Genomic DNA, 72,089 nt, shown 5'->3' on the forward strand with positions numbered 1-72,089 from the left:
ATGTTCCAAATTGCCTTGGGGCATACACTCATACTGGTAAAAATTCAGCTGGGCAGATGAAAATGATCTTCCTTTTTCCTCTGCTATAAGAATCTGATAGTATCCACTACAGAAATCCAACACTGAGAACCACTGACTGCCTAACAGATTGTCTAAAGCATCTGGAACTCTTAGCATGGCATCCTGGTCCACCTAGTTCTCTTGTTCAGAGTCTAGTCATCAACAGACATTTGTGTCGTTCCATTCTTTTTCTGCACCACCACTACTGGTGATGCATACAGGCTGCTGGCCTCTTGTGAAGATGTCATAGATTCTTGCAGATAGGTTGGAATTGGTTCCAATCCATGCTGACAGTCTTGTAACAATTAGGAAATGTGGACATATCAGTGTTCATCTTCCTGCTCATCTCAGCAATTTCCTTGGGAAGCTTCAAGCTTACTCTGATGTATCACAAATAAAGGCAGGTTATCCTTCAGTCTACCAAATTATAGTCTTTTTATAGGCGGTAAAGGTATTTTCCTCAAATTTCTCTCATAGAATGAAACATAATGATCCATCAAGAGCTAATGTCCAATAAAGCAGTGCATTCTCTATCTTCATTATCATTCTGTGCAGGATTCTGTGAGGACAAGCACAGACTCCATGAGCAACTGAGGATTAGGTCATGCTTCATGTTTTGGGTGACCTCCATCCCATGCCCCACCTTTGTTTTCCAGTGCTTACTCTGTAAGTATCAACTTCCTCCAAACCAAGACATAATTCTCCTCTCAAGTACATTTAATATATTTGTGACCATCTCATCTACCTTTTAAATAGAAAATAGCTCTGCCTTTCTGATTGTATCCTACCGGTAGGGTACTTGTATTTGGATGTTGTGAACTCCATTCTCTGTGTTTCCAAGAAGAATAATTTTGTCTATGGTTCCAGCTCTCAGCAGGCTTCCTGTGGACTTCAGCCTCTGAATGTATATTGTCAAGGTGGCTCTACTGTTTAACTTCCACAGTCTATAAACAAGAAGATGCCTCAGAGCTAGTCAAGACTGGGTTTTCCCAGTTTAAATTCCTTTTTGCAACATTGAGATCATCCTCCATTTTACTCATTCTAGCAGATGGTCCAAATCTAGAAGCTTCTATCGAAATTCAAGATCTATTAGGTATACTTTCTGTGCTTATGGCAGCACAGAAGTATACTCGCTCCAGTCTGACCTCATCTGCTTCCTTAGGTTTATTATTCCTCTCTCTCTTAGTCTTTGTATTTGAGTCTTCTCATGGGTAACATCATTGGACTGAATGACAGACTGGATGAATGTAACATCAACTTGATATGTGTCTCACCTCCTCCAAAGAGCCTCTAATCTTCCAAACATCCTTGCCATATGAATATAGGGCATGCAGTCTTCAATCCTTGCACCGTGACTAAAGCTGATCCTTTCAGGTTTATGATCGGTTTGTCTTACCTCTTTTTAAAAATAACTAGATAGGTACCAATGTTGTAGTAATTCTGTCCCATGGATAATTTAGACTTCCTATGGTTGTTACCCAAGGCACATGGGACCTTTCCTAAGAAGATTCTTAGTTTGGCTTATAATATCCATGACCACATGTAGGAGATCTAGACTCAGTACTACCCATCACAGAGCTTAGAAGAAACGTCAGAGGCCATACCTATGTGTAAATCATCTTTTTACAATTTAGGTACGTATAGTTTTTCTACTAGCAAGTCTTCTCTGCCTCCCCAAATCCAGTTTTTTAATCAATTCTTCTTCTTCAGATTGTGGTCTAGAGATAAATTTCTAGGTAATATCTCCTGCTGTTACTGTATCAGGAATTTTTGAATGTCACAAAATACCTCCTGAGTGGTCGGTCTCTCCTAGTATAACCCTATTCCAGATTATTTTATAATTCTTCACATACTTTATAAGCCTTTTCAATAATGTTCTTACTTTTTACTTTTTCACTAATAGTAATCTAGTTCTCCACCAAGTATCAGGGGATATCTATGTGTCCCTACACCCATTACATAACAATACACTTCAATCATGTCAGCCTCCAGTTTTTCAAATAAGTATAAAATAATTATATTCAGCCGAGCAATAATGTTAAACCAAACACTAAACATGAAGTATCATATAGCAATAAAATATAAAGCATTAGGTATATGGTAATAACATGTAGTAAATAAAACATTGACATAGATTTACAAATTAATGACATAGAAAAATGACATTTGCAGAACCATGTATAGATGGCTACCATGACTATAAACATTTACTAGTAATTAGTATGTTAATAAGTAAGCAATATCAATTAAATCAGCACTACATACACATGAACATCATCAAATAATAAGACATTTTAAAAGTTCAAGAGACATAGTTTCTGGGTGATTTAATTATAATTTATTAATAAGGTTAGCATGTTTATTAATGAAAAGGAGGTCAGTGGCCCTCTCAAATGCCAAAGACTCTTCATGGTGGTTAGACTCATAGTTTATATGCCTTTGGAAGAGAGGCTGTTCCTCTGATCCACTCTGATTGGGTAACAAGGAGAAAATGAAACTACAGTGAAAGATGGGCTCTATTACAATGAGGGCCTTAAGCATATATGACTTGGTCAAAGAGACCCAAGATTTCCCACCCTGGTTGATTTCTGGATAAGGAAGTAGAAAAGGGGGGAAAACCCTTGGTCTTGATTCAATAATTATTAAGATGAGAGAAATAATAATGTATCTTAATACATAGCTTAATGTATTCGTCACCAGCTACAATGACAGGAGAAAAAAAAAAGAAAGGCCCTGGAAAAGAACTCCCTCCCACCTACAATAAGGTGAGAGCATCAACAGGGATTTTCAAATGACCTCAGAGACGATTAGTTTCACCACCCTCTACTCCAGACTCTACTTCTCATTCATCCTCTGTCTCTGGATTTTAAAATCATATTTGAGCTTTTTTGTTGCCTGAAATCAATTCTTTTCTTTTTTTTTTTTGGAGACTTTAGATGTAGCAGTTTTGCCTTTGTTGTCTTCTTCTGAGTGTGTGTTTTGATTTTCCTTGTCACCATAGTAACTTTCTATAGTCAGCTTTTTTTCTGTTGTTTGCTCATTTTTTCATTCTATAGCTTGACTTTAACTTTTTGCTAAATTGGGGATCTGCTACTGGGGTGGAGGGCACACTATCTCAAGCTTCAGGGGGTTTGTGCAGTCGTTTTCAGAAATACTTCTAGGGGACCTGTAAGTTTTCAGTTCTTCCAAGATAGTATGATCTAAGGAGACATGTGTTACCACTCTCCTGGCCTGTACACTGGTCTGTGAGCAACCACAAGCACTTTTTTCTGCTCTGGAACTGTAACTAGAGTCCTTGTTCCCCTGCTGCTGCAAGCTCTGGTGTACTAGTGCTCCTCCTTGACCTGGGACTGCCACCCAAGACCGTGACCCAGATCTGCTTTTAGGCAATGCAATAGAGTTCTACCCCAGGTGCCAGGAAAGGGACCCCTGTATTCTCCTTCTGACTAGTTGTCCAACCCCCTTACCTTCTGTGGATTGAGAGCTCTGGAAGTGGTCACTGCTGCTGCTGTCAGTGATGATTCAGTTGCTCCCAAAGCCTGCTCCTGGTTTGCTGGAGCCTGATCTGTGCTGGTGCAGCATTTGCTGGACTGTGTTCCACTCTCACCCTGGTGTGACAAACCTTTACTGCTGATCTTCTAAGTTGTCTTAGACTGGAAAATTGTTTCACCCTGTCCTTTTGTGGATGCTGATGTTCCAGAATTTGTTTTGAGGAATTATTTAAAGTTATTTTGAGGGGAATTTGGGAAAAACCCTGCCTCTTCTCCACCATCTTGACTCTGTGTCTGTCTCTAGATTTAAAGGCAGTCTAGTAGATATGCTCTGGAATATTTTTGGTAAATTACCAAAACTATAGAAACTCTCTCTTAGATTCACTCAGGCTCCACCCTGAAATAAAACTGGGGAAATTCCTCTCTGTCTTCACTAAAGCGTAGATAAAAATTAGTTAGTGTCCACATAATTTATAAGTGGTATCAAATAACAGAGGAATTAAAATATTCAAATAAAATATCAAAGGCTATGATGGAGATGGCAGCTAAAATAACTATTTTTCCTCCCCTTTTACCCTATCCCAGCTGGTTTAAGGGTGGGAATTGAAGAATGGGACTGAATTTTTACTCTGGTCAGAAAACTGACCTAATATACTCCAGGAAAAACAGGAGGAAGAAAGGACCTTTGGTTTGAATTACAGTTGTTCCAGCAGCTGAATCCATTTGGTTTCAGCTCAAGGTCATTCCTGCCACATATTTTCCTGTCTCTCTTCTCATTCCCCAATTCCTGCACTTGTCTATTCATACCTCATTCTCACTTTTCTGTCTCCTCTGTCTGGGAACCCAAAACTTGGGCAGAAGTACCTACCTTAAACATGTGAGAGCGCCAAAACAAACTAAGCCTATGAACAGTATAGCCCAAGGATTCTCTATAGCCCAGGAAGATCTTTTCAAGTCTCCATGAACCTAGGGAGGGGCTCCTAAGCTTTCCTAGGTCTCAGCATGTAATGGTTGGCATGTTTCTGTGACTTTGTCCAGCAGGTCTCAGAAGAGGCATAGGAAAAGAAAATTATGAGAATTCAAGATTGGTGTCTAGCAAAACACAGTTAGTTACCAACAGTACAAAGAGTCAAGAGATTCAAGGGTCACTGATTGTTTATGGTTGAGTTGCTCATAGAGTCAAGAAGGAAGGTCAAAAAAGAGAGACTGAGAGGTGTGGGTGGACTCAGGAAGACTAGTAGGAGTAAGGAGTATAAGGCATAAAAGCTGAAGGATAAGTTATGGTCAGAGAGAGGAATTTCTGTTTCAGAGGTGGGTCAGTTATGAGTGGTCATATCAGAGGGATAGCCTGCCTTGTATATGTCTGAGGAAGAATGAAGATATAGGGCATAGGTTTTTAAGAGGTTGGTGAATTTGGAGGGCATCAACATATATAGGGACCTCAATATATATTGTGGGTGGGGGTGGAGTAGAAAGGTTGTGAGGAATGTATTGAGCTCTTTGAGAAATGAGAGAGGCTTGGAGATGACTGGAATCAGGATTTGAAGCTAGTGACCCTCATAGGGATAAGCTATTAAGAGATGGTGGTGAAGGGAGAGTAAGTGGCAAGGAGGGTAATTCCTCCTCCTGGAGTAATCCTTAGACCGTCAGGGAAGGGAGCACCCAGTACCAGAGAGGAGGATCTCGGGAGAACCATGTTTCTCTCAGCACAAGATATTAAGCAGCATGAATTGGAGAGAGACAAGGAAATAGGGTCATGATAGAATGGTAGGATAGAGGACAATGAGGCTTTAGAAGTGGCCAGACTGAATCCAGATGAGAGCACAGGGGAGAAATGTCTTAGCGTTAAGTCAGCACGGGCCCTCTGCTTTAGACTCCCAGAGGCCCAGCATTTCTTATAGCTCTGTGACACCTGGTGTTGGAGGATGGTGATAGTCTCTGGGGGCTTTACTGAACTCAGAACTCCACACCCATCCCAGAACCTCATCAGGCAAAGAGGCTGCAGATTGTATGGCCCATCTACAGGCACGAAGGGGCTAATCTGAGTCTTCAAAAGTTAAGACTTCCCAGCCCCACCTCTCTACCAGTACAATGGGGCCTCAGACTTGAGTTACATAATGGCAGAGCCCTTTGGAGCAGGCTCTTTGATGCGCCCCACACACACTCAATGCCCGGAGCCTGAGGCCTGAGATAATCTAGAGCAGGGTTTCTTAAACTCTTTTCACCTAAGAAATGTTTACGTGACCCCGGGTACATAGGTATATAAAATAGGTATACAAATGAAACATTTACTGCCAAATTTTTTGAAATCCCCATATTCAGTTATGTGACCCCATGTGTAGTCCCCACCCACAGTTTAAGAAGCTTTGGTCTAGAGTCTCCTTCAAAGCAGGCTCTTGATTGTCCCGTATCTAGTGAGGTCTAAGATGGCTGAGAACCCTTCAGAGCTGGTTGTCTACTTCTCAAACCAAGAACTGTCATTACATTTAATTTGATTTGTCTTTTAGTATTATATTAATTTATATTATTGTAGTGATTGTGTATCTTGTTCTCCTGGTTCTTCTTTTCTCAGCTGCTAAATTCATATGCGGTCATTTTGTTTCCGGTTTGGGGATGGTACAAAGATGGCTGTTGGAACACATTGGTATATATGGGACCTTTATTTCTGTAACTGACTTCTTTAGGCTATATGCCCTGTAGTGACTGCATTCACACTGTCATATGATTGAAGTCTCAAAGTTCTAGAATCTTTTTTTTAATAATAATTAACCAAAAAAGTCCCTAAAAACTTATTTAACTGGTGTTTCTCGAATAATCCCATTAGGTTGGATATTAGGGTTTCTGTCTCATACATGAGGAAAGAACCTTATGTATTTTTTTCTCCTAGGTAGGTGAAACAAACTTTGGTTACTCTGAAGTCTAGATTGTAGGTGACTTCTGTATAAAGAAGCATCTTAACCAACTGAATGCAAGCTATCAGGAATTTAGGAATGAGATCCACATTCCAGGTACTTCACTTTTCATTGATACTTATGGTGACCCTGGTATACTCAGTCTTTCTTCAGTGGTGTAATAGATATACTTTTACCTCTGTAGTATGGGGTTCAATCCATGTAAAGGACTTTCTTTTTATTCACTGGCAAGATGCTTCAAAGGTAGCACTTCATTAGAATGGGATCCAGCTTATCTACAATATATTCTTCATTGGGGGTAACCAGAGAAGAGAGGGGGAGGGGAAAAAAGCAAGAAATAGAGAACCCAGAGCTAGAAGGGGAGAAAAATCCATACAAAGGGAGAAAATAGAGAATACATATATTGTTCTTGCACCTTCAGGAAGAGATAAAGTGGATCTCAAGAGGGAGAGACTGCTGAGGTTGGAGATTGGGGAAGATGCTAAAGAAAGTGGGGCCAAGTCATCAGTTATTTATTTATTTAAAGTTTTGAGTTCCAAATTCTATCCCTCTCTCATTCCCTCCCTCCCTACCCTCCCCCCTCCCTGAGGTGGTAAACAATCAGATATAGGTTATACATATGCAATTGGGCCAAGTCTTCAGTGTAGAACCATGAACTTTGCCTAGAGAAATGCCTGTTTTAAATGAGAATTGCCTGGGTCACCAGAAGAGCAATTCGCATCAATGGTAAGGGCCCACAATTCCCTTGAAACAACCTAGCCTATATAGTTCTGGGCTTCAGTTTCTTTATCTGTAAAATGGGCCAGGGGTTGATTTCTTAAGAATCCTTCCAAGGGGGCAGTTAGGTGGCACAGTGGATAAAGCACCAGCCCTGGTTCAGGAGTTCAAATCTGGCCTCAGACACTTAACACTTACTAGCTGTGTGACCCAGGGCAAGTCACTTAACCCTCATTGTCCCCAAAAAACAAAACAGCAAAAAAAAAAAAAAAATCCAACTCTTACAAAAGGATGTATAAAGGATGTATAGAAGGAATATAAGGAACTTACATTCTTTTTTTTTAATTAATAAAGTATTTTTTTTTCCTGTTACATGTAAGGAGCTTACATTCTAATGGGAAAGAAGTAAATAACTACAGAATAAATCCAAATAAATATGGACTACTTAAACATAGAGTAGTTTGAATTCAAATTTAAATCGAATTTGATGCAAACTAAATTGTTTTTAATATATACTATTTGAGAATACATCATGTTGATATTATTTATGGAATGGCTGATCATTCATCTTTGTTATGGATACAATTGTTGCACAGTAGTGTCCAGCCTTTGTATCTGGCCTGTTACATAAATATTGAAAACTTCTCTGGAGTGGTTTTTTAATACAATATGGAACACCAAAACTGGGAGAAACATGCATGGTGTAGTTTTTTGTACCTCGAGTTAATTTGGAGCTGTATTCAACTGAACTAATGTTATTAAATTAGTAACAAAACACTTTTATATTTTAATTGTTTCTAAGTTTATGTTTGTGATTTTTAAACTTTTTATTAATATGTTTTAGAAAATATTATAAGGCTGTGCTATTCTTGGGGAAAGAATCTAAAAGAGTGTGACACATATGTTAAAACCCAGGGTAGCATCCTCTCTGAGGATCTGAGAGCTACACTTGGCTTATTTAAGTGGAATCATTCTATGAGTTTTGATTAACTGGCTTTAACTGACACAGACTATGGAAAATCCATAGATTTTACCTTTTACAGTCTTGGAAGAGTTTTATCTTTGACAAATGAAGATACATTGGTCTTAGACTCTAAGCCAAAGATAGGCCATGCATGGAGTTTAGAGATGTATTGAGTTTGGGGAACATTTTTTTATCAGGATGTTCCAATACTAAGGGAATTATCTGAATTATTAAAAAGGCTACAATATTATTGTATTTCTAGGGATTTACTTGCATTACTCTTTTGAGTTAGTTGCTATTAAATTAGATTTGGACTATATTATTAAGTTCCTTTAAATTTTGTGAAAATGAAGGATGAGAATTCCCTCCCAGCTTTGTAGGTAACTCTCTAGTGGAAGCCAATACAACATTGGTACCAGGGGATTTCCAAGACTACGTTTGGTAGAGAAGAAACAAGACAAGTTCCTTATGTATAAAGAACTATTTTAGAACTGGGAACTTTGCAGTGCACCACTTAGAGTAAAACATTAGGAACACATTGTTAATACTGAGAGCTTTAACAAGTACAGACTGGAATTATGAATGCAACAGTAAAATGTCAGCGTTGTAAAATGTCTTTTTGATTTGTATTTGGTTGTCACATTTCATGTGTAAAATTAAGTATGACTGTGACTGTGTTAATAAAAAGTAACTTTATCTTTTCTCTTAGTCTTCCTACTAGCAGGAAATTTCTTTTCTTACATTCAGAACTGGTTATTAACACATAGATAACTAGATAAACCCACAAGCATGTATTTGTGGTGGGCATGACTACTATCATTGACATACTACTGGGAGGAGGGAAGGGCGACTTATCCCAGCTTGTCGTGTAAGATACTAGGAGCTTGCCTGCTTAGTCAAATGCAGTGTGCATGATAATGGAAATCATCAACCCACCAACTGGTTAATGTAAAAGGGTTCCTCGGCTCAGCCCAGCCCAGCCATCCTTGACAATATAATAGTTTACAACCAACATGTTGTAGTTGTTTAGATATGGAGGGAGCATCTACAGAATTAACCAGCCAAGTATTGTGCTCCACACAGTACAGGAGTGATGACTATTAACAGCCTGGATGGAGGGGACAACTTTCTTTTCTTTATCATAAAACTATTTTATTATTTTCCGGTTACATGTAAAGATAGTTTTCAACATTTGTTTTCATAAGATTTTTAGTTCCAAGTTTTTCTCCCTCCCTTCCCTCCCCCCTTCCCAAGACAGAAAGCAATCCTATATAGGATATATATGAACAATCACATTAAATTTATTTCTGCATTAGTCGTATTGTGAAAGAAGAATCAGAACTCAAGGGGAAAACCTCAAAAAGGAAAAAAAAAAAACAGCCAAAAAGTAGAAAGAGTATGGTTCAATCCACATCCAGAAGGGGACAACTTTCTAATGTGAATTGAGTAGGTTCTCCTTGATTTTCAATTGATTTCTTCTTTGGAAAAAGAGAAACTAGCTCCATGGACCTTGAAGGCTAGCACAGATAACGTAAAACATCAATTCATCCTCAGTAAAGGAATTGAGGAACAGCCTTGGATCCTTGCAAGAAGGAACATGATTGGGAGCATGTGATCAGGCTCAACAAGCAGTAGTGGATAAGGCTTCAAGATCCAGGTCTTCTGGAGCCTCTCTTGATTCTGTTCCCCTCCTTTCCATTCAGCCATGAAACTGATTACCACTTGGTCTTGCTCTTTCCTTCTTCCTTGCATTGAGCAGAGGAAGAGAAGCTTGGCCTTGCTCTCATGCTCTTTGATTGACTAGGAGAGTAGATCTCTCTCGCTCTCTCTTTCTCCTCTTCTCTAGGACAGAGCAATAGGGAGAACAGTGGCTGTTAACAATTAACAATCTCTGTAGGCAAAAGTAGACAGGTTACTCTTGCTGTGGGCTAAGCATCAGCCAGCAAGTTTTCCCTTTGTTTTCTCTTTTCCTCTTTCTCAACAAAGAGTTGGAGAGATCATGTGGTTACACATGTGTAGAAAGGCCCCACTGTGCCCAGAACATGTATTGCTTTTTAATCTATTGTGATACTTTTTCCAGAAATAAGTCTGTTATTTTTAGAATTAGGCTTAAGGGTTCTATTTCATTATGTAGGAATCATTTTTTAAAAAACATATCTACATGTTTGTACTGAGCTAGAAAACTCCAGTGTTACTGCATGTGCCTGACAGGCTTTCACTTATAATGGTCATACTTTTGTGGACAGATGTTCAATTGTTGAACTAATATTTTTTCCTATAACATATTAAATGATTTTATTGGCAAAACTGTGTCCTTATTTTACAGTGCTCTCATGGCCAGTACCCAGAAGATTTCCAAATTATTGACTCCCAACATATTTGGTGTTACAAGCAAGTATCTACTATCTGTTGCATTGTATACTGTAAAATACTATATATAATATGTGGCATTATTCCTTTGAATATTCAACTTCTATTACCAAAGGGAAAAAAACTGCCTGATCCTATTGGCTTCATAGAATTTTTATCATACTTTTAAAGAACAATTAGTACCAATATTACACAAATAATTTTCAAAAATAAAGAAAGCAGGGGGAAGCTAGGTGACACAATGGATAAAGCACTGGCCTTGGATTCAGGAGGACCTGAATTCAAATCCAACTTCAGACACTTGACACCAGCTGTGTGATCCTGGGCACGTCACTTAACCCTCATTGTCCCACCCAAAAAAAAAAAATTAAGAAAGCACTCTACTAGATTCCTTTTATCAGACAAAGATAGTCTTAATTCCTAAAACACAGAAGGACAAATCAAAGAACCATAGACCAATATATCATTAAAGAACAACAATTCAAAAATCCTGTCAAATGGACTACAGCAATTTATCAAAGAAATAATTCATTATGACCAAGTTGGGTATATTCCAACAGGAAAACAATATAATTCTTATTTAAAATAACCACGTTTGTCTCAATAGATGTAGAAGTACAACATTTATGCTAAAAACCTTACAAAGTATAGGTGCAGAGGGATGTTTTTTAATATCATAAAAAATATCTAAAAGCAAAAGCATCATATGCAATGTGGCTACACTAGCAGCTATCCAAATAAATATAGCAGTAAAGCAAAGATATCCACCCTCCTCATTATTTGACATAGTTCTAGAAATGCTAGCCATAGCAATAAGACATAAAAAGCATAAAGATAGGCAAAGAGAAGATAAAATCACCCCTATTTGCTGATGTGATGGTTTAGTTAGAAAATAGTAATGAACAAAGATACTAATTGAGATAATTAACTTCAACAAAGTAGCAGATTACAAAAAAAAATCCCATGAAAATCAAGAGCATTTCTATATAATAAAATCTAAAAGCAATAAGAAGGGAAATACCATTCAACATAACTAAAAATGCATAAAATATCTAGGGATCAATCACCAAAGTATACAAAATACTGGGATAGATTCTATTGCAAAATGCTCTTTAAGTATAGAACAGTTTAAATAATTGCAGTGCAAGGGCCAAACTCAGTATGGGGAGAGTCAATTGGGCAGCTCGCTGTAATGTTGGGGTTTAGAAAATAATGGGGGACCTCTAGGTCCAGAGTTTCCCCTTGTCCAAACTGCCTTTTTCAGTTATATGTCTCCCAGACTAATAAGAAAGGAGATTAACAGCCTCTTTTCCACAAACAAATCAGGTTTTATTAATGGTAACAAAATTTACAACACAAGTGGAGTTAATAAAGCTAGGTAAAATGAGAAAGGGGATAGAGATAGTTAGAATCTAATTCTCCAGGGTAAAAAGGCCCCCAGGTACCTTGAATAAGCTCTACTTCCTCAGCTACTCAGAACAGCTTTGGCCTGGCAAAAACTAACTCAAACAATAAACTTGTTTCCAACTCAGCTGGCTTAACGAGCCAGCCTCATTGGAAGGAACACAAACTCAACACCACCTGGAATCTGTAGTTCTAAGGAGAATCAGCTTTACAGTCTCTCCTGGTTAGGTCCAAAGATCAAACTCATACCAGCTCTTCTCTCCCTCTTCCTTAACCGTCTCTCTCTGAGAGTCTCTCCTACCCCCTTCCTGCCTCTCTCACAGGAAGGGTGGTTCTATATCAATGCTGAGTCTCCAATTGGTTTAACATTCCCCCTGGGCTGTCCCCATTATAATTTGGCCAGGCCTATGTGGGCGTGGGGGAACTCCTAGGTGGGGGTTAGGTACTTAGTTAGATACTTTGACTCAATAAATGTTCTTTGTGTTGTTTGTTCCATAATCTCTTAAAGTACACACCCATCTTCTCTTAGGTTTTTAAAGCTTGCATCTTTTCTGTCTGACCATGATGAAGCAAAGATGGGGTTATAAAAACCCCAAATCACAATTAATTCCTTACAGTAGTAATATGCAGTGCTTATGCCTAGGCCACACCAACATAATAAAAATAACAATACCAAAAAAGTTAATTTATTATTTTAATACTTTACCAATCAAACTGTCAGAAGGATACTTTTGTTGAGCTAATAATTTTTCCTACAGCCCATTAAATATCTTTACTGGGCAAAAAAGTGCCTTTATTTTGTGACACTCTTATGGTTAGTAGCCAAAAGATTCCAAAAGTATGAATTCCCAACATATTTGGTGTTACAGAACATGATACAATCATGAAAAAATTCATTTGGAGAAAGGCTCTTGAATATCAAAAGAAATAATGTAAAGAAGTAGGGTTGAAAATCATACTTCTAGACCTGACTATATGATAAAGCAGCAGTCATCAAACCATATGGTATTGGTTAAAAATAGAAGTAGATTAGTGGAACAGACTAGACCAGAGATTGGCAAACTACCACCTGAAGGGCCAAATCTAGCCCTAGATAAGAATATTTTTAGATAAAAGTTTTATTATATTTTAAAATCTAAAAACCTTTCTTAACTAGAGGAATATACAAAAACAGGCAACACTGGCCCTCCACTGTTAGTTTGCTGACCCCCCCCCCCCAACTAGCTACAGAAGATGCAGAAAAAATGGAACTCAATAACTCTTGTTGGATAAACAGGAAAACAAAGATTACTTAGGAAAAATTCCTTATCTGCTAAAATTAGAAAGCAGTCTGGCAGAAATTAGGCTTGGACTAATATCTCATGCCACATTCCATAATAAATTAAAAATGTATACATACCCTTAATATTAAAGATCATGTCATATAAATTTAGAGGTAGATCACATTGAGATGTATTCTTAATTCAACAAAAGAAAAAAGAAATTACAAAAGTTAAAACAGGTAACTCTACATGAAACTACAAAGCTGCAAAAGGAAAGCAGTCAAATGAGGGAAAAATCTTTATAACAAATTTCTCAGATAACTGCTTGTTATCTAAGATAAAGACAACTAATTGTTAACATATAAGACCAAAAGCTATTCCCCAGTAGTCAAAGGATATGAACAAATAGTTCCTAAAAGAATTAAAAACTATTACCAAGCATTTGAAAGATTGTTCCAAATCACTAATAAGAGAAACAAAAAGCAAAGCAACCCAGAAATGTCATTTTATACCCCATTAAAAAGATGGGAAGTCATCGTTGGAGGGTTTGTTGGAAGACAGGCACATTAGTGCATTGATGGTGGAGCACGACTATTTAGGAAAGCAATTTTGAATTATGAAAATAAAGTGACTAAAATATCCATACTCTTTGACCCAGAGATCAAAATAATCACCAGTATTTATATAGCACTTTAAGGTTTGCAAAAATACTTTTTGAATATTATCTAATTGTAACCTCAAAACATCCCAGGACGTAGATGCTATTATCATCATTTTTTACACATGAGAAATCTGAGACAGATAAAGGTTAAGTGATTTGCCCAGGGTCACTTAGCAGCTGAATGGTTGGATCTGAACGAAAGTCTTCCAGACTCTGTGTCCAATGCTCTATCCACTGCACCACCCTGCTGACTCTCAAAGATTCTATAACTTAACTTATACCCCAAGAAGAGTATTGATAATAATAATAATAATTTTAAAATCACTTTACAACTTCACCAAGCGTACATTAATGTCTCACTCTTGGTGAAGTTGCAAACTGATTCAAACATTCTGTGGAGCAATTTGTAATTATGGCCAAAGGGCTGTAAAACCAATACATACTCTTTGACCTAGTAATACCACTACTAGGCCAGTATCCCAAAAAGAGATAAAAACCAAAAAGTTGAATTCGAAATGGAGGAAATGCCCATCAATTGGAGAATAGCTGAACAAATTGTAGGACGAGATTATGATGGAACACTATTGTGCTATAAGAAATGATGAGCAGGATGCTATCAGAAAAACCTGGAAAGACTTACATGAACTGATGAAAAGTGAAATGTACTGTATACAAAGTAACAGCAACATTGTAAGATGATTAGCTGTGAATGACTTGGCTATTTTCAGCATTGCAATGATCCAAGACAACTCTGAAGGACTTATGAAAAATGCAATCCATTTCCAGAGAAATGAATTGAGAACTGATGGTGTGTGAATACAAATTGAAACAATTTTTTTTTTAGTTCCTTAAGGTTTTTTTGTCTTGTTTTCTTTCACAACCTGACTAATGTGGAAATGTTTTGCATGACTACACATGTATAAGATATATTGAATTGCTTGCTTTCTTAGTGGTGGGGGATGGAGGGGCTGGGGAGGAAGGAAGAGAATATGGAACACAAAGCTTTAAAAATCAAAGTTAAAAATTGTTTTTACATGTAATTTTGGAAAAAATAAAATTCTGGATAATAATAATTTTTAAAGTCCCCATATACACCAGGATATTTATAACAAAACTTTTTATGGTAGCAAAGAAGTAGAAACAAGGTAGATGCCCACTGACTGGGGAACTGCTACACAAACTATGGTATTGGAATGTAATGGAATATTGCTGTGTGGTAAGAAATGATGACTATGATAAATACAAAGAAGCATGAAAAGATTTACAGGATCTGATGCAGAGTGAAGCAGAGTCAAGAAAACATATACAATGACTATGACAATGTAAATGAAAAGGATCGAGAAATAATCAAAAGTAAATATTGCAAAATTACCAAAAACAGGACATAGTTTCAGCAGAATCAGACCTTAAACTACGTTATAAGGTGAGAGCATTATTGAAGTATAAAATGGATAATTTCGACTATTTTAAATTAAAATTTTATTGTATGAATAAAGCCTACGAGGCCAAAAATAGAAAGAAGGCAGCAAGCTGGAGACACTTTCATGGACAATCTCTCAGATAGGATGTGATTGGGTTAGAATAATGCTGTGATATAGATGATGAGATGGATGACTTGGAAAGGTATGGAAAGACTTGGACTTACGAAAGAAGATGCTGTTCACCATCAGAGAAACAGATGAGTGAAAATAAGCATAGTACAGTCTTACATATACGTGTATGAGTATAGATGTGTATATGTGTGTGTATAGATATCTATGTACATGTATATATCCATGCTTAATTGCAGTCTTCTTTGGGGTGGGGAGGGAGGGGGGAAGATAATAAAGTAAAAAGTACACAGCAGAGAACAAAAGAAAACCAACAAGGAAGCAAAGCTAGGCAGATTTAAAAACAATGTGTAGTAATTATATAGGTTTTCTTGAAATGGAAATTTATTGTTTTATATTGAATCCTCTCCTATGTCCTGCTGTGTACATGGCGACAGGTTTGGGGTGGTTTTTTTTTCATTTTGTATTTGTAGAATTTTTTTTTAAATTTACAAAAATAAAATTACAAAGAAAAGGCCTGGCTCCAAAGAAGAGATAAGATATCCATAGCCCAGTCCTTTGCAGAGGTAGCAAGGTATTTTTAGATTTTTATGTATTAATTGGTTTTGCTGGTTAAAAAAATTTTTTTTCCTTTAAAAAATATTTAGGGGGGCTTTCTACAAGAGAAGTGGAGAAATTTGGTGATGTTAAAAAAATTTCAATAAAATTTATTTTTAAAATATTCAAATTCCACTAAAATCCTACTGCAATGCCTCCTTGTCAATTAACTAATAAAAAAGCCCTTATTAAGTGCTCCCTTTATGGATCAGATACAAATAGAAAAGACAATGCCATTGGGACACTGGCTCTGGAGTAGGGGTCATGATCAGCTGGCCTGTGTCTAGAATTCACTTGCTCTGCCTATTTTCTTTCCAGGCTCAGCTCTGGTGTCCCCACCTAAGTGAAGCCTTCCCTGCCTCCCCACCCTGGTTGTTATTGCTCTCTTCCTCTTCAATTTACCTTTTGCAGTACTTGTGAACCTGTAAGCTCAGAGAAGGCAGGGATCGTTGTTTTGTGCTTTGTATCTCAGCGCCTCACACATAGTAGGTACCCAGTAAGTACATTTGTTGATCTGAGCACTGAGGTAAAATCTCTACTAGGGAGTAGATCTGCATCCCTGGAGAGAGTGCCTAGATCAAGAACTCAACCATTCTTTAAGATTTGCAGCAAATAGTATCACTAATAAGCCTTGAAGCAGCTGCTGCTCAAAGCACCCCCTCAACATTCTACTACATGTGCATATGTGAGACACACTCACCTCATTACACTGGGTGTTCCAAAAGTCTTAGTGGATTTTTAAGCTATTAAACCTTAAAGTGAATGTGTAACCTATCAAAGCTTAAAACAGCACCAAGACTTTGGGAACAGCTTGTATATGTGAAATGTAGGGCTGCAAGGGACCTCAGTGGTCATCCAGTCTAATCCTGTTTACTGATGAGGAAACTGAAACCCAGATAAGTTAAGTGCCTTGGCCATGATCACACAGATGCCAATTGAGATTCAAACCAGGTGTTCTCACTCAAAATTCAACATCCTACCCCCTACATCACTCTGGCAAATTATCTTATTTGCTATGTCCTTTTCTGTCCATGTACATATCAGATTTTCTGCCTTCAAAATATATGTAGTGATTATCAGGGTCTGTTGTTCTGATTCTTTATAATATTTTACATATTTTTCCATGTTTGTCATGTTTTATGGAGCAATAATGATAATACATTGAATTCACTACAACCATTTTCCCCAACCACTGGACTTGTCTGTTTTTGTTTTTGTTTTTTTTTTTATCACAAATAAAGCTACTGTGAATGTTTTTTTTTCATAGAGAGGTAATCATTCTGGCAATGGGATCACCAGGCCAAATAGTAGAACCAGTTTTGTAACCTATCGGTCTATGGTCAAGATTACCTTTCAGAAAACTGCATCACAGCACAGTTCCTCAAGGCAAGAGCTGTCCCTATTTCTTACAACCTGGCTAATACACAATTTTGTTGTATTTAACTCTGCCAACTCTCTGGGTAGGAAGTTACATCTGATTACTGATCAAATTGAAATTTATTATGGTGTACAATATAGGTCAATTTTATTTATTTTTTTTTGCTACAGTGTTATCCATATTTTTGTAACAAATTTTACTGAATTTCTTTCCCCAATTTTAGGGTTTTTGGAAATAATTTTGGTTTTAATGGATTCCCTAAATTCATCCCACTTATCTAGGGATAGAGAATTCTTAGAGTAGGAAACTCTCCCTAACAATTTAGGTTGCCACCTTCTCTTCAATTTATGGTCTTAGAAAGCTGCCTATAGCTGAGAGGTTGCGATTTGCTTAGGGTCACATGGCCAGTACACACTACTCAAGAGGTGGTACTTTACACTCGGGTTTTTCTGTCTTAAGGCTATCTCTTTATTTACTATGCCCTGCTGCCTCTCTCCCACTGATCTATTTTCCTATCTTTTGTAATGAAGCACTAGATAGTTTGATAAACAGTTCTTTGGCAATTGAGAGGCAATGTGGCCTAGTTGACAGAGGGCTGAACATACAATCAGGAAGAGTCCAATTCAAATCCTGCTTCTGGAACAGTTTGTGCCAATTATTTAATCCGACTAAGCCTCAGGCAACTAAGACTTATCTAATAGGTTTTAAATGGCATGAATTGATGAAATCTTCAATCCATACATTTTTTTGGGTGGAGAAAGAGCACAAGTCCCCTTTTTGGCACTGTTTTCAGAGCTCCTCTTGATATTTTAAATTTGTTTTTCCTTATAAATTGTTATAGTTTTATCCCATTCTATCAAATCACCTGTCAGCATTTTGACTGGTACTGAAACTATTGGTAAAATTTGATACTTATCAACCTGGCATGATGCATATAATGTCCCTTGTTTAATTGGTTCTTCATTTCCATAAAAATTATAATTTTCTTTGCATAGGCTCATTGTGTATCAAGGCAACTGATTTTGCACATAGAAGGAATACACTTGGAATTTAAATTCCATTGATTTCTCCTGATTTTTGTTAGTCACAAATAAAAATGCAAATTATTTTTGTAAATCTGACAGCATTCACCTCCTGAATACCTTCTTGTTCTCAAAGGAATCGGGCACGTTTTTCTCTTTTGTTTTTAATTAAAGGGCAAGACCCTGGTGAAAATTAACATGGAAAATTTCTTTTTTTTTGGTGAGGCAATTGGGGTTAAGTGACTTGCCCAGGGTCACACAGCTAGTAAGTGTTAAGTGTCTGAGGCTGCATTTGAACTCAGGTCCTACTGAATCAGGGCTGGTGCTCTATCCACTGTGCCACCTAGCTGCCCCTAACATGGAACATTTCTGAAAAGAATCACCCTCACTCTCCTTTTCTCAAACATTTGAGTCTGCTCCCCCAGCAATTCTTTGGGGGGAAGGCAGAATGAAGCAAACAACAAAATTTTCCTGGTTTAAAGCTAGAAAGGTCCTCAGAAATAATCTATTTTAAGCTTCCAACAAGAAGCAGGAACCCCATTTGCAACGTACCTGACAGATAAATCATTCAATACTTCAGGAATGATGGAGAACTTATTCCTAGGCAAGGCAGTTGATAAAGCAACATAGCTCTCTTAGACTAAACCAAAATATGCTTCCATTTAACTTCTATCTTCCATAGGTCTTAAGATCACCCTCTGGAGCTACAAAGAATGACAGTTATTCAAATATCTTAAGATAACATATCAGGTCAGTGTAGAAATCTCCCCAGCTACCTTTGTTTGTACTTCTACCACTGAGCATAGTGCAGGGACTTATATGACTCACTGTTGATTTGACTTGGCATGCCAACCATTTCTAGACCATCTCAATGTCTAAAAAAATATTCTGAATATAAAACAATTTTATTTCTGTATTTTTTTGTAAAATTTTATATAAAGCAGCTTTTTTTTCTTTATGAAGAACTAAAGCATAACATGTTGTAATGACTTTTACAACACAAAATTCTCCTTTTGTATCACTTATAAAACATGTTTATTGTAATTTAGAGTTGTGCCTCTTTAAATATAATTTTAAAACCACTAAAATCAATGAAAAGTCTGGTTTTAATGAAACAACAATAATTGCAGAAATAGCAATAAAGGTTACCATTTTCAGAGAAAGAAAACTACTGGTATAAAGAGCAAGAAGAAATTAGCCTCTATGGATTTTTTTTCTTCTTCCCTTTAGTGGGCTTGGCAAATAAGCTAGGGTCTATCTGTTCCTTTGCTAGTCCTCTGACAGAGAAGAGCCTTGCTGCTCTTTCCTGTAAGGTGCCTCCACACTTAAGTCCCAGTGCCATTAGTTCCAATTTAAGCTTCTCCAAACCCAACACTTCCATTTCTTCAACTGAGTTGAATGCCAGAAGATCTATAGGTTCTTGAAGATCCTAAAAGAAACAGAAACAAGAAGATAGTGATTCAAATGCCCAAGTTCCTGTGAATCAGTTTCTTTTCTCAACTACAAAACATCCATTTTATAGACTTTCCATCTAATTTCTATTTTCTATTTTCTCACAGAAAACTTTCACTGAGACTAAGAATTTTTTATAACCTATAATCATAAATAAACACCACTTTAAAAAAAAACTGTACTAAAGAGGACAAGCAGGCATTTTAAGTATGTAAGATCACTCAGCTCAATCTTTTCTCCCCTCTTATCCACTAAAAATGCCGCATGACTGGTATCTAGAATAAAAATGGCATCTCAATGAAACCTTTGCTGATTTCAACTTATCAACTCTAATCATAGAGCTGCAGATTCCACCTAGGGCTCAGCAAAATCAAATACTATCCAACTTCTCTCCAGCCCTGGTACCTCTGTAGACAAACAACAAATTAATCAAAACAAAATATTCCTAATGGTGGCAGGTAGGCTAAGAAGAGATTAACTTTGAACAAGAATAATGTTTTCCTTTAACAAGTTGAAATGATAAAGTCCTAGGGACAGATTGCTCATTTCTTTTTCATATTTCCAAAGACCACACAATAAATTAAAAATACTACATCATTTTTGGAATGCCATTCAAAAAGTAAGGAACTCAAGATAGAACCTATTACAGATTTTTTCTTAATATAAGGAATAAGCTTCCTTATATGTTTGATTATCCTTTTCTTTTTTTTTTTTTGCAGGGCAATGAGGGTTAAGTGACTTGCCCAGGGTCACACAGCTACTAAGTGTCAAGTGTCTGAGGCCAGATTTGAACTCAGGTCCTCCTGAATCCAGGGCCAGTGCTCTGTCCACTGCACCACCTAGCTGCCCCTAAATGTCATTTATTGATTTATTTTACTTTTTTGGTGAGGCAACTGGGGTTAAGTGATTTGCCCAGGGTCACACAGCCAGTAAGTATCAAGTGTCTGAGGTCAATTTGAACTCAGGTCCTCCTGACTCCAGGACCGGTGCTCTATCCACTGTGCCATCTAGCTGCCCTATTATCAACTGTGATATTCCAAAAGGAAACTTGGTAGGGAAATAAGATTATTCTTGCCTACAAATAACTCAGTGAGAATTCAAGAAGTAGTAACTGGCTGGACTGATCAAAGCCAGCTTCATTATTTGTGTAATGATTTCACTAAGAATGCTCTAAGCAATTTTAGAAAGTTTCATGTGATGTCTTGCATGCAAGCTGTTCTTTTATAAAATCAACGATGCAATTATGTAAAATGAAACCAAAGAAGTTCATACTGTTGGCTCAGATTTTATCTGTTCTATCTAGAAACCTGTTAAACCAAAGTATGACCTTTGAAAGGTTTTCCTAAAATCTAGCCAAGGAAGACAACTGAAGGTATAACTCTGGACACCAAAACTAAACAATTGTAAAATGAAAATTATGTTATCATTATAAGGCAGAATACTGGGTCACTAAAGATTGATGACTACTCATTCATAAAGAGGGCTCTCTTCTCCCGGAGAGCTTTTTCACACATTCCAATTGTAGAAAGAATGAATCATTACTGCTTAAGACAAGACATTCACTATCCAATACACGAGCGCCACCTAGTGACAAAGTGTCAGAAATTTCCAGCACTCTGTAATGGAAGAGACCTAAAGAAATAGCCAAAGCCTATGATCACACTACCTGAAATTCTGAACAAGTGAGCCTTTTCATTAAGTGGCTTATGACAAAAAGGAGCAAAAAAAATACAGTAAGAAATCACATTTCTTATTACTATAAATGTGAGAAGATGGATTTCTAAGAAACCTACCCTAAGAAGATGACTTACTTTGTTTCCTGTCAGGCTTCCCTCCGGTTTATCAAGTGGCATCTTTTCTGCGACTCCTTCAGGCGCTCCTTTGGTTTCTTCTTCCTTGTCTTGTGCTGTATTTGTTTCTTCTTCCTTTCCTGCCACACATGCTTCCTTCTCTGCATTGATCTCTCTCTCCACTTCCATCTCTTCTGTCTTCTCCAGTACCTGCTTCTCTGTGGGCTTCTCGACCAGCTCACCACACCCTTCCACTGGGGTGACAGTCTCAGAGTTAATGGCAGGTACCTGTGGCTTTTCTGATACACTCACACCTACAGAATCCTTACAACTCCTGGAAAATTCTGCTGATTTATCAACATTTTCAGTATGGCCATTTGGTGAGTGGAAGCTCATTCCTGAAGTGCTGGGGATTTCTTCATTATCCCCATCATCTGAACTCCCAGCATCTTCTAATCCTTCCATGCCCATCCTGTCAGAAAAGAAACAATATGATTTACAGCTACTGGTTTTGAAAGACAGTACTATTTATTTGTCCAAGAGAAAGAGTATGACAAAAAAGAGTTTAACAGAAGAAGTAAGAGAATTTTAAGGATATACATGAAGGGGAAGGAAGGGGGCAAACTACATATACGAAATGGTATAAAAGATCCAGAAACTGGAAAGTACCCTTGCATCATAATGAATCTTGATTTTTAGTAAATTATCTTTTAACGCATTCATTTAATTTGTAAAAGTTTTTTATTCTGAATTGATCTCAATCCTAGGAAATTAGATAAAGCCACAATTAAAAGGAAATGTCAAAGATGTATTTTTTAAATGGAAAGGAACTTTTCTCTCCCTCTCACTTTCTCCTTTTTCCATTAGAAAAAGAAAGAAAACACTCTTGCAACAAATATGTATAAACAAGCAAAATAAATTCCAAAAATATATGCTTCATTTTGCACCCTGAGTCTGTCAGGAAATGTTTAGCATGCTTCATCATTGGTCCCCTGAAATTGTGGTTAATCACTGAATTGATTAGTATTCTCAAGTCTTTCAAATTGTCTTTCTTTATAGTATTGTTATAGTATAAATTGTTCTCTTGGTTCCGTTCATTTCATTCTGCATCAGTTCATACCAGTCTTCCCACATTTCTCTGAAACTAGACTATAATAATTTCACTTTATAATTTGTTCAGCCATGCTGCTACTGATAAGCACCCTTTTAGTTTTCAGTTCTTAGCCACCAAAAAAAAAAAAGAGCTGCTATAAAAACTTTTATTCTTGAGCTCTTTTCCTGTTTTATCTCTCTGGTGTAAAGACCAAGTAGAGGTATCGATAGGTCAAAAGGAATGCAGTTTAGTTTGGGGGCTTAGTTACAAATCAACTAGACAAATTCAGAGCTTCGCAGCAGCAAATCAATGTATCCATTTTTCAACAATCTGACAGTTCCTCCAACATGCCATTTTCTGTTTTTATCAACTCTGCTAATCTGAAGTGTGTGAGGTGGTACCTCAGAAGTGCTTTATTTTGCATTTCTCTAATTATTAGTGATTTGGAGCGTTTTTTTCAAGTGGTTATGATGGCTTGGATTTCTTTCTTAGAAAATAGCTTCTTCATATCCTTGAACTGTTTCTCAATTAGGCACTTACTCTTTTTTTCTCTCAGAATAATAATAACAAGAAGGAAAAGCAAAGGTAGGTGAACACAAAGAATAATATAAACAAGTAATCAATCTATTGGACAGTGTACAAAGCTGACCTCTCCCATAGCTAAAGAGCCATGAAAATAAAGATGTTCACTCTTCTGTGATTTTTTTCACCCTGATTAAGAGAAAAATAACGGGGCAGCTAGGTGGCGCAGTGGATAAAGTACCGGCCCTGGATTCAGGAGGACCTGAGTTCAAATCCGGCCTCAGACACTTGACACTTACTAGCTGTGTGACCCTGGGCAAGTTACTTAACCCCAACTGCCTCAACAAAAAAAAAAAAAAAGAGAGAGAGAGAGAGAAAAATAACTTTGTTGATTCTGTTTCTGTAACAATCTATAGGGGAAGCTAGGTGGTGCAGTGGATTGAACAAAAGTCCTGGATTCAGGAGGACCTGAGTTCAAATTCAGCCTCAGACACTTAACACTTACTAGCTGTGTGACCCTGGGCAAGTCACTTACCCCCAATTGCCTCAACCCCCTCCCCCCCCCAAAAAAAAACCCAATCTATAGTAGCAGTATTTCAGCCATCATTATTAAATTAAACAAAGTGGAAAGTATTTCAATTTAAAGGTTATGACAGCTGTGGAAAGGTTTCTAGGATTCAGAACAAAGAGATAATATAATGTAACTTCTCCACGTTATTGATAAAGAAACTGAGGCGCTGGGAGGTGATATAACAAAGTCAAGACATATGATGAATGCCAGAATTCAAACCTCAGTCCTTTAATTTCAAATTCCAACACCTTTCCCATTACACTATTTTTTAGCACCCATTTCAATATCTTATAAATTTTTTTACATAAGGCTAACAGGTAGGTCCAGTCATTTGTTTAATAGTTTAAGTCTTGAAATATTGTAACAAGTATTATGTAACTTACCAAAAGCATTTCCTTTTCTTTGATTTGATTCCACCACTTATCTCAGGTTCATTAGTTCGTTTCCTACTGTCATTAATCTCGGGTGACACCATCTTGCTTGAGGCAGCTTGCATACCTGACCAGAAAATCGAACAATTTAGCTTTTCATTATCAAAATCATTTATGAAAGTTATCAACTAAAAAGCTACATGCATGCATGCACACACACACACACACACACACACACACACACACACACACACACACACACACACACCCCTTAGGATCCAACTTGCTTAAGACTTCATATTTTTTTTATGATTAACATGTGAGCCATTACTTACTACATTCTACTAGATTTTAACTGGAAACTCTCTATAATCACATTTAGCCAAAAGCATTAAGGTTCTGATGAAGTTAAAAACAAATAACCTTTTTCCGTTCTCTTGAAAACCAGTTCAATTTAAGTATAAAATTATTCATAGGAAGCACAAAATTCATTGAGAATCCAAATCAATGTAATTCAAAGATTTATTATGTGCCTCATTATTAAGTGTCATTTATTAAGGCACTGTGTTTAGTACTGACGACATGGAACTAGTTTGATATAGACCTTGTTCTTGGAACTGACAATCTAATAGGGGAAATGCAAACAAAGGGTCCTATTGGTGGTGTCAAATTCAAATAGAACCAGATTCCCCTAAGGGTGGCACGTGACGCATTATTTAGGTTGTATTGTATTCTTTTTTTCCATTTTGTTAAGCATTTCCCAATTCTATTTTAATCTGGTGGTGGGATAGAGGAAGGGTACTCAAGAGCTTTGCAGGCAGGCCAAGAGTTTGACAACTATAGCCTAAAGAAAGGGTGATCAGTATCAGATTACCTGATGTCTAGGAGAGGAAGGAGGGAGAAAAATCTGAAATTGGAAAGCTTGTATGAACAAATGTTGAGAACTATTTTTACATGAAACTGGAAAAAAATAAAATACTTTTATCAGAAAAAAATAAAGGGTGATCAGCTATTTGAAAGGAAAGAGATAACTTTCACCTGGGATGGGGGAATGAATGGTACACTTAATTTGGGCCTCTCAAGAAAGGAATTACTTTAGCCAATGTGTCTAAACTATAGCTAAACTGTTTGAAAAAGACTGTCATGGTACTGTGGGTAAACAGCTGGTCTCAAGGTCAACAAGACCTGGTTTACCACCTCTGATGGATGCATGCTGTCTGGGTAAAGTCACAGACTAAGGGGCAGAGCAATGTCCGATCTGCCTCAGTATCGGGAACTTCCATACTCAAGTCCAGACAAAAACAGCAGCCAGTTTGGCCAGCTCTTGTCCCTCCTACCTTTGAGGACGGAATCCTCCAATCGCTCGGCCATCTCGTGACACTGCTGCTGGTAGTCAGGATTGGTAAAGTGGTGCTTTGGCTCCACCAGCTTCCGCTGCAGCCTTTCCAGGCGTCTCTGCTCCTTTTCTGCTTCTCGCTCGGCTTGCTGTTTTACCCATTCAGCCATTCTGCAAGGGGAAAATCAACAGGCACAACTGCCTTTAACTTACTTATATGGCATAGGATAAGTAGCAACAGGACAATGGAATGAGGGATTCAAGAGAAGAAGAGAAACTGGGGTTAATTGTCTGAGAAAGTACTGAATGTAGAGGCTCTGACTGGAGGTCTCAATGATGGTAGGGAACAGGTTTAGGAAGCGATGAGACAGAGGAAGAAGTAGAATGACAGAAATTATGGTCAGATAGAGGACTGTCAGAGTTCCTAATTAGATACTTGTGGGTCATGTTGAGAACTAATGTGTTCCCATTTCTATGGGATTGAGGTAGAGGGAAGGAGTTGGTCATGGGATTTAAGGAGGTTGAAGAACTAAGAAATTGGGGAGTTTGAGGATGCACCTGTGTGAATATTAAAGACACTTAGTAAAATGGCAAGATTTGAAGAGCCACCATAATTTGAATGGAGTAGAAAATTTAGATTTCAGGAGATTTAAATCCTGGGTTGGTGTGTACACTAAAGGACAATTAAGTGTGCCCAGAAAAACTATCCACTTCCAGCAAGTAAAGCCACAAGTGAATCACAGGCAGATAAAAGGAAGGGGAAGGAAGGGGGCAAACTACATGTATTTTTGATGACATATGACTTCCTGACAAATATATTACAGTTCTGTGGGCATCAACAGAAGTGAGTTATGCTTGACTGCTTTGGTAGGCCAAAAAACTTGTATTGAGTAAAGCTGTACAAAATGCATCCATGGAATCATGGCAAGGGATGGGGAGGGGTAGCAATGGAGAAGATGTTTGAAATCACTGGAGATATTGTATGTCAAATACTGCCAGGAAAATGAAACTATTTGATGTATACAATCAAGACTACTGACTAGTTAGGGCAAAGGTCAAAAATTCAACACTAAATCTGAAGAAGAATCTTGAATAATGAATAATGAAAGACATAGATTATAGCTACTTTTTAAAGAAGTTTAATTTATATTAAGCAAGTGCCACAAAAAAAGCCAAAAGGACTTTGCCAAAGTGAGAGCATGGCCGTCAAAAGCAAAACATTTCCAGAAGAGGAAGACGATGAAAGCCCCATGAAACAGCAAGAAGCCATAGAAGGGAAACCAAATGTTTACAGGAAGCTTGACTTTAAAACTAACAAAGCCACATTTGGTTTTTAGATCCAACTAAGCCATACTACCCCACAATTAAATGAAAAATATCAAACAGATAGATAATAGAACACATTTGCCAATGTTTCTATAGTAAGCTTAACATCAGTTACAGTGAAAATTATTACATTTGGGGGCAGCTAGGTGGTGCAGTGGATAGAGCACCGACCCTGGAGTCAGGAGTACCTGAGTTCAAATCTGACCTCAGACACTTAACACTTACTAGCTGTGTGACCCTGGGCAAGTCACTTAACCCCAATTGCCTCACTTAAAAAAAAAGAAAAAGAAAAAAAAGAATTTTGGGGCAGCTAGGTGGTGCAGTAGATAAAGCACCAGCCCTGGATTCAGGAAGACCTGAGTTCAAATCCAGCCTTAGACACTTGACACTAGCTGTGTGACCCTGGGCAAGTCACTTAACCCTCATTGCCCCACAAAAAAAACAAACAAAAAAACAAACAAACAAAAAAAATATTACATTTGGACTCAACACCTCAGATCCCAATCTGCTATATGAGGATGTGGAAATGATACTTAGGAAGATGGAGATAATGACTAGACAGAAAAAAATCCATGTGTCTATAAGCAAAACAATTTTGAAAGCGCTAGAAAGGTCAAATTTTCAAGACTTCTCAAAGACAGAGAACAACTGGGGGGGGGCGGGGAGAGAGACACACAGATACTATAATTATCCCCCCCAAAAGGAACTGAGAGGCCATCAACAATGACCAACCTATACGCCTACTTTCTCCTCTCTGTAAAATACCTATGGAAATGATCTAAATGATTATCTAGGAAATCTTTAATGAAAATACAAGAAAATAGGCATTCTCCCTGACAAGTTTCTTTTTCTTTTTTTTAGAAAGATGTTTATTTCCTTTTTTTTTTTAGTGAGGCAATTGGGGTTAAGTGACTTGCCCAGGGTCACACAGCTACTAAGTATTAAGTGTCTGAGGCCAGATTTGAACTCAGGTACTCCTGACTCCAGGGTTGGTGCTCTATCCACTGCACCACCTAGCTGCCCCCCTGACAGTTTCTTTATCTTCAAACATTCCCCTCTTCTGAACTTCCCTATTACTATTTCTTTTTTGTGGGTCAATGGGGATTAAGAGACTTGCCCAGGGTCACACAGCTAGTAAGTGTCAAGTGTCTGAGGCCCGATTTGAACTCAAGTCCTCCCAAATCCAGGCTGGTGCTTTATCCACTGCACCACCTAGCTGCCCTCCTATTACTATTAAAGGTACCACCATCCTCACAGTTACCCAAGCTTCAAACCAAGGTGTCATCCTCAACTCTCTACTCTCTCTCTCTTTTTTTTTTTTTTTGGGGTGGGGTGGGGTGGAGAGAATGAGGGTTAAGTGACTTGCCCAAGGTCACACAGCTAGTAAGTGTCAAGTGTTGGAGGCTGGATTTGAACTCAGGTCCTCCTGAATCCAGGGCCAGTGCTTTACCCACCTAGCTGTCCCTCTCTACTCTCTCTTACCTCCCATATCCAATCTGTTGTCAAGGCCTGTCAATCTTACCTTCATAAGATCTCTAATAGGTGCCCTCTTCTCAACTTTGCCTCCTTAAAGAGATAGATGATGGTATGTACAGTAGACAGAGTACTGTGTCTGAAGCCAGAAAAATCTGAGTTCAAATATGGCCTCAGATGTTTACTAAATGTATGATCCTGGGCAAGTCACTTAACCTGTTTGCCTCAGTTTCCTTAACCATAAAATGGGGATAACAGAGATAATAACACCCACCTTTCAGGGTTGTTGTAAGAATCAAGTGAAATCATATTTGTAAAAAGCACTTAGCCCAGTGCCTGGCACATAGGAGGAGCTATATAAATGCTTATTCCATTCCCCTCGCCCTCTTTTTTTTTTAAATAAATTTTTTCTGATAAAAGTATTTTATTATTTTCCAGTTACACATAGAGATAGTTTTCAACATTTGTTTACATAAGATTTCAAATTTCAAATTTTCCCCTCGACCTCTTTTGACACTCCCACCCCTGTGGTATCATCACCTCCTCCCTGGATTAATACAACAATCTGGAGCAGCAGGTAACACAGTGGATAAAGCACTGGCCCTGGATTCAGGAAGACCTAAATTCAAATCCAGCCTCCAACACTTGACACTTACTAGCTGTGTGACCCTGGGCAAGCCACTACTTAACCCTCATTACCCTGCAGAAAAACAAAACAAAAAATACAACAGCTTGCTTCTTTGCCTCAAGTCTCTCACCACTCCAGTCTATCCTTCACTCAGCTGTCAAACTGAGCTCCCCAAAACACAGGTCATCCCCTCCTCCCTCATTTAATAAACTCCAGTATCTCTTTATTATCTCCAAGATCACACATTAAATCCTCTGGTATTCAAAGCCCTTCATAACTTGGCCTCCTCTAACCTTTCCAGTCTTCTTAAAACTTCACCTTGCAATCCAATGACAGTGGTCTCATTACTGTTCCTTGAATATGATGCTCCATTCTGAGACTCTGGGCATTTTTCACTGGCTTTCCCCCATGCCTGTCATCGCACCTCCTGGCTACTTCAAGCCCCAGCTAAAATTCTCTGTCTTCTTTCCTAATCCCCCTTAATGCTAGTGCTTTCCCTCTGTTGATTATCTCCAACTTATCCTGTATGTAACTTGTACAGTAGTTTTCATGTTGCCTCCCCTGTAGAGCATGAGCTCCTTAGAGAAGCAACTGCTTTTTGTCTTTCTTTGTATTCCCAATAGTTAGCACAGTACCTAGTAGTACATAGTACACAGTAGGCAATTAATAGGCATTGAATGACCACTTCAGGGAATTAGCAAATCACAAACTCAGTATAAGCCAGCAAAACGATGACAGTAAAAATGTAATGTTGAGCTACATTAAGAGAGATGGCACACTTCCAGAATTAACAATGTCATGGTCCTATATTACTCCACCCTTGTCACACCACATCTGGAGAATTATGTTTACTTCTGGCCACATTTTAGGGAGAAAATTGGTAAAAAGGAAAGCATTCAGAGGAGAGCAACTGGGAAGGTAATGGGGTCTCAAGTTCATGCCATATGAGGATCAACTGAAAGAATTGGAGATGTTTAGGATAAAGAAAAAGAACTCTTAGGAGAGGCATGGCATCTGTCAATTATGTAATTCAGTAGCATCAAATTCAAAAAGTGCATAAGGATCCCTTCAGGTGCATACTGACCTAGAAAACCACATATTAACATTATCTATGCTTCTACTGTAGTTTTATATATTTTGTTAAATATTTCCCAATTATATTTTAATCTGGTTCCAGGGATATACCTGTTTGATACCTCCGATACAAATGACTGTCATTTGGAAGAGAAAGACTTGTTCTGGGGGGCTCCAGAGGGCAGAATTAGGTGCAATGGGTAGAGACTGCAGAGGTACCCTTTTGCTTAATACAAAGAAACTTCCCGTAACAATCCAAGAGTGAAATGGATTGCTTCAGAGGGTAGTCTGTGCCTTATCACTGAAGGGCTTTAAGTAGGATTCTCACTTATCAAGTATTTTGTGGAGCAGGGGTTCTTAACCAGGGAAACGTGAACTTGGTTTTTAAATATTCTGATAACAGTTTCAATTTAATTAGTTTCCTTCGTTATTCTATGTATTTTATTTTACACATTTAAAAAGTTATTCTGGGGGCAGCTAGGTGGTGCAGTGGATAGAGCACCAGACCTGGAGTCAGGAGGACCTGAGTTCAAATCCAGCCTCAGACACCTAACACTAGCTGTGTGACCCTGGGCAAGTCACTTAACTCCAATTGCCCCCCCCCCAAAAAAAGGTATTCTAAGAGGTTCGTAGACTTCACCACACTGTCAAAGGGAATCTTTGATTTCATTATTTTATGTCTATGACACAAAGTTAAGAAATAATTCCTATAGAGCCTGTCAAACAATAAGAAAATGTGGAATAGACAGTACAAATGGGCACTGGACTAGGCCTAGAGTTGAAAAGGAAGAGAGCTGGCTGGATTGTTTTCAGGAAATTACAAAACTCTTTACTCACTTCAAGCTTCCCATGAAAGCAAAGTCATTCAATATGGACATTTTTATCAGTGCTACAATATAGCAAGACACAAACCACTACTGCCTAACAACTAAGGATCAATGTCACACAGAGGACAAGGGACAGTCACAAAGCAGGTGCCAGTAAGCTGCAATATACAACCAATAAGCAAAGAACTTTGAAGAATATGGGTAAAGGATGTCATCCAAGAACTGTATAATAGAAAGAGATGGACTGATCATGTGGCAAGGGCAAGAGATGACAAGTTGACAGCCAGAATGCTCTAATTGGCATCCTCAGAACATCAGAAGTGAGGAAAGCCTCCAACATGATGGGTGGACTCCCTGTGGTGAACTTTTGAAGAAACATAAACAGGTTTCAAGCTGTAACATTGGTGGGAACTACTGAACTGATGAGATCACAGATTTGTGCGAGTACTTGCGTAAGCTAACTAAAGCTATGCTTCTAAGGATACCTTTCAGAGATGCTCAGGACATCAATGCTCCTAAATGCTTGGCCATCTTTAAAGGCAGTATGCAAATATAAATAAAGGATTCAAAGTGATCTTTGGCAGTGACCTGCAAGGTTGTTTAAGATTCTGTGGTACCTGAAAAGGCTAGCACATAGCCCCATAGCTGTTACTAGACAAGCAAACTAATCACTGTGTCAGATTCTCTACTTCTCACAAAGATAACAAAACTAGATTGTAGTTTGTAGGAAGCTTTTAAAAAAAAGGTTATCTTACGCCTTTTCATGGTTGACATCTCGAAGTCTCCTTCCACTGAGATCTCGACATGCTTCTCGATTAGTTGTCTTTTCTATCTGAGCACCAAGTGCTCGAAGCATAGATCCAAAACCTGAGGAAATGTGAAAAAATTTCAAATGAAGAACTGTTCAATAGATATACATTTGATTTTTTAATTTCCAAGTTTCAAAATTTAGCAACACTAAATAGATGCTATGCAAACACTAAATGGGGGTGGGGGCTCATTAATACATGATAATACTTTGTAGTTTCATCTAACGATTATAAAGCATTTTAATTGTACAAAAATTTCACCAGTAACCAATCTAAAGATTAAAGGCAATCTTGAAAATTTTGCAAAACAAATTAAGGTTTGGACCATCCCAAGCAACGTATATAAAAAGATCTGCAAACCACTTTTTCAACTAAATGGGTTTTTTTTGCCGTTTAGGTTCTTTCTTTTTCCTTATAGAAACAGTTCTCTCTCCCATAAAAGCACCTGTGCTCAGCTAAGATATTCCAAAAGCACAGGCAGCCAGCCAAGGATTTTGAGACAAACAGCTCTAGGAATCACTTAGTAGGAGGTTGCAGAGTATCTAAAGGAAATGTAATTTTAAGCTATAACTAGTTAGTCTAATGAGTTCCTCCTGTGGGATTCAAAGTGGTTAAATATTCCAAGTTGCTATTTCCTAGCTCTCCCAACATTTGAAGTTATCTAAGGTTCCAAACAGACGTTGGGTGTTACATCTAGACAAATCCTAGGAAGCATTTACATGCTGTGTTCACTTCCATAAATTATTCCCCCATCCCTTCTCAAATATTTTACTGTAGACAAATTATTCCTGCAAATCGAAACCATAAACATAATCTTTCTACTGACTCTTTGCCTCACTTTCATTTCCAGTCTTGAATATGAAACTGGAACTCTATTAGATCTCTAGCAACCAGCTGAAAAACTGGTAAGAGAAAACATTATGAAAATAGTTTTCTTTTTATTTTAAAGAAACTGTTTAATCTGTTACTTCTTTTCAACTCCTGTTTGAAGCTTCAACCAAAGCTTTCAGAGACCAGGGGTTGTCAGAACGCTAGAGAGGAAGTTGTTTGTTTTAGAAATTAAATAAAGGGAAAATATTTAAACAGGGCATGATATCTAGATGCATTACTCCCCCTGTTAATAACCAAACATTAATTACCTCCTTTTCCTCCACAGAGTCTGGGCTCCAAACTATAAACTGCTCCATATTGAACCACATCTTCAGTGTTAGTTAGTTGTCCATTACATTTCACATAGAAGCAATCCACTGGAATACCCTAGATACAATAAAAAGTTCTTTTTTAAAAAACCAAACATTCTTTAAAATTAGAGTGCAAATAAGATCAGGAAAATTCTAACTGTACATACACTGACTATATAGACAAACGAAGCTAAGTGTAGAAGAACTTCAAGGTAGACTTGGAAGGTGACACAAAGCAAATATATTTGTTGTTACCTTGTTCATTTGTTTGGCTTCATGTTGTTACATACTAAGGGCTTTATGTAAGATATCAGTCTTTATTTTATATGTTTTTTTGTTGATTAAATAGTTTAGTATAATGTGTAAAACAAGAAAAGAAACACATAATAGATACTGGATTATAGGTATAATTCAACTCAGATTCTTGGAGCATATTTTAAAAGACTCTCATACCCCTTCTAGATATAAAACTGGTACCTTCTGTGTAGCACAGCATCTGGCTTGGCCATACTAAGAAGTTTTAGGGCCAAAAACAAATTACACAGTGATTTCCATAAAATATTTTTATACCAGTGAAATCAAGCTAAAATGAATTATAAAGAGCCTTGAAGAGGGGAAAAACAAATCACAAAAAGGCAACATGAAGCCTAGGGTGGGGGAAAGTGGGATGGCAAAGGAGGGGTGCCTTAAGGAGCTTCAGAGATATATTACCATTTTTGCTGTTCTTTTTTAAAGCACCAGCTGGCTCTGCTAACTGTCTCCCTGAGTCACTGCCAATCACTGCAATAGCCCTGGCTCCCTAAAGCAGCAGGTTAGCTTCACTTGACAAATAACAATTTAGTACATTCTGGGAGCCTTCAGTGATAAAGTGAGGGGGAAGAAAAAAAGCATGAAAAGCTTTTCCTCATCATGAAAAGATCTTTATCACCTTACACCTGGACTACTGTCATAGCTTTCTAGTTGGTCTTCCTGTTTCAAGTCTACCCACTCCAATCCATCCTTTACTCAACTGTCAAACTGATCTTGCTAAAGTGCAAGCTGGATTATGTCACCACCCCATCATCATATTCCAAGTCAATAAACTCCAGGGTCTCCCTATTGCCCTCAGAATCAAATACAAAATCTATTGATTTTTAAAGATCTTCACAATCTGGTCCTTTCTGACCTATCCAGTTGTCTTGCACCTTACTCCTCTCCACACACTCTATGATCCAGTGATTCTGCCTTCTTTTTTGGTCCTTGAACAATACAGCCCATTTCCTGATTCTGGGCACTTTCACTGGCTGCCCCCATGCCTAGAATTCTCTCCCTCCTCATCTCTTTGTCTTGGTTTCAAGTCAAAGCTAAATCTCACTTTCTTTAAGAAGCCTTTCCCAGTCTTCCTTAACATCAATGCCTTCCCTTTGTTGATTATCTCCAATTTATCCTGTATATATCTCGTTGGTAGATAACTGTTTTAGAGCTATCTCCCCCATCAAACTGTTTTTGCCTTTCTTTGTATCCAAGGATTTAACACTGTGCCTGGCACACAGTGCACATTTAATAATACTTGCTGACTTCCTAAAAACAATTAGCCATTTCATAGATAAACACCTCCCCCAAAGGTTTTCTTTTTGTTGTTATTAAGAAGTTATTCTGTTTTGTTAGAAATGTATTGAAAGCCTTATTGTCCAAAACCTGACTACTTCATAAGATCATATATATCTAAAAAAGGAAGCAACCTTAGAGAACATTTAATCCAACCCCTTTATTCTACAAATGAGAAAGCTGGGTCCAGAGAGGTTAAGTGACTCGCCCAAGGTAACCACAGGTGGTAACCATCAGAGCTGGGATTCGAACCCGGGTCCTCAGATTTCAGTCAGTGCTCTTTCTCTTGTGCCATATAGCCTCCCTGGCAACTTTAAAGTTTATAGGGGAGTTTTGTAAACTCTTTCATCACTGTGGTGGTTCTGAAACATTAGAATATATGCGTTTAATTTTCTTAGCTCTGATTTAACTTTTTACTTTCTAAGGTCAAGAACTCATTCCCGCCCCGCCCATTCTGCATTAACTTATCGATTTAGAACTTGTACTTAAAGGATTAAGAGGTAGAGATTTCAGAAACCTGAAGATCCGACTCACTTTGGGAAGTGTTCTCTAATTCAGATGGTCACAGCTGAAAACAGGTCTGTTGACAGTTTGTAAAGTGGATTGTGTGTGGGAAGAAAAAAAGGGGAAGCTGCGAAACCAGAGTATTTGCAAACAGACATTTCCTCCTTATGGAAACAGTCCAAGTCTTCGAAAGCTTCCGTTGTGTTAGCGTTTGTTTAACGTGTGAACGCGAAAGGAAAATACAGCCAAAGGCGGAGGGGAAATGCTTCCCCGAACATCCCCCCGAACCAGAAGAGCCGTGCATCCAGGGCCACGTCAGCGCCCTCATCTCCTTGGCCTCCCCACGGGGTCCCAAACACCAGACCCTGGCCGTGGGGTTTACAACGGCGGGCACCGAGCAGCTGTGGGGAGGGGTCCCAGCTGACACCCGAGCATGGAAGCCTTGCGCGCTCCTGACCTCCGAGGACCTCAACTCACAGGTGAAATGCCAGGAGGGAGAGGATCCCCTACCGGCCTGACCCTTCAGGGTCCAGCCTGGCCCAGCCTAGTCCCGGGGACCTCAAGCAAGAGCCTCCGTCGCTCTCGCCTCTCCCCTCCCCTCCCCCCTCCCCCGCCCCTCTTCTCCCTCCCCCATCCAGACCCATGCCCCCTTACCCTGTGCCGGCAGTAAGAGCGGATGAAGTCCCGTACCGGACCTCGAGCCGAAGACCACGGCACTGCCCAGCATTCGGAGCCGGGACCGCAGACCAACACGGGCTGCACAGCCGCCATCTTCTCGAGCCAGGATCTAGACAGCTAAGCGCGACACGGCAACCGCGTCTGGCGCGTCTTGATGACACCCAAAGCGGCCCTTCCCCGCCCCTTCCCACCCCGCGAAGCCTCGCCCCGCCCTCCCAGCCTCTTCTCAATTTTCCCTTCCTCTCCCCTCCCCTCCCCAGAAGGGAGTCACGTGAACAGAGACCAGCGGAGGCTCCAGTGGGAAACAGGAAAGGTCTGGCGGTAGCCGATAAGGGAGCCCGGAACCAGGGCGAGGCGTTGCTAAGGGGCGGTTGCTAGGGCGGTGCTCCAGGGACTCGCTCTATATAAGGGCCGTGGCCGCAACTGGCCCTGCGTTCGGGTTTCCTCGGTTGGCCTGTTTGTCTGCGATAAACACGCCATGGAGTCCCCGCCTTGTGGTCACGCGCATCCTTGCAGCCAATCCGCTGCTTTGTTGTTGGAAGGCGGGCGCTGCGGCCCGCCGAGAACCGAGCCCCGTCTGGACAATCTGATTGCGCCCAGGCTTTTGCCGCCGCGGGTGGGAAGAGACCCCAAACCTCGGCTCGGCTTCTCGACTTGAGCCCGTCGAGGATCATCATCATGCCCGCTTTTACATTTGTTAGGCTCCCTCTCTTGACCGAGAACCAGCCTGGGGTTTCACGCCCCCGCAGGCCCGTACTCTCTGGCTGCGCCCTGCCCCGCCAGGGGGTGTTGCTCATACTAGAGCTACCGTAGCTCGTCTGAGAGCTGGCCGTCCTCTTCTAAACCTCCCTTAAACTAATTAAGGGGGTGGGGCGCCTCCGATGAATTGCATCGCTTACGTACACGTACGCTGCCCTATAGATTCCGGACACACGGACGCTTCTCGTAATATGCTCCAGTATTTGTTTCCAATATCTCGCAGAGTTTTAAAGATGACTAGTGAAGGGTTATATGCCTGCACCTCGTTTCTAACCGACCTCCATATTAAGCACATTCATTGTGGCCCATGGAACTGCATTCTCTAGCCATAAGGAGACTTGACATTTGCAAACCTGGGGGGGGGGGGGAGGGGGGAGGAGTCTAGAGTCTAGGAGTCTAGCTTAAGTGCAGAGGTACTACTAGCAATACCAGAATTTCAGAGCCTCTAAAGTTCTAATATTTGACTGTATTTCACTTTTGTCAAGAGAGGAATGGGACAGGGGATCACAGGAAGGATAAGGAGGAAATCAACAATTTTTTTAAAACCTAGTGTTGTTCTAGTGCTTCCCACATGGAAGGAGGTTGTTCTGGCTTCGGAGGCATCCTGAAGGGATGAAATCACAGAATGTTCTTACGTTGGTGTCACAGAGAAAAATGAGGTACAGTATTATGGGTTTTGCCCCTTTCAGACTTGGAGTACTGCTGTACCATTTGCACCTAGTTAGAGGTATATGCGTGTCCTTTCAAATATCCAGTGGATCATTTGGTACCTTGTAATAATGAGACTGAATTCCTCATACTTTAGTTCTCTCCCAACCTCTCCCGCCATTCAAAAGAGTATGAAAGAGTGGCCCCCCCTTTTTAAAATAAACTTCTTATAGAGAGTTGTTTTTAGTTCTTGCTCTTTTAGGGGGGTTGAAGAGGACGAGAAATAAACAAGGTGACGCTATTAATTGGTTGAAGGATTGAGCCAGGATTGAGCTTATTTAAAAAGCAAGCTAGCCAGTTCTGAAGTCAGTCATGAGAGTGATCTCTGTCAGTTGAAAGAGACGTTCCTGGCTATTGAGAAAATAAACAATTATGGAGACAGAATTCAGCTGTTGAGAAAGAATTGCTTTTTTGCTTTTGTACCTCTCTTGCCACCCCATCAGGCATCTTGCAATGGGGCACCTTGCTCAGTAGTATCCATTAGGAGCTGATATACTCAGTAGAGAATTGGCCCAGAGAGAGTCCAGCTGGGGAGCTCAGTTAAGCTGCAAAATAGAGCAGGCCCAGGGAGCCCAGCAGAACAACATGCCCAGTAGAGGCACTGTGCCCACAGGGAGTCCTAGGTGAGGGCAATAGGAAAAGAGAAAAGATATTAGGGCCCTGTTGTGTTAGAAGTGTGACTTATCTTGGCCATATTATCACCACATCTGTGTGCCTCTGCACTAGTGAATATTCTGTGTGTGCCTACTCTTCCCACTGATAGTATGACTGTTTTTGTAGGAGAGAATTCTAGGTTTAGAGAGGAAATGTTTTGTTACTACTGTTCATACTATGCCACTTCAGGAAATGCATTTGCTTTAAGCTAAGTGTATCAACTGGCTGACTATTAACATAAATACATGGGTGGGTTCTTGTGAATTATAATGTAGGCCCAAAGAAATGATCTTTGATTTTGTTAACATGGGAAACTCAGGAATGACAAAAACTCCCTCTACCAACTCAGGTTGGCTTGTTCTCTGCAACTTATAGATTGAAATAATCACCTGGAGCACTGAGCGTGGCTTGCCTGGTGTCATACAGCAGCAGGACTTCCTAGCTCCAAGGCCAAATGTCTGTCTACCATGCTGGCCCTTTTGTCTTCTCATTATACTCATACATGACTTTTTTTGTTTTGTTTATTTTTTGGGTTTTTGCGGGGCAGTGGGGGTTAAGTGACTTGCCCAGGGTCACACAGCTAGTAAGTGTCAAGTGTCTGAGGCCGAATTTGAACTCGGGTCCTCCTGAATCCAGGGCTGGTGCTTTATCCACTGTGCCACCTAGCTGCCCCTTCATACATGACTTTTTAACCCATGGTACTGAAACATTATATGCAACTTCAGGACTAGCATTGTTGGCTTCCTATACAGGGGAAACTGAGACACGAAGCCAATGTCACCCATGACATCTCTCTGTGGAAAGATTTCTTAGAAAATGTTTTCCAGCTTTCTGCTCTCCTTGGTAAACTGATGACTTTGACAATCAACAGTAATGGCTCACATTTATGTATCAATTAAAGATATGAATACACTCATTTGAACCTCACAACAATACTGGGAGATATATCCTTATTTTGCAGATGGGAAAACTAAGCCTCAGAGAGGTTAAATGCTTTGCCAGCATCAGAAAGTTATCTCGTGTCTGCGGAAAGATTTGAACCCAAACATTTCTGACTACATCTCACACACTATTCCCTACTCCACACTTCCTCCTCAGAAGGGAAATGCCTTGCTAGAAAGATTCATCTCAATTCTGTTACTCTATATGTGTGACCTTGGGGCAAATCACTTAATGCTCTGGGCCTCCTTCTCTGTAAAATGGAGTAGAATTAAGATCTCTTCCTGCCATAAAATCCTATTATTTAGCCAGGCATACAAGACATAGCAGTAGAAAAACTAGGAAGAAATAATGCTTTGCTGAGAAGGAGGGTCTAATGGTTGAGATATCATTTCCTGTAACGTATAAAGATTACTGTTTGGCCAAAGCAGACTCCACACACTCCAGAAGAATGTCATAGAAGATAAGGACGATTAGATTAGGAAAAAAGAGCAAAGTGTGGTTACAATTTACCCCATTATTATATATCCTGTGTGAGCGTGTAGCAAGCTGGTAAAGAAGCATGTACCTCTAGTCCCTAAATGGTTTGTCGGTCAGCCAATAAGCAATTATTAAATGTTTACTATGTACTAACCACTTTAAGTGCTGGAGACACACAAAAAAACAAAAGTACTGTCTCTGCTCTCAAGAAACTTACATTCTAGGAGGAGAGGTCACTTTACAAATAACTATGTGTGTACAAGATATATACAGTGTAAATGGAAGCTAATCTTAGAGGGAAGACACTAGCAGTGAGGGGGACCTAGAAAAGTCTCTGCAGAAGGTGAAATTTGAGCCAAATTTTATTTTATTTTATTTATTTATTTTTTGGTGAGGCAATTGGGGTTAAGTGAGTTGCCCCGGATCACACAGCTAGTAAGTGTTAAGTGTCTGAGGCTGGGTTTGAACTCAGGTCCTCTTGAATCCAGGGCTGGTGCTCTATCCACTGTGCCACCTAGCTGCCCCAGAAATATTTTCTTTAAGTGGGAATATTGATATATAGCTCTAGAGCTGCTGATTTTTCCCCCCTTAATCACCTTTTTTTCTTTCTTTCTTTCTCTCTTCTTCTTCTTCTTTTGCAGGGCAGTGAGGGTTAAGTGACTTGTCCAGGGTCGCACAGTTAGTGTCAAGTGTCTGAGGCCAGATTTGAACTCAGGTCCTCCTGAATCCAGGGTCGGTGCTTTATCCACTGCACCACCTAGCTACCCCCTGAGCTGAATTTTAAAGGAAGCCACCCAAAGCTAGGAGGCAGAGGTGAGGGGCAAGAACATTCCAGGTGCAGGGAAAGGTCATGGAAATGCATAAAGGCTGGAGATGGAGTAGAGTGTGTAAGGAACAGCCAGCAGGTGCTCTAGTACAGGGCTTCTTAAACTTTTTCCACTTGTGACCCCTTTTTGCCTGAGAAAGTTTTGTGCAACCCTGGGTGTATAGGTATGTTAAATAGGCACACATAACCTTTTACTGTTGCCAAATTTTTCTCAACCCTCACATTCAGTTACACAACTCCATATGGGGTCACAACCCATAGTTTAAGAAGCTAGGCTGTAGGGGGCGGCTAGGTGGCGCAGTGGATAAAGCACCGACCCTGCATTCAGGAGTACCTGAGTTCAGATCCGACCTCAGACACTTGACGCTTACTAGATGTGTGATCCTGGGCAAGTCACTTACATTCCATTCTATAAACATTGCTCTGAAAAAAAAAAAAGAAAAGAAAAGAAGCTAGGCTGTAGTGTCCCTGCATGGTAGAACTAGAAGGGGAGAAAGCATAAAAAGACTTGAAAGGTAGAATAGCCCAGGTTGTGAAGGACTTTAAATGTCAAACAGAGGATTTTACATATGATCCTGGTGGTAATAGGTAAGCTAAAGAGGTTTATCAAATAAAGAAGTGAACTAGTCAGTCAGACCTGATCAAACCTAAGAAGATCACTTTAGAGGACTGATTGAAGTGTCAACAGACTTGTGGCAGAGTGAGAGACGAACTAAAACTGATATTGCTATAGTCCCGGTAAGAAGAGATGGTGGTGGGTGTGTGAGTGTAGAGAAGGGGATATACACGACAGGTGTTAAAAAGTAAAAATGGTAAAATCGGACAGTAGCTTGTTGCAGTCCTTCTAGCCTTTTTGGTGTTGTCATATTAGATTTGTTTCATGATTTCTATGATGTTTTCTTGCTCTAGATCCTGTATATTTCTCTGATCCTGTCAAAGCTGGACTCCTGCAAATACACATGCTTCTTTAGGATTGTTCATCAGCTTTGTAAGTAAACATGAAAAGGCCCTGAGGCCATATAGTGTAACTTTTAACTACCAGGAAGTGGCAACAGCAGATGGACTATGCTGGTGTGTGGTGATTCAATTTAAACCAAAATGTCACACAGGCCTTTGACATAAAGAGATAGGATTGGACACAGTCCCATAAACAATGGCAGATCTTCTAGAGCCACAACAATTTGTGTATATTCAATGTGTAATGAAATGTACATTCCATTCTATAAACATTTATTAAGCATCTTATATGCAAACCACTAAGTAAATGGGGAGAGGAAGGATTCAATGAACTAAGTCCCAGCCTACAATGGACCTAAGAGTCTAAGTAGGAGAAATAAGATACCCAAGTAACTATAATTCAAATAGGGCAGAACAGTGTGTAAGAGGTGCAGGCAAGGTGCTGTGCAAAATGTGTAGTGGGAGGCAAAGAAGAATGAAGATTATCAGGGATAAAAAGGATGAGAAGGTCTTCAAAGAGGAGGTAATGTTTGACCACAGCCTTAAAGGACAGGTAGAATTTCTCCTAAAAGGTCCCATGTAAATAGGTTAGCTGACTCAGATTTTCGTTTGTTTCTTTTTTGTCGGGGCAGTGAGGGTTAAGTGACTTGCCCAGGGTCACACAGCTAGTAAGGGTCAAGTGTCTGATGTTGGATTTGAACTCAGGTCCTCCTGAATCCAGGGCAGGTGCTTTATCCACTGTGCCACCTAGCTGCCCCCCTGACTCAGATTATTATTTTGAATCAGTTCCTGAATTTACTAAAAAGCCTCATCTGTCTGGAAATCAGTTGTCCAGAAAGTTCAACCTTTTTTTTTTTTTAAATAAGCTTATATGTGGCTTCACTATACCAGAATATATCTAAGGACTAACACAGAAAAGTAAAGACCTCTGAGCAGATAAAATAGGTACTAAAATGATAAACTTTTTCTCAAAAAGGCCCTTCAGACTCACTCAGAGCCTACTTACTCTTCTAAAACACACAACTTGAACAAACTTGGTTATTTGTTTTCCAAACCCATAGCATCTCAAAAACATCAAATTAGAAGAGGGAGAGAGAGTCTACATTAGGTAGGGACAACTGAAAGCAGGGAACAGTGACAGATGACACCAAGGAAAATAACAGAAGAACTGAAAAGCAGATAATAATCCAGAAGGCATAGCAAAGTGACCTTGTATATCTCAACAGCCCTTTCAGGTGTAAATCTAATAACGTGCTAAAATAATTAATTTTTAATAAAAATGAGCCTGTCATAAAAAGGTTAAATTTTGTTCACCATATTCCATTTAGATGAAGTGTTGTATAGTGGCCAAAGTGCTGGACATGAAGTCAGAAAGACATGGATCCAAGTTCTGCCTCTAACAGAGTTTTAGGCCTATGAGCAAGTTACTTAACTTTTATAAATGTTTGACAGCTTTCTTGGACTATGAAGTCTGAGTTCCCACATTAAAGAAATCATAAGTCCTTGACATATATTCCATTTAAAAAGGTACTGAAATGTGTAATATACTTTATAAAGATTTATATCTAAAATTATTAAATTGAATCCAAATTATTTAAAAATTAAATTATTTTTATTTTTAAAAGGACAAATCTTTACTCATCAAGGAAAGACTCATTCTACTAAGATTTTATGGAGCCATGCTTTTTCTACCAAAATCACTTGTGTAATCTAATGTGATACATGCATGGCTGAAGGCATTTCTGAAGTGGGTACAAATAAACTTCATGAATAAATGAAAAGAATTTATTAAGTATTTACTATGTACCAAGCACTGTACTAATACTAAGAATATAAATAAAATGACAGTTACTAACATAATAATGATAATATTATATCATTTTAAGGTTTGCAAAGCACTTTATATATGTTATCCCATTTGATTCTCACAACAAGACTTAGAGGTAATATTGTTATTATCCTCACTTTATGGATGAAGATACTGAGTCAGAGGTTATGTGACTTGCCTAGGGTCACATAGCTAATAAGTGTCTGAGGCAATATTAGAACTCAGGTTTTCCAGACTTTAAGGCCAACACTCTTTACTTTACTACAAAGCTTCCTACAAAATTGTGACAGACCTTCATCTCAAAGAGTTCATATTCTATTCTTCCCATTAATTTTGCTATATAGGACATAAAATCTGCTCTTATAATTATCATTTCTCTTTTAAACCAGTCAGGAATGGTGTGTTGTCATTCCATGTTCTCAAATTTCAAAGGGTCATCTGTCTAATCAAGTATCAGATCATTTTCCCTTTTTTTTGTTTTTTTTTGCAGTATTTATAAATGCCTGAACCCATTTACTAGATCTGGAGGCCATTTTTCCTTCTGCTGTTAAGTTTCCATGTTCATCTATCTGCTTAAGTTCAAGGTTCTTTGAGTTTTCTTCTTCCTGAGATCTTCAGTAATGTCAGTCTTCTCTCCGCCCCCCCCCCCGCCCCCCTTATTTTCCCATACTGCTCATTCTCTGACTCCCTCCCCTCTGATGGTGGTTTCCCTCAGAACTGGATCTCACAGTATCTCAACCTTCTCCCACATTGGGCAATTTATAGATACTAGTCTAGGAATTTGCCCCAAGTAACTTTTGTCGGGACAGCATTGGCCATTGCTGAATTCTGAGCTCTTTCCCTCAAGCTCAGACCCCACCTCCCCAGTACACACACACACACACACACATAAACGAGTGTCCTGTCCTGATCCCTCTGTCCCTCCACTCTCTCACCCCTCCTTGGTGGTTCGGTTGCCTTGCTGGTGCTATGGAGTTGGTTTCCGTAATCTTTGTCTCCGAGGCTCCAGGAGGAGGGTGTTGGGGGTAGTGTGGGGTTGAGCTCTATTTCAAAGCCAGACATGCATCCCTCACCTTTCTATCCTTTCCTCTACATAGACCACTACCGCTATCTATGCCCAAGCAATCTTTCAAAGCCTGGAGCGAAGCTGAGATGCTGACTGGCTGTTGAGGACCCAACAAGCTTCTGCCTCTGCCATGTACATGAGTACTGCCATGATTCTGGCTATCTCCAACAACCCAAGCAACCTTCTGCAGACTGGAGCTGAGATCTTCACAAGACTGGAGAAAGGGAGGGAGGGACCAAGGTATGGGCTTGGGTTTTATTGCAAGTCAACTAGTATAGCCTCATTGGCACATGCTGACATGGGTTGGTTGGTTGGTTGGTTGATTGGTTTTTACCATCTTTTGGATTTCAGGTATCCTAAGTTATGAAAATAATTATTAAATTATTGTTTTATCTTTGATGCATAATTTCTGTTTTGGAGAGGTTTGAGAGGTCAGGGGGATTGGAGAAAACAGCCATTCCTCCATCTTGTTGATCATGTGACCAGCAAAGCTTGAGCATATATTCAAATAAGGAAACATGATACACATAGAGGTTTGGTATCCAGGGAAGTGTGTTTTGGTGTGAATTATGTCCTTATTAGCACAGTATATAATGTAATATGTCCCTAGTTAAAAGATGTTCTTTATGGTCAGGATGTGTGATTTTTGTCTTTGTATCCTGGTGGGGAAATTCTCTCCACCAATACAGATCAGCATCCAATCTGCAACTTAAGGCATTAAGAATGCCTTAAGTGACTTGCCCAGGGTCACACAGCTGATATTTGTCATAGCAGGATATCAAAGTTTAGTTTCATCTCTAATATTTTATGTTACCAAATCTCTATCTACTATACCATTCTGCCTCTCAAAAAGTATATTACTTTTTCAAATTTGTTTGATACATAACCAGTCCAGTTTTCCTCTTATGACATTCTGGGTGAAGAGTATCAATGAAGGGAAGGGGACATATATTCTTCCTCTATGGCTCCTCATAAATCAAGAGGACATTTCTCTGAAGGTTTAACATTGATCCCAATTCATATATCTGAGAACTAGACAGAATATGAACTGTATGTTTATCCTATCAACTCTCTCTAAAATGTTTAGTAAAATGATAGGAGAAGAAAATAGTGGATGTTTTCCTATTAAGGAGTGAGGCAAAATTAGGCTATAGTAGTCAAATACTAAATATTGTAGTCAAATAATAAGCAAGGAAGATGATTAAATACGGGGTCCCTAAGTAAAAATACTAGAGGTTTTCATTGCAAAGTAACTATTTCTCTATAAGTTGGAGGGCTCAGTAACTTTTCAAAACAACAATAATAATGAAGAGGATGTCTCCCATGCTAAAGGTAACAAATCCACATAGCTATATTTTGTCCTATTTGCCAGGGTCAAATCTGATGAGCTAGCATTTTTCTGACTTCTTTTTCATGGTGGGTCATGGTCAGGAAATGGACCTAACTAAATTATTTGTCCTGTTTATGCATTAAATCCAAGCCAATGCATCACTAAGAAGGAAGGAGAAAGGCAAAACCAATAAATACTGTACAAGGAAACTTGTCATGTATGTTGGAGGATCTACAAAACTGAGAGAGCTGAGGTCACAGAGACCTAAAATTGGTGACTAAATGATTTGTTGTCAACAAAGCTATAAAAACCCTGGAGGCTTTTACTGGATAGCAGCTAGTGGCCAAGTGGACTTGGATTTGGATCCAGGCTCTAAATAGCTGGTCATAGAGGAAAGAGAAGGAAGGAATTCAGTTGGTCTTGAGTTTTTCCTTCCTACTGTAGAACTATAAACTCTCAAGATCAAGTACAGGGCAGAAAAATCTCTGTTGCAGGAAATCCTGGCTTGGCTTTTGTTCTCTAAAGATTGCCTGCTGAGCGCCTTCTTATCCTTTTTCTCTTCAGACACCTGGGGTCCATGTGCAGTCTCTTACTGATTTTATCACAAATTTACAATGATATTCTGTTGTTATTATGATAGTTTGGTTACTGTGAGTCATGATAAAAGCAAAACTAAAATCACAGCAGTTGTTTGCGAGAATAGATCACGATGCTCATATGGAAAGGAAATCCACCGATGTGAGTTAACTTCAGTTCTTCCAATAGGGTCAGGAATTGGGGTTGGGAATGCAAATGCAGATGGAGAAGTCTAACCACACTTGATTTCAGGTATAGGCCATTCATCCTGGATGGTGTTCCTCTGAACAAACATAATAATGAGAGATGTATTCACAGGATCATAGAATGTTAAGTTCATCTAGTCCAACTCCTTTATCTGCCAGAGAATTAAAAGACTTGGCCAAATTTAGCAGCTCAGTAGTTGCCAAGCCAGCACTATATCCCAAGTCTCCTGAATCTTAGTCTAGAGCACTGTAATATTAATAATAATTGTTATTGTTATGATGCTAGCGCTGCTACTGATGATGATGATGAAGAAATTTACATACCATTTTAAAGTTCACTAAGCAACTTACATGTACTGTTGTTGTTAGTGTCGTTTAATTGTTCAGTTCTCTCTGATTCTTTATGGTCCGATAAACAATAGCATGCCAGGGCCTTCTATCCTCCACTATCTCTCAAAGTCTGTCCAATTTCATGTTAATTTTTTCCATGATACTATTCATTTTATCCTCTGTCATCCCCTTTTCCTTTTGCCTTCAATCTTTCACTCTGGTGTTATTACATATACAGGGTTTCCCAAAAGTATGGTTTTAAGTTATTAAAGTTTAAAATTACACTAAAACTTTAGGGCTCCCTGTATTATCTTATTTGAGTCTCACAACAACCCTATAAAGTAGTTACTACTTTATTATTATCCCTATTTTACAAATGAGAAAACTAAGGCTCAGACTTGCTCATGGTCACATAGCCAATTAATTAAGTATCAGATATAGATTCAAGCACAGGTTTTTGTGACTTCAAGTCCAGCAATGTATCATCTTCATTGGCCTTCTTCTTTCCACTATTCCACATACTTAATCAAATTCCTCTGCTTCTTTGATTTGCCCCTACTTGCCTATCCAATCTTATTTCCTCACACATTTCAAAACACAAGCTTAACTCTAGGGAGGCTTGGCTCTTCACTGTCTTTCACATATTGTACTCTCTTTTGATATTAAGCAGTGATTTTTTGGGCTGCCATTGATATAGGCAGGATGAATTTTTAAAAGATATTGCGGGGGCAGCTAGGTGGCACAGTGGATAGAGCACAGGCCCTGGATTCAGGAGGACCTGAGTTCAAATCCGGCTCAGACACTTAACACTTACTAGCTGTGTGACCCTGGGCAAGTCACTTAAACCCAATTGCCTCACACACACACAAAAAAAAGATATTGCAATATTCCAGGTTAGAGGTGGTGAGAGCTTGAACAGTCTGTGTAAGTGGAGAAATATAAGTGCAAGTGTAAGAAATGTCTGTGTAAGTGCAAGAAATGTGCTGGTAAATATGACTAGAATTGGCAATAAATTGGATGTGTGAGTGAGGAGTGAAGGATGATCCCAGGATCATAAGATTATAAAATTGTGAGCTTTGGTGACTAGGAGGTTGATGGTACTCTCAATAATGATAGTGAAGCTGTTGGTGGAATTGTGAACCAACCATTCTGGAGAGCAATTTGGAACTCTGCCCAAAAGGCAATGAAACTTGTGTGTATCCTTTGATCCAGCAATATCACTACTAGGCCTGTATCCCAAAGAGATTTTTTTTAGAAAGGGAAAAGAACCTATTTGTACAACAATATTTATAGCAGCTATTTTTATGGTGGCAAAGAATTGGGAAATGGCTGAACAAGTTGTGGTATATGAACGTAATGGAATACTACTGTGTTATAAGAAATGAGAGGCAGAATTCAGAAAAACCTTGACTTACATGAACTGATACAAAGTGAGCAGAACCAGGATAACATTGTACATAGTTACAGCAATATTGTACCATGATCAACTGTGAATGACTTCACTATTCTCAGCAATGTAATGATCTAAGACAATTCCAAAGAACTCATGATGAAAAATGCTGTCCACATTCAGAGAAAGAACTGATGGAGTCTAAATGCAGATTGAAGCATAATATTTTCACTTTTTGGTTTGTTTCTTCTTTCACAACATGACTAATATGGAAATGTTTTACATGATTACACATATATAACCTATATCAGATTGCTTAGTGTCTGAGGGAGGGAGGAGGTAAGGAAGAGATGGAGAAAGTTTGGAACTCAATTTTTAAAAAAGTTAAAATTGTCTTTACATGTAATTGGGAAAAAATTAATTGCTATTAAAAAACAGTGAAAATGAAGGTCAGAGGAGGGGAGAATTTGTGGGGAAAGATAATGAATACTGTTTTGGACATGTTGAATTTGAGATGTCTATGGGACATCCAATTCAATATTTCCAAGAGACAGGTAGGTATATTACTGTAGGTCAAGGATGAAGTTAGGCATAGATAAATAGATCTGGGAATTATCTGCAGAGAAATTATAAACCCAGTGGAACTGATGAGATCACCAAGGGAAATAGTATGAAGCAGGGGTTCTTAATATTTCTGGACCCCTTTGATAATCTAGGGAAGCCAGTAGACTCCTCAAAATGTTTTTAACTGCATAAAATACATAGGATTACAAAGGAGAAAAATTCTATTGAAATATACTTATAAAATTATTTCTAAAAGTTCACAGGAATCGAGGTAATGTCCATCAGTAGGGGAATGGCTAAACAAGCTGTGGTATATGAATGTAATGGAATACTATTGAAAAGAAAAAATTATTAACTAGCTAATCTTAATCTGAAAAAATTATATAACTGTTGACTATATGAAAAAATATAACTTTAGAAAAATTATAATTGGGCTGTAAATCCCATCTGGGTCGCCATTCAAATGTAAAAATATTTTTAGCTAATTTGTCTAATTTGGGGGGACTAATCTGACTAGGGAGCTAATCTGGGGACTTTTGACTGACTGGCTATCTGACTGCTATTAACTTCTCCACACTGCTCCCAAATTGATAAGCAAAAGATTAAGAAGCCTCTTAATTAAATAACCAAAGCAGAGTTTATTTATAAAAATCAATGTAAACAATAAGGGTTAAGAAATGCAAATTATACTACCTGTCTGCTTTTAATATAAGGGCTGTTGCCAGCCTCTTGCCTTAGGGTATGCTCCAGCTTTCTCTAACTTTCACTCTTTTTCTCCTTCACTCCAGCTTCCCTTTCACTTCTAACTCCAAGCCCCTTTCACTTTGTTGACCTCCCCCCCTTACCGTCTAACTTTCCTCTCTGTACTGCCACACTGAACCCCTGTGTTTCTCTCTCTCAGACCTGCTTCTCCTAGTGTTCTCTTAGTCCTCTGGTGTTTACCTGCTTCCTTGCTCTTTGCCTTTTCTCCATCTCCCCCCTCCTTATGTAGCCTCGGTCTCCTTATCGTCCTTGTAGCAGCATCCCTTCTGTCTGTCTTCTTAATCTTCCGGCCTCTCTGCATTCTCCTAGTCCTCTGGCATCCCCCCTCCCTGTCTTGCTAGCTCCCCTATATATATGTTCCTTCTCTCCCCTCAAACCTCAGCTCTCTGCGCCCCCGCACACACCATGCTAATCTGCTGGCCACACTAGGGCTGTGTCCAGTGGGGCTCAAGGGGCCCATGCCCCCTGCTGCATGCCTGGGACCTCCGTACAGGCTATGCTGGGGCCTGGCAGGACAAGCCTGGGATCTCCAGGGCAGCTCCCCTCAGGGCGTAGGGAACTGGGGCATTTTTTTTTTTCCAGCCATCTGATCTGCCATCCTGAAAAGCCCATGGGGCTTTTTTGGCTCAGCTGAAGTGGAGGTGGAGGGGCACCAGCCCCTCACACAGAAAAAAACCCTGAATGCCTAAGGCTTTTTAATATCAGCCCAAAGGCAGGGTCCCCAAATCAAAATAAATTTCCACACTATTGTGCTGTAAGAAACAATGAGCAGGAGTTCAGAGAAACCTGAAAGCACTTACATGAACTGATGCTGACTGAGAGGAACAGAACCAGAAGAACATTGTACATAGTAACAGCAACATTGTGTGATAAACAATGGTAATAGACTTGGCTCTTCTCAACAGTGCAATGATCCAAAACAGTTTCAAAGAACTCATGACAGAAAATATTCTCAACATCCAGAAAAAAGAACTGTGAATTATGAATGCAGATTGAACCATACTGTTTCTGCTTTTGGACTTTTTTTTTCCTTCTTTTTTGAGGTTTTTCCCTTGTGCTCTGATGATTCTTTCACAAGGTGACTAATGTAGAACTATGTTTAATGTGATTGTACATATACAACCTATATCAGACTGCTTTCCATCTTAGGGAGGAGGGAGGAAAGGGAGGGTAGGAGAAAAATTTGGAACTAAAATTCCTGTGAAAACAAATGTTGAAAACTATCCTTATATGTAACTGGAAAAATGATAAAATACTTTTTTTTTTTTTCCGGGGCAAATACTTTTTAAAAAACTCCTAAAGGACAAAGAAAAAAAAAGTTCATGGGTTGGGGGGGTGGGGCAGCTAGGTGGCACAATGGATAAAGCACTGGCCCTGGATTCAGGAAGACCTGAGTTCAAATCCAACCTCAGATACTTGACACTTGTGCTAGCTGTGTGACCCTGGACCAGTCACTTAACCCTCATTGCCCCACAAACAAACAACAGTTCACAGGCCCCCAAGTTAAGAATCCCTTTTATAGAGGGAGAAGAAAAGAGGTCTGATATTTCAATGGATAGTTACTAAGCACCCATTGCATACATGCACCATAGTAAAATTAGTTATCTCTGCATTCATTAAGCATTCAATAATTGTTTATTGAATAAATATTGAGTACACCGGGTACTTAGTGATAAGGTTACTGGCTTGAGGAGGGTTAGCAACGTAGGTCCTACCCTCAAGGAGTTTATACTTAAATGTATATAATGCTAGGGGATACACAGTAAGATTTAAGTGATAAAACTCCTCCCTGTCTGACCTTTACTTCTTAGTCTTTGCTGGTTCTTCATTCATGTCATACTTATTAAAGGTGTGCCCTGTCCTAGGCCCTCTCTTCTTTTCTCTTCACACTCTCTCACTTAGTGATCTCAACTGCTCCCTTGGATTCATTTGGCATCATTATCTATTGGCTCCCAGATCTCTATATATCTAGCCCTTGTCTCTCTCCTGAGCTCTAGTCCTGCATCATGGATTGCCTATGGGATGTTTCAACCTGACTTTCCTGTAGGCATCTCAAACTCAACATGTCCAAACACAGAACTCATCTTTCCCCCCAAAACTCAACCTTCTTCCAAAAGTCCCTATTACTCTCAAGGGCACCATTATTGTCCCAGTCATCTGGGTTCACAGCCTCAGTGTAATTTATCCTCAGCTACTCACTCTCATTTCCTCCACATACCCAGTCACTTGCCAAATCTTAACATTTTTATTTCCCTAGCATCTCTTAAAGGTCTTTTCCTCTCTGCTCAACACAGGCACTAAACAAGTTCATCATGTTCACTAGGACTTCTGCAATAGCTTTCTATTTAGTCTCCCTACCTCAAGAATCTCCCCAGGGCAAGCCATCCTCCACATAGCTACCACAAATGATTACACTAAAGTGCACATCTAAACCAAATTATGCCTCCCTCCCCTATCTCCAACATACTTCAGTGGCTCCCACTTACCCCTTCAGTCAAATATAAACACTTATTTGTCATTTAAAGCTCTTCATAACCTAGATCCTTCTTACCTTTCCAGTGCCACACATTCTTCAGTCTAGCCATACTGACCTATTCACTGTTCTATAAATGATAATCCATCTCTTTTCTCAGGGACTTTGCACTAGCTGTTCCCTGTACCTATACTCAAATACCTCCTTCTATATGAAGCCTTTTCTCTTCCCCCAGTCTGCTAAAGCCCTCCCTCCCAAATCTAACTTATAGTCATTTTGTATAAATTATGTCTGTACTTATGAAAAGGGAAGACGATTTTAACCCCCCTTCCCACCCACCCCCTTAATATAAACATTGTAAAGGCTGGTTACATTTTAAATGAGTAAAGAAGATGTTTTTTGTCCAATGCTTTCTTTATCAGGTATGAACTTGAATTGGATTGAGAAGGGAACAGCTGATTAGCCAACCAATGAGCTAATCTTGTTAGCTACCACCTCTAAAAGCTTTAAATAGTTGGCTGATTCAATTGGGGTATGTAAACCATCCCAAAAAAATCATAGGAAGTAAACCATCTTCTTTATACATTTAAATCTCCATCACCTTAATTGAAGAGGGTGGTGGAAGCCCCCTTTCCACTTAAATTTACTCTTTATCGCTCTTATTAAAATACAGTCCCTCTAGGGAAGGGACTATTTCACTTTTGTCTCTGTGTTCTCAGCTTAATACAGTTCCTGATAGGCAGTACATGCTTAATTAAATGCTTGTTGATTGACTGATTGATTGACATACAAAAGAAGGTTCATATTACAAACATAAATTCATGCTTCTGGAAAGAATCCTTGTACTCCAGGACCTTTCTTTCAAATCGCTGAGAGCACTCAGGGTTGTATTGTCATTTATTCTGACAACACCCTGGTGAGGCAGGTTGAAAGGATTGTTGAGGCTGATTATCTCTGCAGTGGGATAACCCAGGCCATCAGCTTTCCCACCCACATAGGAACAGAGCAAGCTTACACATGGTTGCTTCTACCATATGTTTCCCAGCCTGGGCAGCTCCAGAAGAAGGAGGAGCCAGTCCATGGTGCATAATAACAGATATTTTCCCAGTCATCCAACAGCTGTGATTAAACCTCCCTTACTTCAGCATCCCTAAGATACTTCTGAATTGCACAAAGAAGTAATTCTTCAATGACCAAGAAGACTCTTCTGAGGAAGCTCTTTGACCTGAACAGAATCCTGATTTTAGAAGAGAATTCTGAGCTGAGGGGAGAGAGAGGGTCACTTCTACATATAGGAGGACAATCAGATGCATTATATGAAGAAACTAGGATATAGAACGAAGAACAAAACTTATTTTATACAAATATGAACTCTATATTTCTGAATGCCCTATATAATATAGTTGTATTACTATAAAATGTATTTTAATCCAAAGATCTGAAAGTATTTTAAAAGTAATTATTAATAGAACCACTCCCTTACAAATGAGATGATGATCCAAAAGTTTGTACATTATTTGGAATTTGTTTTCCTAATAATACTAATAGAGTTGACATATAGCTCATTAAATGATTCTATCTCTCTGTAATACATATAGGATGTGGACTCGCTTTCTCAACTCACTAGTTCTAGAAAATCAGGTCCCCGGGTCTCAATTAGGGCTCTTCCTTCAGGGTTCTAAGAAACCTTAAGAAATGGTGAGTGTTTTTCTAATGCCATTTCTCATGAGCTCCACCCAGTGGGTTCTCCCAATATTATTTGACCATTTAACATCTCAGTATCATCTAACCAGTGATTAGCACACCAGTATAATTTTGACTGGTTGAAATCTCCTCAATATAATTGAAAACCAATTAATATCAATTAACTTTTATAAGAAGATACTTTCAAAGAAAGAAGAATGAGAACCAAAGTAAAAAAGCATCCCCCCCAAAAAAAAGGGGCGCCCTCTCCACTCTTATTTCTTGGTTCCTGGAGAGAATAGGATCAAACTTAAAGCAGTAGCTGTAAAATATTCTTTCCACCAAGCACTCTTATGCCAGTGGAAAAGTCACTCCCTTGGTAGCAGTACACAGCATCTCAACTTCCAGATCAGTCCACTGCTGGACTGGGTCAAAGAGGTCAAAATCCTCAGGATTTTACTGGCTCACTTGCAATAGCTACCAGCCTCAATTAAAATGGGGACGTCTGAAGGCTCTTCCAAACTTTTGAAGGTCCTAAAGTTGTAGATCAGTACCTTGCCTCTCCAATATTCCTTCACCTAAAATCAAGAAAGAAATACACAGAGACAAAAAATAGTAGTCTTATGTGTTCATGACTATATGAAAGCCTTGTGTGGACATAAGGCAGCCAGTAGCAGTGCCTGCCATTGCTTACACCATATCTTCCTCACTTGCTTCAAGGAAAGACAGAGTTTAAATTCCTCTGATGGAACCTTTTTATGCACACTTAGTTTTAGCTCAGCTGCCATTTAATCCCAAACTGTTTGCTATTGCAAAAGCCCATCTGTTTAACACAAAAATTCTGGTGAGACTATATAGCTACAAATAATAGGATGCCATACTTTCAGAAGACCAAATAATGGAATTCCATACTTTCAGAAGACTCCAAATTGCTACTTGACTCAAAGGGCAATAAAAAGATGCATTGTAGATGTTAATCATGATAAATTATGCATGAGAAACTATGACAAAATTATCAAGCACATGTATATCCAGAAAAGGAGGTGGACCAGTGACACAGCAAGAGTCGGGAGAATAACTGATACATTGGTATCTTTGAAATGCTTTTCATTTGATTGATTCCTTTTGTTTTAAAATCACATTCATTTCTGAATATAGCTCCCCTCCCCAACATCAGTGATTCTTCCCTAATAACAAAGATTTAAAAAAAAAAGAAAAAAATTCAGTAAAACTAACCAAATATTAGTTACATTTGACATCATAGGCAATATTCCACACTTATAACCGGTCCTACATCTGCAATGAAGGGACAATGGTTCTTTTCTCAGCACTTCCAAAAAGTCAACCTTGGTCATTACAATTATATAGGTTCAGTTTTGTTATTATGTATATCACATTCTGGGTTTAGTTTCATTTACCCTATCAATTTATGTTAGTTTTCCTATACTTATCTGAATTCATAATATTTATAGGGTTTTTCTTTCAGAGCAGTAATCAGCAAGTATTTATTAAGCACCTGCTATATGCCAGGCACTGTGTTAATAGATAAAACCAGCCCTTGCCTTCCAGGAGTACACTGTCTAATGGAAGAGACAACATTCAAACAGCTATGTATAGGTAATATATATACAGAATAAAGTGGAGATTATTTTAGAGGGAAGGCCTAAGATTAAGGAGGACTAGGAAAGTCTTCTTGAAAAGGGTGGGATTTTAACTGAGACTCGAAGGAAGCCAGGAAATGGAAAGGAGGAGGGAGAGAATTTCAGACAAGGGGGACAGGCAGTGAAAAGGTCCAGAGTTGGGGGAGGGAGGGAGAAAAGTTTGGAACTCAAAATCTTATAAAAACAAATGTTGATGATCCAACCATTCTGGAGAGCAATTTGGAATTATGCCCAAAGGGCTATAAAGCTGTGCATACCCTTTGACCCAGCAATACCACTTTTGGGTCTTTTTCCCAAAGAGATCATAAAAAAGGGAAAAGAACCCACATGTACAAAAATATTTATAGCTGCTCTTTTTGTGGTGGCAAGGAATTGGAAATTGAGGGGTTAGGGACAGCTAGGTGGCGCAGTGGATAGAGCACCAGCCCTGGAGTCAGGAGGACCTGAGTTCAAATCCAGCCTCAGACACTTAACACTTACTAGCTGTGTGACCCTGGGCAAGTCACTTAACCCCAATTGCCTCACCAAAAAAAAGAAAGAAAGAAAGAAATTGAGGGGTTGCCCATCAATTGGGGAATGGCTGAACAAGTTGTATATGAATGTAATGGAATTTTATTGTGCTGTAAGAAACAATGAGCAGGAGGAGTTGAGAGAAACTTGGAAGGACTTGCATGAACTGATGATGAGTGAGATGAACAGAACCAGAAGAACATAATGCACAGTATCACCAACATTATGTGTTGATCAACTGTGATAGACTAGATTCTTCTCACCAATACAACGGTACAAGAAAGTTCCAAGGGACTCATGATGGAAAAGGCTCTCCAAATCCAGAAAAAAAAAAAAAAGAACTGTGGAATATGGATGCTGATTGAACCATGCTATTTCTTTTGTTTTGGTGCTGTTGTTGTTCTTTTTTGAGGTTTTTCCTTTTTGCTCTGATTCTTCTTTTATAACATGACTTATGCAGAAATATGTTTCATGTTATTATATATATATATATAACCTATATCAGATTACCTGCTGTCTAGGGGAGAGGGGGAGGGAAGGGAAGAAGAAATTTGAAATTGAAAATCTTATAAAAACAACTGTTGAAAACTATCTCTACATGTAACTGGAAAATAATAAAATACGTTTTCTCTCTTTTTTTTCCTTTTTTTTTTTTTTTTTTTGGCGGGGCAATGAGGGTCAAGTGACTTGCCCAGGGTCACACAGCTAGTAAGTGTCAAGTGTCTGAGGCTGGATTTTGAACTCAGGTCTTCCTGAATCCAGGGCTGGTGCTTTATCCACTGTACCACCTAGCTGTCCCCATAATAAAATACTTTTATTAAAAAAAAAAACAAATGTTGAAAACTATCTTTACACGTAACTGGAAAAAATAAAATACTATTAAGGAAAAGAATAAATTTTTAAAATACAAAAAAACTTGAATGAAAGAAAAAAAATGAAATAAAGTGAAAAAAAAAGATCCGGAGTTGGATAATGGACTGGCTTGTTCAAGGAACTACAAGAGGCAAGTGTCAATAGATCATGGAGTATATGAAGGAGAAGAATAAGGTATAAGAAGACTAAAAAACTAGGAAGGGACTAAGTTATAAAAACCTTTTAAACCCAAACAGAGGATTTCATGTTTGATCCTGTGGTATAGGAAGCCACAAGAGTTTATTGAACAGGGGAGTGACGTGGTAGACCTGTACCTAAGGAATATCAGTTTGTCCCTTGAGTGGAAGATGGATTGTAGTGAGGAGAGACTTGAGGCATGGAGACCAACCAGCAGGCTATAGCAGTCGCCTAGGCATGAGGTAACAAGGGCCTGTACCAAGGGTGTGGCAGTGTTAAAGGAGAGAATGGGATGTATATGAGAGATGTTATTAAGGTAGAAATAGGTGTATGGGGTCCAAGAGAAAGTGAGGAATTTAGGATGGTTTCAAGGTTGTGAATTTTATTGACTGTGAAGATAGTGGCACTCTCAATAGGGAAATTAAGAAAAGGGAATGGTTTTGGAGAGAAAGATAATGAATTCAGTTTTGAACATGAGTTTAAGATGTCTACAGCATATCTCCAGTTCAAGATGTCCAACAGGCAGTTGGAGATGCTATATTAGAGGTCAGAAAAGAGGTTAGTGCTGGACAAATAGGTCTGAGAATCATTTGCATAGAAATTAATAATTGAATTCATTGTATCTGATGAACTCAGGGGTGAAATATTATAGAGGGAGAAGGGAAGAAGGCCACATACCGCAATTTATTTAGCAATTCCCCAATAGTTTTCTATTGCAAAGTCCCATCTGTTTACAAAAATTCTGGTGAGGCTATATAGCTACAAATAATAGAATGCCATATTTTCAGAAGACTCAAAATTGCTATTGATTCTATTTTTCTCTAGTTCTTTGCTGTCACAAAAAGTGCTGTAATTAATATGTTGGTGTATGTGTGACCTTTCTTTTTGTTTTTGATGTCTAGCATAGTAGACTAGCAGCAGGATCTCTAGTTTAAAGAGTATGGACATTTTAGTCTTGTTTTTAGTGTTCACAATACAGAGCTCAACTAAAGAGGCAGCTGAACTCAAAGAAAGGGCTCCAACATGTCAGGCAGGTTTCCTATGAAGAATCTATGGAGTGGTTAAAGCACTGGCCTTGGATTCAGGAGTACCTGAGTTCAAATCCGGCCTCAGACACTTGACACTTACTAACTGTGTGACCCTGGGCAAGTCACTTAACCCCCTATTGCCTGCAGAAAAAAAAAAAGAATCTATGGAAAGACTTGGATAAAAATGGCAAAAGAATGAGAATGTTTAGATGGTTTACAACCTAGAGTGATGTAGAGAGCTCCTCTCTCAATGTGATCGTGAATCCATTGGAGAAAAATTGTTTAAAATATTTTCTAGGATTCCTAAGAAGGACAATCTATAACCCTCATAACAGGTTGGTACCTTTAAGCCTACTCATTATTCTTACACAGACTATATGTATCTACCTGACTTATCTACCGAGGTTGGAAACCTGTGTTGTTGTTGTTTTCTTAGCCAAGTATTATAGTGGGGTTTTTTTTGTGTTCTTGTCCTCCATACCAAAATGTGAGCAAAAGAGAAGTTTTAGAGAATGCAAGCCTTAAGCCTTGCCAGAAAGGACCTTCCTGGCTCTTAATGGTTTTCCCCCCTGCTGGCATTTGATAGCTTCCAACACACTACAAGCATGCTCTCACAGCTAATCCTGATGTGATTTAGTGCTTAATTAGAAGTGTATCCATTTGTGTCTGGGCCTGGAAAAAAAAGCATTGGAGATGCTCTTTCTTCATATTTACAGAATCAGAGAGACATTCTCTAGAGTAAGGATTAGAGGTTTAGAGTTGGAAGGGACTTCAGAGATAAACTAGTCTGAACTAATTTTATAAAAGAGGAAACTGAGGCCCCAGAAATATGAAGTGAGCTGTCCAAGGTATAATCTGGTAAACCCAGTATCTGAGCTCAGATGCCATGGCTCCAATTCCAGTGCTTCTTTCCTTTGGACAATGCTTCTTTACCTTAACTAAGTATTTCTAAATTCAGAATTCTATTTACATAGAATTAACCCAAGTCAACCAAAATAATAACCTTGTGATAGTCAATAGGTACAGATGACGAGTGAAACAGAACCAGGAAAATAACATACACAGTGGAAATAGAAAGAGCAACAAGGGAACAATAGATATGGAATCCTAAGATATGATAATGACCAAGTTTGGTCTCAGAGAAGAGATGAAAGAAGACACTTCCCTTCCTTCTTTGCAGACAAAGGTGGAAGACAGTGGTTGTGGAACAACACTGGACTTGAGTTGCCTGTTACTTAGTTTCAATGAACTCTTTTTCTCCCTCTTTTTTTCCTTTTGTCATAAAGCATGGCTCTCTGCTTAAGTGTTGGGCAAGCTGTTGTTGTTATTTGTCCTTCCTTCTTGAAGAGGACCATGACATCAGAAAGGTGATGTCATGACTTGAAGTGAAGTGAGGGAGGGCTGTGCAAGGTCACTAATCTCACTCTCTTTTTTTTTTTTGGTGGGGAAATGAGGGTTAAATGACTTGCCCGGGGTCACACAGCTAGTAAGTGTCAAGCATATGAGACCTGATTTGAACTCAGGTCCTCCTGAATCCAGGGCCAGTGCTTTATCCACTGCACCACCTAGCTGCCCCCACAACCTCACTCTCTGAAGATATGCATCAGACTGTTAGCTGGAGATGATTCCTTGAGCCACATCAGGATTGTCTCAGTCATACAAACTTTTTCAAAAGATTCCAAGCTCAGCATCTTATTATCTTTGTGAACTTGGGCAAATTTTTACCTCTCTGCACCTCACGGTGGTGTGGGTCTGGAGTCTGGAGGACTCCTTTTCCTAAATTCAAGTCTGCCCTCAGAAACTTACCAGCTGTGTGATCCAGGACAAGTCACCTAACCCTGTTTGCCTCAGTTTCCTCATCTGTAGAATGAGCTGGAGAAGGAAATGGCAAACCACTCCAACATCTCTGTAAGAAAACCCCCAAATGGGGTCACAAAGAGCCAGGCATGACTGAAATGTCCAAATAACGACAAAATGAAGGGATTGGACTAAATTATATCCAAGGTTTGTTTGTTTGTTTGTTTTTAACTTTAAATCTTATGCTTTTTTTAATGATGCAATGTGAAGTGGAAAACACAGGCCAAAAAAAATTTTTTTGGCTAAAACTGAAGCCATGATCCAGATGATCGATAACTAGTAGTGATAAGAAGTTAAACAAAAATTCCCAACTCCTATACCATAATATCAGAGGATGAGATGTGGCTTCCTTTTTGGTTTTGATTTGCTTGAAACTAGTTATATTTACTATTTCTTGTACATCAAGCAGGTTGTCTTAGATTTAGATTTCCAACACCCCTATCTTTTTTTTTTTTTAAAGTGAGGCAATTGGGGTTAAGTGACTTGCCCAGGGTCACACAGCTAGTAAGTGTTAAGTATCTGAGGCTGGATTTGAACTCAGGTACTCCTGAATCCAAGGCCAGTGCTCTATCCACTGCGCCACCTAGCTGCCCCAACACCCCTATCTTTTTAAAAGTTCCTTTTTGTGGAAATAAAAAGTTACAATGCAGGTTCCCCCTCCTCCTCAAAAAACAACAACAACCCTACTTTAAAAAAAATTAATTTCTTCTTAAAGATGTAATAGTGGGGGCAGCTAGGTGGCACGGTGGATAAAGCACTGGCCCTGGATTCAGGAGGACCTGAGTTCAAATCCAACCTCAGACACTTGTCACTCACTAGCTGTGTGATCCCGGGCAAGTCACATAACTCTCACTGCCCTGCAAAAACAAACAAAAAAGATGTAATGGTGCAAAAAAAGAGGGATAAAATTTGCATGAGTAAGATGGGATTTCCACTGCAAGTGTGGAGAGTCAACAGAAAGGGGATAGAATAATAATGTGTAGTTAGCTTACTTCACAGGGATAGTGTGAGATTAATTAATGCTTGCTAAGTGCTTTGAGATCTCCAGATGAAAGTTTTTTTTATAACAGCCTAGAACAACAGTGATTATTATGTTGAATCTTTTGAAGCCTTATACTGAACAATAAAGCCTGCCTGAATATTCTACAGATTGGGGGGAGGGGAAGGGATCTCCCAAATTTACTAAGCAAGTATCCTATAAGAACTAAATGACACTTGTTCTCTGGTGATAATCTCTTGGCAAACATGAGAAAGAAAACTTTTGGAATATAATGGAAGCCTCAAGAACAGGGACTGTTTGATTTTTGGTTTTGTTTTCTATCCCCAGCATCTAGTATAGTGCCTGACACATAGTAGTCACTTAATTACTTGATTTAACAGAATTAACCTTAGTTCCCAGTGAGTTAGGAAGAATTTACTATAGTTTGGAATTCCTACAGAACTGCCCTCTCTGAATGTTGAGCATAGTAGTAAATGGAAAAATCCTCTTTTGATGCCGTGGCGGGGCTGGGGGGGGGGCAAGGGGGGGTCATGTGTGTGTGGAAGGGAGGAAGGAGGGAGAAAAGGGAAAGGAAAAAGGGATCGAGGGGGAGAGAGAGTCACACCTCACAGCCAGTTTTGCTTACCAAGAGGAGGAGGAAGGGAAGGGGAAGGAAGAAGCATTTATGTAGTACCTACTATGTGCCATGCACTGTGCTAAGTACTTTACAAAATAATTTACCTTGTTTGACCATTTGATTATCTCAGAAGTGGCACACTGGACAGGAGGGAGCAGAGAAGAGAAGGGAGAGCAAGATGAGAACATGTTCATATTAAAAACTTATTTTCTACAATAAGCTCATAAATTCAGAGAAGGGTTTGTGTGTTTGGGGGAGGGAGAGGAAAGAATAGGAATTAATTCATAGAGCTTTTTATTATTAGTTTTATTTTTTTAATTTTATTTTTGAGGCAATTGGGGTTAAGTGACTTGCCCAGGATCACACAGCTAGTAAGTGTTAGGTGTCTGAGGCCGGATTTGAACTCAGGTTCCCCTGAATCCAGGGCCGGTGCTCTATCCACTGCGCCACCTAGCTGCCCCTATTATTAGTTTTAAACAAAGTTATTATTCAAACTTTTGTTCTTTTGTCAGAAACCATTGTTTTCTTGGACTACAAATCCAGCACCATTTAGCAGTTCATTTGAATTTAAAAATAAAGACACCTCCCCTTTTAAAAATGTAAATAAATGAACCAAAGAAATTGGTGGTTGGTTGTGGTGCTTGTCCTTTGTGCTCAAAGAGAACCAAAATGACATCACTATGTCGTGGTCAAGAGTGTGTCTGACTGGGGTTGATCAGACCAAAACGAAACTTGGAAGGCTTTACCACAGGTCGGGTACAAATAGCCCATATGAACATTTGCAGTGGAGATGTCTCTAAACTTGAGCCTCTCTCATTTCTTTTTATGCTACTGCAATTCTACTTTTTTTTTTCTTTCTTTTTTTTTTTTTTAGTGAGGCAGTTGGGGTTAAGTGACTTGCCCAGGGTCACACAGCTAGTAAGTGTTAAGTGTCTGAGGCTGGATTTGAACCCAGGTTCGGTGCTCTATCCACTTTGCCACCTAGCTGCCTCTAATTCTACTTTGCTAATAGAGCACAGTGCCTTCTTTGATGAGGGCATGCCATAATAGGTGGTCCTGTGCCAGTGTCTACCATGTTTCACAATCGATTTCAAAGTACTTCAGAGAGACCTTGAGAGTGTGTATCACTTCTTCTGAACTCAGTGTGAGAGCTTGCCTTATGTGAATTCTCCATAAAATAGTAGTTTAGACAAACATAATGTTTGGCATTTGGACAATGTGGCCAGCCCACTGGAGTTGTGCTCTCAGCAGTTGAGTTTGAATACTTGGCAGTCAGCTCAAGAAAGGACCTTGGTGTCTGGTACCCTATCATGCCAGGTGATCTTCAGAATCTTCCTAAGACAATTCACATGGAAGAGATACAGTTCCCTGGCATAGCACTGGTATACTGTCCAGGTTTCACAGGCATACAACAATGAGATCAGCACATCTGCAACTCATTTTGGTAGGCAGCCTAATTAATACCTCTTATCTCCTACACTTTCCTTCAGAGACTTTCAAATACTGAGCTAGCTCTGGTGTTGTGTTCATCAACCTCATCATCTTCGTGTACATCCCTAGAAAGTATATTGCCAAGATAAGTGAATTTATTCAAAGCATTTAAGAATTTATCCATTTGCTGTAAAGAATTACTTATGCTTTCAGTGTATGATAGGTGGTTCTATCATTTTTAATGCTTCACATAAAAAATCTCAGAGTTGGTGAGGGCCTCAGAAGTCACTGGTATTTCTTCTAAATGGTCCCAGAAAATCATCATCCAGCTTCCATTTAGAGATTCCCAGTGACAGAGGAGCCCATAATCTTGAACTTTTGGACAATTCCAAATTGTTAGGAACTTTTTCCTGGTCAAAATTTGCCTCTGTGATTTCTACCCATTACTCCTAGTTTAACCCTTTCAGGTCAAATAGAATCATTTGATCATAGATTTAGTGTGGCAAAAGGACCTTAGAAATCAGTGAATCCAACCCTCTCATTTTACTGATGAGGAAATTGAGACCTGGATAAATTGAGTGACTTAACCAAGGTGACACAGATAGAAGTATCAAAGCAAGGACTTGAACCCAGGACTTTTGAATCAAAATCCAACACTGTCCATTATTATTCTTTACTCCTTCCCAAACACAGGAGCCTCAGTTTCCTCATCTATAAAATGAAGTGGTTGGAGAAATGACCTCTAAGACCCCTTCCAACTTTGAAGCCTATTAACTTATGATCTTAAATTGTGCTTAATTTGAGTTTTATAAGTCATCTCTTGATTATCTGTACTAATGGGAGGAGGTTATAGGGAAATTCATGGGGGGAAGACCCCAATCCAGAAAAGGCCTTCAGGTCTATGCTCAAGGTATTCTAGATTCAATCCAAGGAGTGCTTGACCCCAAAGAGAAGAACCAGTCTTTTTTTCACTTTTCCTGATTCATTGCTTCTATTCAGGAGTTCCCAGGAGAAAAACTCAAATAAAGCTTAGATTTGGCTCATGTCAGGATTCCTTCTAGAAAGATACGGAATAGCTCTTGGCTACAGTTTGGGGAGGTTGCGGGGGGGGGGGGGCGGTGTTGAGATTCCTGTGTCCTTGGGAGGTCAAGATGCCTGTCAGACATGGCACATGGACATGAGCATGGACATGGACATGGTCATGGAAAAATTGAACTCCCTGATTACAAACAGTGGAAGATAGAAGGAACACCACTACAGCGAATCCAGGAGAGTTTGGCTAAGCAAGGTCTCAGGGATCCATGGGGCCCGCAATGAAGCTTGGTGATAATATGGGTCATTATGGAAAACCTGTTACTTTGTGGGCTGCTTTGTCAAGAGGATTCAAATGGGGTTTGGGAGCATTTTTATTAGCTGTTGGAGTAGAATATTTCCTAACTGCTCCAAAGAATGAGGAGGAGCATGCTTCTAAACACTGAAGTTAAGACATAGAGGAATTATAGCTAATTATTTAGAGTGAATGTTAAAGATTAATATTAAAATTTCACTTGGTAAAAGAAAAAAAGAAAGATACTGAATAAAGTAGTACATACTATATGTAGAACAGCTAAATATTTCCTCTATGGCAAAGGAAATACTTCAAAGATAAAGGACTCCTAAGAGCACATCAACAAATATTTAAAATGTGAAACAATAATCCATCACTTCTTTTATACTTTTGAGGGAAATGAAAATTCCCCCCAAAATTGTGGGATTGCTAGATAGATATATTTCCTGTTCACCTCAGAATCGTACTATCCAAACAATTCACAAAATCCAAATCTCCTGGCTAGGTAGACATGAGCTGGGCTTTCTTAGTCCTTTAGCTCTAGCATCCTTCTGGCAGTGGTCACCTCTAAGAAGGGTGTGGTTTTAGGAAGCAATGTCTGCTGGACAACTAGTGCCTATTTTGAAATGTTGACCCTCTCAAGATAGCTGTCTAGCCTGGAAATGTCCATATCTTATTGCTCAGTTACCTGTTTTCAAGGAAAGAAACACAAAGAAGTAACCAAGGACTCAAGATCCTTTCTTGTACTTACAGAGGCAAGTTCATGTAGAATACCAGCACCAAGTGCTCTCTGAAGGCTGCCATAGCTACTGGAGTAGGGAAGAAAAAACTTGCTTACTTAGTGCTGGCCAGCCCCAAAGAGAAGATGTAACCTCTTCCCAGATTATAGGCCAACAAGGGAACAGCTTCTATTGGCTCCATCATCAATCATCTCTGACATGGGCCCAGTCATTAAGACAGGGGAACTGATGGATTGAGCATGCCCTTTAGTAAGGAAACTGAGCAAGGTTCCTTTTCATGTATGGTCCATGAGATGACCTCAGCCTCAGAGAAAATATTTCCTTCATGCATTTTTAAAAAATCAATACTGCTAATTAGTGTGGACTGAACTGGTTACGAAGCAAAACTTTGTAAAAAGACCTTTCTTCAACTCTTAAAAAGGATGGTTGTACACTTTTGGGTCTTTTTCCCAAAGAAATCATGGAAAGGGGAGAGGGACCCACATGTACAAAAATATTTATAGCTGCTCTTTATGTGGTGGCAAGGGATTGGAAGTTGAGGGGATGCCCATCAATTGGGGAATGGCTGGACAAGTTGTGGTATATGAATACAATGGAATACTATTGTGCTGTAAGAAACAATGAGCAGGAGGAGTTTAGAGAAACCTGGAAGGACTTGTATTAACTGATGATGAGTGAGATGAGCAGAACCAGAAGAACATTGTACACAGTATCATCAACATTGTGTGATGATCTACTGTGATGGACTATATTCTTCTCACCAATGCAATGGTACAGAAGAGTTCAGGGAACTCATGATAGAAGAGGATCTCCAAATCCAAGAAAAAAAAAAGAAAGAACTGTGGAGTATAGATGCTGAATGAACCATACTATTTCTTTTGTTTTTGGTGCTGATGTTTTTCTATTTTGAGGTTTTTCATCATTGCTCTGATTTTTCTCTTATAACATGACTAATGCATAAATGTTTAATGTTAGTGTGTGTGTGTGTGTGTGTGTATATATATATATATATATATATATATATATATATATATATATATATATATATATAAAACCTATATCAGATTACCTGCTGTCTAGGGGAGGGGGGAGGGAGAAAAATCTGAAATTGGAAAACTTGTATAAACAAAAGTTGAGAATTATCTTTACATGTAATGGGAAAAAAAATACTTTATTAATTAAAAAAAAAAAAAGGTTGGGGAGCAGCTAGGTGGCTCAGTGGATAAAGCACCGGCCCTGGATTCAGGAGTACCTGAGTTCAAATCCGGCCTCAGACACTTGATACTTACTAGCTGTGTGACCCTGGGCAAGTAACTTAACCCCCATTGCCCCACAAAAAAAAAAAAAAACCCAAACAAACAACAAAAAAAGGATGGTTGTAGGCAAAATTTATTAAATCGATCAAGTTTGTCTTCAGTTTCTCCTGTGTGTCTTCCAGATCATTCTTTTTTTTTTTTTTTTTTTGGTTTTTTTGGTGAGGCAGTTGGGGTTAAGTGACTTGCCCAGGGTCACACAGCTAGTAAGTGTCAAGTGTCTGAGGCTGGATTTGAACTCGGGTCCTCCTGAATCCAGGGCCAGTGCTCTATCCACTGCACCACCTAGCTGCCCCTTTCTTTTGGTTTTTTTTGGGTTTTTTGTGGGGTTTTTTTGGCAAGGCAATGAAGGTTAAGTGACTTGCCCAGGGTCACACAGCTAGTAAGTGTCAAGTGTCTGAGGCCGGATTTGAACTCAGGTACTCCTGAATCCAGGGCCGGTGCTCTATCCACTGCGCCACCTAGCCGCCCCCCCCCCCCATCATTCTTAATTAGGAATTCTTGCCTTCGCAGTCCTGAGGCCAAATTCAGTTGGGGGTAAGGCTTGGGGAGAAGGGAACAAAGGACAGTCTATGGGGAGAAGGGGTAACTTGTCCCTCCGAGAGTCTCCCTATGCCCATAACCACCCCCTCACTTCCAAACCACAGGAAGCAGTGGGAGGAGGAGAACAGTAGGGAACATAGCAATGGGAAAGTGAAAGTAGGCCAAGGAAAGAGAGGCCATGACAATGGGATCCCAAGGGAAGTGGCCCAGGACCAAGCTCGGAATCTGGAGAAGTCATATCCCACCAAATACTATGGAAGCAGTTGGCTGGAGGATCACTTCAGGAAGGAAAGGGCTTCCCATGGCCGTCCAGGAGCAAAACTCTAGCCGCCCTGCCCTAGTTACTGCTGTTCCCTTGGTCCTCTTCTACTCTGCCCAAGATATCTAGCACCTTCCTGATGCTTCCAACCCCTCCCCACAGCAACTCATGCTCAGAATCCTTTATTATCTCTTCTACATACCAAACATTTCTGTTCAGTGTCTTTCTTATACCCTAGGCTTTTAATAGATGACAGCTAAGCAATCTGACAAAAGAACAACAAAAGTCCAAAACGATGTAATATGTTTCTCCTCCTGAGTTTTTGAAGCACCAAAGGCTTGGGCAGTAAGTACCTCATCCACAGACCATTAAAGCTGGAAGGGTAAATTTAAGAGTTTCTCTAATTCAACCCCAAATTTCAAAGAGTGGTATGGTGGAGGGGAAAGAATGCTGGAGACACAGAAGAGAACAGGAGTTCTGAAGGGGAAGGAGACAGGGAAGTTTTGCTTCTACAGGGTTAAATTTCACATATGCTTTAAAAAAATCTCATAATAGAGATTCACAGTTTCATATACAATGCTCTTTTTTCATTTTTTGTATATCAAAATGTTCATATTTGTTTATGTTAAGTTCATAATAAAATTTAAGTTAAAAACTTTTTTTAAAAGTGTGCTGGTTGCTAGGTGGTGCAGTGGATAGAGCACCAGCCCTGGAGTCAGGAGGACCTGAGTTCAAATCCAGCCTCAGACACTTGACACTAGCTGTGTGACCCTGGGCAAGTCACTTAAACCCAATTGCCTCACCCAAAACCAAAACCAAACAAACAAAAAAAAAGTGTGCTGGTATTAGTCAGAAGAGCTGGGTGTGATTCCTAGCTTTGTGACCATAGACAAGTCATTTCATTTCTATGAACCTCAGTTTCTCCATCTGTAAATTGGAGATACTAATACCTGCTCCACCCACCACACAGGATTTTTGGGAGAAAAGTTATTTGTAAGTCTTAAAACTCTTATGTTTATGCATGCCATTAGATAAGAAAACTGTGGCCCAGAAATATAAAGTGACTTGCCTGAAGTCACACAGCAAGTTAGCGGCAGAAGATAACAGGTTTGGGGGCAGCTAGATGGTACAGTGGATAAAGCACCAGCCCTGGATTCAGGAGGACCTGAGTTCAAATCCAGGTTTAGACACCTGACACTTATTAGCTGTGTGACCCTGGGCAAGTTACTTAACCCTCATTGCCCTTTAAAAAAAAGAAGGTAACAGGTTTGAGTTCCATCTTCTTGCCCTCCTCACCAGCATGGTATAGTGGATTGAGGGCAGAAACTAGAGACCGGGAGACCTGGGTTCAAATACTGTCTGAGACATTTATTGTGTGACCTTAGACAAGTCATGTCAACATTCTAGGCCTCAGTTTCCTCTTCTGTAACATAAGAGGGTTGGAATTGAGTGGTTCAGATCCTTCCCCAATCACTCACTAGCTCTATCTCTTAGTGATAGTTTCATATTCTAAGAAGTAGGGATATTAATACCTATATCATATACCTCACAGAGTTGTGAGGTTCAAATGAGATTGCATATATAAAGCATACTAAAAACTTTGAAGTGATTTATGTGTCAGTTTTTATATTAATTCATAATAATGGCATATCATAAGGAACTAACCTTTAGTAAACAAAGCCTGTGATTGACAGAATAGAAAAAAATGGGAAGCCGGAGCAGACACCAGCCACGGAGCAACAAGAAGACGCTGGACGGAGGGGACCCCAAGAAGGAAGATGAAGAGGAGAAGGAAGAATTGGTGGACCCCCTGACCACTGTGAGGGAATACTGTGAACAGATTGAGAAATGTGGGAAGGCCTGCAAACAGCTGGAGACATGCACAGATCGCGTGTCTTTGCACCCCAACACTGAGGAGGACTGCACCGAGGAACTCTTTGACTTCCTGCACGCCCGAGACCACTGCGTGGCTCACACACTGTTCAAAAATGTGAAATAAATATCTGCATGCACTGTCAGCTGCTCCAGGCTCTGCCTCGTTGGGGGCTTCTCAATGGAATCACTTCCCATCATGTCGCCCTGGATCTCAAATGTTGTTGTACCGTGTGTCCTGTAAGTCCACATGAGGCCTTGTGGCCTTAGGCTTGGGCCTGGAGCCTGTGTGACCCACAGCAGTTCCACTGGAATAAAACCCAGTTATCTGTGAAAAAAAAAAAAAAGAAAAAAAATGGGGTGGTATGTGTATTATTTTGTTTGAAGAAATAAGGAAGTGGGTGGTTATCAATAGACACTGAATTTTTAGGTAAGTTGCAGGTCATTCTTTCTTCATTCTTTATAATTCAATTTAAGTTTTTGGCTAAGATTAAAAAAAAAAAAAGATGGGAGGTGATATACTGCCTGGGAAGACCTCTATGAACTGATGCATTAAAGTAAGCAAAATCAGGGAAACAGCATGCACTGTGACCACTACAATATACATGGAAAGAATCAAAAGCAAGAAACCAGCCACTGTGTCATTGTAATGCTCAAAGTTGGCCCCTGCGAAGAGTTGAGAAAACACTCCTCTCTCCCCTCTTTGCCGAAGTAAGGGACAGTGGGTATGTGATATTACATATACTCTCAGGCATAGTTGATTGTTGGCTTTGCTGAATTGCTTTTTCTCTCTTTCATATTTAATTCTTTGTTAAAAGGGATGGCTCACCAGGTAAGGGAAGGGGCAAGGGTATATTCAGAAATGAAAGTGATGTAAAAACAAAAGATATCAATATAAATTTAAAATAAGAATGAAAAGCTTGGAGCAATTGTAGTAATCTGATTTGAAACAGTTTTAAAATTCCTTATGCAATCATTTTCTATCTCAGAATAATACAATTTAAGGAAATATCGACTAAGGTGAAAACGAAGACATTTTCCAATCTACTAAAGTAGCCCTTTTTAATCTAGTGATGTTTTTAAGTGTTTTGGGGGCTTCCTTGCCATATGTTCTCCATATAATTACCTTTGATAGTGTATTATGTAATAAACCATTTTTCATTTTGGATACTATGACATCATACTATCTGACAAAATATAGACAAAACAAATCCTAGATGTTATCTTTAAGGGTAGCTTCCTGCAGCTTCCTGCAGAACGTCGATAGTCATCTGCCCCCCTTTCTGTATGGTCAGCAAAAAGAGCAGACCAAATGTGTTTTGATACCTGACACTGTCCCAGGAGGATGGCTTTTACAGACAAGACATGCCTATGCTATTATTACACTAGTATAAGTACTAAAGTTATAGCGAAACCATTATCCATCCTTTGATATCCATAGTCCAAGGGCAGGTCAAGGGCAAGAAGGCTCTTTATATGATGCTGAAACAGCTGTTAAAAATTAAATGAGGCAGATATTTTCTCAATGGGATGTCAGACACACATATCTGGAAATGGATGAAGACAGCTGCAATTTCATTTTAATTCAATTCAAATTTTTAAAGCATTTATTAAGTCTCTAATATGTACTAAAAGACAAAATGACAGAGTCCTTGTCCTCAAGGAGCTTATATTCTATTAAGGGACCCCCCCCTCCTCCAGGCAACACACATATGTTGGGAGTTGGGTGGGGTGGGGAAGAAGGAAACTGACCAGTGAGGGTTCAGCTCTTCAAGCATGTGCAATCTATTCTCCCTGGTGCCAACCCACATGGTTGCTTAGGGAGCCTGGGCTTTGGTCTGCACTTCAGAAAATGAACATATATCTTGTGTCTGTTTCCTGTCTTCTTACCATGTGATGAAGAAAAACCTTTCAACTGGCTGCTGAGCCAATTAAAATGTGCATAGAAAAAAGCTCAAATAGGCTAAATCTTGCTCTCTTTCCTGGTGGAAATGAGGAAGGGAATGCTATAAGTCTCCAAATGGGGAGAGAAGATGCACCAGTGAGCTACTCTTCCCACCTGGCTCAATATAAGGCCATTAAACACTGGACACAGATTTTTTTCCTATCTGTTTTGTTTGATTCTTTCTTCCTCTTAGGTGAATGAGTGTAGGAGAAATGGACTATGCTATGACCTTGTGAGCTTCAAAAGGTCAGAAGGGCCACCAGAGGTCCAAGAATTAGAATCCATACCAGAATTTGGTGTCAACTGAGCCCAGTTGGCCAGTTCAGCCCTGAGGAACAACTTGCTTGGCTCTACCCAAAAGCAAATCATCCCAGCAGCTAATAGACCATATCCTGCAAGCTATGAAATGACTCTATCCATCAGCCTTGCTATATCCTGAAGTGATTCTGGTAGAGTGAATACTTTGTAATAACTACTTTCAAGTTCAAGTTCATTCTCATTAGGATCCTGGTAGTAGAGGGAAGAGTATACACCACTTTGAAGGGATGTTTTTGTACTTTGATTCTTGCTATATCTTTTTTTTTGGGGGGGGGGGCGGCAGGGCAATGAGGGTTAAGTGACTTGCCCAGGGTCACACAGCTAGTAAGTGTCAAGTGACTGAGGTCGGATTTGAACTCAGGTTCTCCTAAATCTAGGGCTAGTGCTCTATCCACTGCACCACCTAGCTGCCCCTTCTTGCTATAACTTTGCAGGAAATATCCCTTTGTAAAAGCTAATCAATGCTAACTGGTTATCAATGAAATCAAGGATATTTCAACTGGACAGATTGATAGTAGAATGATAATCAAGTTTAAATTAAAAAAAGATATGGAGGTACTAATCACTAGTGATGATATTGGAGTAATACATTGGAATGGGGGCTCAAGCCAAGAGCAGTAAGAAGCCCACTGAGCCTCAGGGATATCCCAAGAACCTTGAGAAGAGATATATGGCCAGCTAAGTTCTGGGGACCTGACTTGATAGTACATTTGTAAGCTGGGAGAGTAAGTCCAGAGTATGACCACATATAAAAAATTAAATACAAAACAGTTTATGTGCAGAGGACACCCATCTGCCACGAAGAGTTAATAAATTGGGGGTTCTAGAGAGGACAATGCAAAGGCATGATAGAGTGGGCTAACAACATGGGGGGATGGTGCTGATGTGTATGGACAGAATGGAAAAGGGAGTGGTGGCCAGGGAAGGAGTTCAGTCTAGGCAACCAAAGATTCCAAATGACTGAGATTCCCAGTGGAGCCACAGAGTAGTAGAGTCTCACGTCCACAGGAGAAATGGTAACATTGATTTGATTATCAGTCCCTGAGAAACATGAAAATTCAAAGTTAAGTCGGGGTGGGGATAGGTATTACTCATGTGGTGGCAGGGTGAATGATGAGTCCTTCCTTAGTCCTTCCCAATGGTCACAGCAAAGTCCAAGGGAGCCCTGAGGCCAGTTTTGACAGATCTTCTCTGCTCTAGCAGTAACTAGATAGTGCTGTGGATAAAGCATTAGTGCTAAGGCCAGGAAGACAAGTTCAAATCTGGTCTCAGACAATAATTTGTATGATCCTGGACAAGTCATTTAACCTCTGTTTGGCTTAGTTTCCTCAACTTTAAAATGGGGATTATAATAGCACCTACCTCCCAGGGTTGTTGTAAAGATAAAATGAGGTCATATTGGTAAAATGCTTAGCACAGTGTCTGGCCTGTAGAAGATGCTTCATAAATGCTTATTTCCTTCCATTTATTTTCTCTTC

At 39.3% G+C, this 72,089-nt stretch overlaps 1 protein-coding gene and 1 long non-coding RNA gene across 3 annotated transcripts; one reads left to right on the forward strand and one right to left on the reverse strand.

Moving 5' to 3' along the window:
- Positions 1 to 9,455: 9,455 nt before the first annotated feature.
- On the reverse strand, positions 9,456 to 35,744 carry SDE2 (SDE2 telomere maintenance homolog). Of its 2 annotated transcripts, XR_006356402.1 has the most exons (9): positions 35,587 to 35,744; positions 32,800 to 32,917; positions 31,607 to 31,718; positions 25,525 to 25,694; positions 24,200 to 24,314; positions 21,652 to 22,102; positions 18,941 to 19,817; positions 13,318 to 13,375; positions 9,456 to 9,986 (listed from the first exon to the last, which is right to left on the reverse strand). XR_006356402.1 is itself a non-coding variant. In XM_044004521.1 (7 exons), the coding sequence occupies exons 1-7, from the start codon at positions 35,701 to 35,703 to the stop codon at positions 19,590 to 19,592; spliced, it is 1,311 nt and encodes a 436-aa protein (XP_043860456.1). In that variant the 5' UTR covers positions 35,704 to 35,727; the 3' UTR covers positions 14,884 to 19,589. The 2 variants fall into 2 exon arrangements, 1 of the variants encoding a protein (XP_043860456.1); XM_044004521.1 differs by lacking the exons at positions 9,456 to 9,986; positions 13,318 to 13,375 and having other exon boundaries at positions 14,884 to 19,817; positions 35,587 to 35,727.
- A 78-nt stretch (positions 35,745 to 35,822) lies between these two features.
- On the forward strand, positions 35,823 to 47,013 carry LOC122755733. Its single transcript, XR_006356403.1, has 4 exons — positions 35,823 to 35,923; positions 36,931 to 37,028; positions 40,886 to 40,964; positions 43,859 to 47,013. It is a non-coding gene; the product is annotated as an uncharacterized LOC122755733 (long non-coding RNA).
- Positions 47,014 to 72,089: the final 25,076 nt, after the last annotated feature.

The sequence above is a fragment of the Dromiciops gliroides genome, chromosome 4, assembly GCF_019393635.1.
Source record: "Dromiciops gliroides isolate mDroGli1 chromosome 4, mDroGli1.pri, whole genome shotgun sequence".
Lineage (NCBI taxonomy): Eukaryota > Metazoa > Chordata > Mammalia > Microbiotheria > Microbiotheriidae > Dromiciops > Dromiciops gliroides.

Coding starts and splice junctions, on each gene's coding strand:
- SDE2 (XM_044004521.1), bottom strand. CDS start 35,703: ATGGCGGCTGTGCAGCCCGTGTTGGTCTGCGGTCCCGGCTCCGAATGC. Junction 31,719..32,799: donor ACTCTGTGGAGGAAAAGGAG/GTAATTAATGTT, acceptor ACATTTCCTCAG/GTTTTGGATCTATGCTTCGA. Junction 25,695..31,606: donor GATGTCAACCATGAAAAGGC/GTAAGATAACCT, acceptor TTCCCCTTGCAG/AATGGCTGAATGGGTAAAAC.